This window comes from Bufo bufo, chromosome 3, assembly GCF_905171765.1.
Source record: "Bufo bufo chromosome 3, aBufBuf1.1, whole genome shotgun sequence".
NCBI classification, from domain to species: Eukaryota; Metazoa; Chordata; class Amphibia; order Anura; family Bufonidae; genus Bufo; species Bufo bufo.
The window spans coordinates 23873138-23945226 of NC_053391.1; the positions used below are offsets into that span (position 1 = coordinate 23873138).

General features: G+C 45.9%; 2 protein-coding genes across 2 annotated transcripts; both read left to right on the forward strand.

Moving 5' to 3' along the window:
• The first annotated feature begins 49303 nt into the window (after positions 1–49303).
• Positions 49304–50502, forward strand: LOC120994410 (gastrula zinc finger protein XlCGF71.1-like). Its single transcript, XM_040422944.1, has 2 exons — positions 49304–50032; positions 50410–50502. The coding sequence occupies exons 1-2, from the start codon at positions 49416–49418 to the stop codon at positions 50429–50431; spliced, it is 639 nt and encodes a 212-aa protein (XP_040278878.1). The 5' UTR covers positions 49304–49415; the 3' UTR covers positions 50432–50502.
• Positions 50454–52897, forward strand: LOC120994411 (gastrula zinc finger protein XlCGF17.1-like; the record flags this gene model as incomplete). The annotated part of the gene is made up of 2 exons (XM_040422945.1): positions 50454–51383; positions 52600–52897. Coding segments are annotated over 2 exons (990 nt in total), but the record flags the coding sequence as incomplete, so codon positions are not given.
• Between the last annotated feature and the right edge of the window lie 19192 nt (positions 52898–72089).

Genomic DNA, 72089 nt, shown 5'->3' on the forward strand with positions numbered 1-72089 from the left:
CTTACCCCGTCGTTGTGCGCCTGCGCGGCACGGCACACCTCCTTCCAAAGCTGGGAACGTCATGTCCGGTGCCCCCGCCCCCATAACAGTGACCTCTACAGACCCCCGCCCCCATAACAGTGACCTCTACAGACCCCCGCCCCCATAACAGTGACCTCTACAGACCCCCTCCCCCATAACAGTGACCTCTACAGATCCCGACCCCATAACAGTGACCTCTACAGACCCCGCCCCCATAACAGTGACCTCTACAGACCCCCGCCCCATAACAGTGACCTCTACAGACCCCGCCCCCATAACAGTGACCTCTACAGACCTCGCCCCCATAATAGTGCCCCTTTAATAATGGCGCCTGCCCCCTTAACAGTAACATCCACAGTGCCCGCCCCTTTAACCCCTTAAGGACCCGACCATATTTCACCTTCCTGCCCAGGTCATGTTTTGCAGATCTGCCCAGTGTCACTTTATGTGGTGATGACATTAAACGCTGTCACTTCTCCAGGCCGTTCTGAGACTGTTTTCTCGTCACATATTGTACTTCATGACACTGGTAAAATGGAGTCAAAAAATGACATTTTTATTTAATAAAAAATAAATAAAAAATTACCAAAAATTTATAAGAATTTGCAAGTTTCCAAGTTTCAGTTTCTCTACTTTTATAATAGATGGTGTTTTGGATCTGATCGATGGTCGGTGAAGTGGATGTGCCGGTCCGAATGATAGAAGTAGGTTTACAGGCCTGGAGAGGGATGACACCGACACACGCAGGTGGGAGTCCGCGCAGATCTCCGGTTTATGGCGGAACAGCAGACGGTCTATATGTAAACAGGAGATTGCGGGGGGGGGGGGGTCAGCGCGGCGTCTGTCTTTACTATGTGCTATAAGCTGTGTGTTTCCTGTCACATCTGTGTGCGAGAGGAGGTTCACCCCCCCCCCCCTTCCAGGTGGGTGAAGCTGTAACTTTGTTTCTTTGAAGCTGCTTGCTTGAGCTGAACGGAAACTGTCTCGAGGCACATAATGAAGCAGAATACAAGATTCTTTGTTATAGGTGTTGGCTGGGTACCTGGCCGCCATTGTAACTACAGTATAGTCTTCAACAAGCAAGTGTCCATTTTGTCTGAATATTCCATAACAATAGTAATAACTCCAAAAATAGTTATGACTTTACATTTCCTTTATGTTCTATGTTTCCTATTATTTTTTATTTACAATGTTCATCTGACCGGTTAGATCATGTGGTATTTTTTAAGGCTGCAGCTAACGATTATTTAAATAATCGATTAGTTGTCGATAATTCCATCGATTAATCGGGAATAAACAACAAAATGACAAAAAAAGGTGTTTATATGATTTTACTTGAAAAATTATGTTCAAAGTCCAAATTTTGGAGTTACATAATTTTAAAAATTTTGCATTATAATGTAAAAAAGACAAGTTATGGGGGATCTGTAGATGGCACTGTTATGGGGGATCTGTAGATGGCACTGTTATGGGGGATCTGTGAATGTCACACTGTTATGGGGGATATGTGGATGGCACTGTTATGGGGGATATGTGGATGGCACTGTTATGGGGGATCTGTGGATGACACACTGTTATGGGGGATATGTGGATGGCACACTGTTATGGGGGATATGTGGATGGCACTGTTATGGGGGATATGTGGATGGCACTGTTATGGGGGATCTGTGGATGGCACTGTTATAGGGAATCTGTGGGTGGCACTGTTATGGGGGATCTGTGGATGGCACTGTTATGGGGGATCTGTGGATGGCACTGTTATGGGAGGGAGATCTGTGGATGACACTGTTATGGGGAGGGGGATCGGTGGATGACACTGTTATGGGGAGGGGGATCTGTGGATGGCACTGTTATGGGAGGGGGATCTGTGCACTGCTATGGGGAGGGGGAATCTGTGAATGGCACTGTTATGGAGAGGATCTGTGGATGGTACTGTTAAGGGTAGGGGGATCTGTGGATGACACTATTTAGCATCGTATTCTATATGTGTCATCCACAGATCCCTCATAACATTGCCATCCACAGATCCCCCTCCCATAACAGTGCTATCCACAGATCCCCTCCATAACAGTGCCATCCACATATCCCCCATAACAGTGTGTCATCCACAGATCCCCCATAACAGTGCCATCCACATATCCCCCATAACAGTGCCATCCACAGATTCCCCCTCCCAATAGCAGTGCACAGATCCCCCTCCCCATAGCAGTGCACAGATCCCCCTCCCCATAACAGTGCCATCCACAGATGATGATCTTTATTACCTTACAAATACAATGAAGCTCCAGTAACAGGCAGAGCAGGCGGCGGCGTAACGTCATTCACTCACGTGATGCGCCTGCTCCGCCCACTTTATGAATGAAGCAGGCGGAGCAGGCGCGTCACGTGAGTAAGTGACGTAACGCCGCCGCCCGCTCTGCCTGTTACCGGAGATTCATTGTAAGTTGGTAAAGATGCGCTGATTTAAAGTTGAAGTAAAAGTTACTGCTGGTTAAGGACCCTGACCGCCCGCTCCCGCCCCGCATAGCAACGAATCGGCCGATTATTCAATAACGGGATTCATTGACAACTAATCCTGTTATTGAATATTATCGATAACTTCGATTAATCGTTGCAGCCCTAATATTTTTATAGAGCAGGTTGTTACGGATGCGACAATACCAAATATTCTTTGGTTGTTTGTTTCAGTTTTGCATAATAAAGCATTTTTGAAAAAAATGATTTTTATAGTGTCTCCACATTCTGAAAGCCATATTTTATTTTTATTTTTTTTGGCGACTGTCTTATGCAGGGGCTCATTTATTTATTTTTTTGTATGAGGTAACAGTTTGATTGGTACTATTTTAGGGTGCATATGACTTTTTGATCGCTTTTTATTACACTTTTTGTGATGTAGGGTGACAAAAAATTACTTTTTTTACACCGTTTTTTATTTTTTTCTACGGTTTTCACCTGAGGTGTTAGGTTATGGCAATACATAATATGCATGCTTTTTTTTTATTTATTTATGTTTTACACAATAATATAATTTTTGAAACAAAAAAAAACATGTTGTTTTAGTGTCTCCAATATTATTATTATTATTTTTTTGGGCGATTGTCTTAGGGGCTCATATTTTGTTGTATTAGGTGACGGATAGATTGGTACTATTTTGAGGGTCATAGGCCTTTTTGATCGCTTGGTGTTGCACTTTTAGTGATTGTAAGGTGACAAAAAAAAAGTTTTTTTTTAGCAGTTTTTATGTTATTTTCTTGACGGTGTTCACCTGAGGGGTTTGGTCATGTGATATTTTAATAGAGCCAGTCGATACGGACGCGGTGATGCCTAATATGTCTACTGCAAATAAAAGTATAGACCGGCACTCAAATATAGTAAAAAGCAGGATTTATTAATACTAAAAATATTTGATAAAAAGACCTGGTGAGGGTCAGTCCAAAGTGTCCAATGAGAACTAAAAATCTCACCTGAATGATAGAGGTGAAGGGATAATAAAATAGAAGATAGAAAATGTATTATATAGTAATAAAAATGTATATAATAAAAAATAAAGATAAGAATAAAAATAATATTATATAAAAATAAGATGAGGGTAAGGTGACCCTATGTGGGTGTTCTTGGCTCTGTAGCACCCGTGAGGAGTGACTCAAAGAACTGATATACTGTAGATGACAGTTAATAATGTTCTTAAAGAGGACCTTTCACCATAATAAAACCTCTAAACTAACTATACAGACATGTAGAGCGGCGCCCAGGGATCCCCCTGCACTTACTGTTATACCTGGGCGCCACTCCGTTCTCCGGTTATAGCCTCCGGTATCTTCATAGTTAGGCTCCACCCAGGGGAACCTCCAGGCGTCTCTTTCTCCTATGCTGTAGCGCTGGCCAATCGCAGCGCTCAGCTCATAGCCTGAGAGAAAAAAAAAACTTTCAGGCTATGAGCTGGGCGCTGCTTCTACAGATGCAACCAATGTGGCAATTGTAAAATTACCACTTTCCAAAAGAAATCAGAAAATATCCTATCCACAACTAACGCATACCTACACAAAATCAAAGATTTCTTTACCTGCAACAGTACAGGCGTTATATATCTGATACAATGCCCATGTGGAAAACAATATATAGGAAGAACTAAAAGAACCCTAAATAAGAGAATATCAGAACACATCAACAAGATTATAACAGGCTACATGAATCGCTCACTCTCCAAACATTTCAAGATACACCACAACCAAGATCCCAAAGGTTTAATATTCATGGCAATAGAAAAAGTGACAGAACACTGGAGAGGGGGCGACTACAGTCGTGGCCAAAAGTTTTGAGAATTACATAAATATTGGAAATTGGAGAAGTTGCTGCTTAAGTTTTTATAGTAGCAATTTGCATATACTCCAGAATGTTATGAAGAGTGATCAGATGAATTGCATAGTCCTTCTTTGTCATGAAAATTAACTTAATCCCAAAAAAAACTTACCACTGCATTTCATTGCGGTCATTAAAGGACCTGCTGAGATCATTTCAGTAATCGTCTTGTTAACTCAGGTGAGAATGTTGACGAGCACAAGGCTGGAGATCATTATGTCAGGCTGATTGGGTTAAAATAGCAGACTTGACATGTTAAAAGGAGGGTGATGCTTGAAATCATTGTTCTTCCATTGTTAACCATGGTGACCTGCAAAGAAACGCGTGCAGCCATCATTGTGTTGCATAAAAATGGCTTCACAGGCAAGGATATTGTGGCTACTAAGATTGCACCTCAATCAACAATTTATTGGATCATCAAGAACTTCAAGGAAAGAGGTTCAAATCTTGTTAAGAAGGCTTCAGGGCGTCCAAGAAAGTCCAGCAAGCGCCAGGATCGTCTCCTAAAACTCAGCTCCTCAGCTGCGGGATCGGAGTGCCACCAGTGCAGAGCTTGCTCAGGAATGGCAGCAGGCAGGTGTGAGCGCATCTGCACGCACAGTGAGGCGAAGACTTTTGGAAGATGACCTGGTGTCAAGAAGGGCAGCAAAGAAGCCACTTCTCTCCAAAAAAAACATCAGGGACAGATTGATCTTCTGCAGAAAGTATGGTGAATGGACTGCTGAGGACTGGGGCAAAGTCATATTCTCCGATGAAGCCTCTTTCCGATTGTTTGGGGCATCTGGAAAAAGGCTTGTCCGGAGAAGAAAAGGTGAGCGCTACCATCAGTCCTGTGTCATGCCAACAGTAAAGCATCCTGAGACCATTCATGTGTGGGATTGCTTCTCATCCAAGGGAGTGGGCTCACTCACAATTTTGCCCAAAGACTCAGCCATGAATAAAGAATGGTACCAAAACACCCTCCAACAGCAACTTCTTCCAACAATCCAACAACAGTTTGGTGAAGAACAATGCATTTTCCAGCACGATGGAGCACCGTGCCATAAGGCAAAAGTGATAACTAAGTGGCTCGGGGACCAAAACGTTGACATTTTGGGTCCATGGCCTGGAAACTCCCCAGATCTTAATCCCATTGAGAACTTGTGGTCAATCCTCAAGAGGCGGGTGGACAAACAAAAACCCACTAATTCTGACAAACTCCAAGAAGTGATTATGAAAGAATGGGTTGCTATCAGTCAGGAATTGGCCCAGAAGTTGATTGAGAGCATGCCCAGTCGGATTGCAGAGGTCCTGAAAAAGAAGGGCCAACACTGCAAATACTGACTCTTTGCATAAATGTCATGTAATTGTCGATAAAAGCCTTTGAAACGTATGAAGTGCGTGTAATTATATTTCACTACATCACAGAAACAACTGAAACAAAGATCTAAAAGCAGTTTAGCAGCAAACTTTGTGAAAACTAATATTTGTGTCATTCTCAAAACTTTTGGCCACGACTGTACATTAAACAAATGTCTCGCTCTGAGTCTAAATACATCTTTGAATTTATCACACTCCTACCAGGAGGCCTCAACTCAGAATATGAACTCTACGGCTTCCTTTAGACCCCCTGGGATGGGTGCCCTTGGTTGATGGTGGATAGAGGTCCGGCTGTTCTAACAGCACCTCTTTCCCCCCTCGATCTTGGGCCCCCACCCACATGCAAGCATGACCGCCCATCCTCCCACTTCTTCTTCCTAATGTACGACCGCTAGCTACGTATAATTCTTTCCAACACAACTTTAAAAAATGTTTTTATATATTTTCTCAATACAATTTTTCATAATAAATTTGTTATCAATTAATAAACAGTTGACACCTCCCAACCACTATCTTTTAACACAAACCCCACCCCTACACCGTTATAGCTCAAATTCTACACTGATCTACTACCCCACCATCATACACATATATATGCTAACCCTTAGAAGCTCATTATCATGTCCCACAACTTTGGACCGGTAATGCCCTGGCTAGACACACCCGGCATAATCACCAACATTCACGGGAACCTCCTATGTAAAACAAACAAAGAACCAAGAAATAAAAAAAACAAAAAACATGAACCCCAAAATACAGTTTTTAATAAAAATATGCCACACTAACACACTGAGAGCACTAACATAGTCATAAAACGGGGTAATCAACTTATTTCCCCACCGCTTACAACACGCATGTCCACTAGTAATACATCTACACACTACCTGAAATACCCGCACAATGCTTCTCATTAAGCAAAACACTCCGTACCTCTATTTTTATTTATATTTTTATTTAATTTTATTACTTTTTTCAACAATTTGAATCCACACAAAATTCCCAATATGACACAAATAACACTGTCTGGACAGAACTTTGTATATACAATACCGACCCCCCCAAAAAAACGCACCCAGAAAAACGCAACTAAGATAATACAACACCAAAGCTCTCTGAATTAAAGTGATACCATAAGTGAGGGGTTAAATAAAGCAAGCCATATGCTATGTAGTGAGGAGTTTTATAAAGAAATGCTATTTGATCTGTACCAAGGACATCAGTCAAGTATATTTGCTATAGCCTATATAGGGAATTGTTTGTACTCAGCAACCTTGTATATGTAAACCACACCTGTTAATGATTGTTAGAATGAATGTATAGAAGACTGAGAGAACACAGATAAAGTCAGAGTTATTTGTAGTGACACTAGAAGCGTGTATCTGTGTCTCTTTGAAATATACTCTCCGGACGTCCGAAGGGAAAGCAGGGTGCAGAAGAAAGACCCTTTCAATAAGCTCATCTTGACACCCACACCATACCTTATAACTCATCCCAACATTCTCCAGAAACAACCTTTACAAAAAACAAAAAGAAAAAAAGACGCACTTTGAACAAAATCCACCCCGGATCTTGGAAACTGTCGGGTGCCACTATAAAACATCCTGGGAGTCCTGGACAGATTACCACTGATGAAGAAGTCAGCTCTAGACTTCGAAATGTGTTTGGGAAATCTGCATACAGACAATTAATCAACATTGCCTTGGAAGTGCTTCCAACCAAGAAGGATCTGCAGCGTACTCAAGTTGTGTGCAATAGGTGTTTCTGGGTGATGTAGTGCAATAGACACTAACCTGGTACAGCTGACTCTCTGCAAGGGCAGGTATAGGTAGAAATAGTTCGTGACGCCAGTGCCAAGTAAACGGTGGCACGCCGTTTGCGGATGCAGGAATAAATTGAGGAAACGTAGTATTAAAACAGAACTCCAACTTTAGTAGTTTGCATGCAGAGACAATATTGGAAATGCAGTTCCTAAGCATACAGTCGATTTTGCAATTCGGTCGATGCAGGCAATTCAGTTATAGCAGGGTAATCACAGAGTGTTGAACACAGGACTTGCAGCACAGGAGCTTGCACTCTAATTCTGTCTGATCCTGGAATACAGCAATTCTTCACCAAGGCCCATTAACCTAATTCTGGCTTTATATCCTTGGCTATGGCTTCTATAAGTACCTCCTCTGTCTTTCTGAGTACCTCTGGCTTTCCTGATCTTTGCCTCTGTCTCTCTCAGCTGCTGGAAACTTCCTCAGGCTCTTGATCTAACATATTCCTGTTTCTGCATATGGGAATTCAGGAGGGAATCTTCTCCTGGACAGCAGGCTTCAGGCCTGGACTTGTCTCAGACATTGTCTAATCTCCAACTGTAGATTACAGACACTAGACTCCGTCTGCCTTGCACTTCCCTGACTGGGCCTTATATAAACTAGGGCTCTCTAGCTCCCTCTAGCGACTAGAAGCTGGAATGACACCCCTGTAGGCCTGTACATGCAAGTTTCACAGTAACAGGGAAACACATAACATTACATTACATGACACTCTATAAAACTGACATATACCAACTTCCCCATAATTAAGGAGGGACGACAGCACACCAAGTGACACTTTGGTAGTGACGGGTATTACAATTCCCGTACACTACATACCCCACTGCTTTAAGCTGAGTACGACCTCGTACTCCATCATGGGTCGCCCAACTGGAATCTCTACCTGAAATAGAAAATAGAGACATGCAGGCATACATACATGTAATTCATCTGCATTTACATTTACATCAGGTCCACTTGGCAAAAGTGAAGGGTAGTGACAAGGGGCGTCGTTCTCTTCTCTCAGGATAATGAATGGAACGGGGGCGCTGACCTGGCACAGCGTAACATTATAACCAGGATAGTCCATGACAATGAATAAGTCCATAATAGAACAGCAAAATGGATAAAACAGTATAAAAGTTCTTGGAGGCTCAAAGAACAAACATGAGTCCGTACCCAGGTTATTTCTTATTAATCACAGAGGCTCTCATGCGGTGGAGTCCATCTCTGGGCACATTACTTTTAAAAGAATAAGAATCTCAGAGGCTCAGGTACTTTTGAGTCTGTCTCCGGGCACGGTTCCTTAGTATGAAGTTGCACAATAAAAGGACAGCAAAGACAAGTGCTGTAATACCCCTGATCAACCTGAAAAGGGGGTGAAGGGTAAAAGGTGCAACTAAAGGAACAGGCACAACTTGGCGTGGGGTAAGAAAAGCAGGCAGGAGGTCCTGGAAACAAACTTGGCCTTGCTGACTTTGTGATTTCAGTGGTCAACACCTACCACTGAGCCGTGGACAAACTGGCAGCCGCAACAAAGGACCAGAAACGTAGGACTCCTGTCCTGGAAGGGTTAATACCCTCATTCATTGAGGAAATAAATCAAAGGCCTAGCAGGCTGATTACAGTGGCTTATCATAACCACTTGGCTCCGCTGGCAGGTATCGTCTGTAGTATTCTTCTACAGGAGGGTGTGCCCACATAACTGTGTCAGGGGGCAGCTGTAGGGTAAAGGGGCCCCTAATAGGTATTGGCCCATTAGGCCTAGGGGTGAACCCTCTGGTGGACCGTGCCGGTCCTTGCATGATCACTGCAGGGTGTAATGCGCTTGGCACCGCCGCAGCAAGCGGTCCGGTGCTCTGGGTGCAGCAGTTTACGGCAATCGCGGGTCCGGTCTGGGGCACTGACGGAGCGGTGGCAACAGAAGGCGGTCTACGGGTGGTGACAGGCACCCTTACCTCATCCTTCCTCGGCGGTGTCTGGATCCTGGCGGTGTACCTCTTGCGCAACTCCCGCAACTTCTCCTCCAGCCGGACGATCTGCTCACCGATGCTCTCTGTGTCGGAGTCGCTGTCATCTGCTGGCGCCGCCGGCGCAGGTACAGTCACCGATGGTGCGGACTCGGCCTCTGCAGGTTCTGGCGATGCGTCTGGTCTCCGACCCCTCCGGATGTTGTCAAAGGTAGCACTAAGTCCTTTTAACTGTTCCAGCTCTGATATGGTCTTCTCCCGACGAGGCAGCTCGGGGGAAGGATAGGGGCTCACCCATTTCTCCAACACGGTTGGCTGCCAGAAGACATTAGGCCCAATGAAGGAGCTCCGCTCCTGAAAGGCGTGATGGGCCGGCTCTGGAGAGCGTTCCGGTTCCCGCTCGCAGCCAGAGTAGTCTTCTCCTTCTTCTGCCTCCCAGTCCTCAGATGCTCGCTTGGGACGGGTCACGGCAGTGGCATAAGGGCCTCGCAGGCTCTCGGCAGGGGTGTACTCCACTTCCTCTCCCTCGCGGAGGCTGTGCTGGTACGAAGGGAGGTAGTCTCTTTTGACAGACCTTCGATTCACATAGAGGTCTCTGCCAGTTAGATAGTCCTGGATAAACCCGTAGCCACGGGATTTGTCAAATGACAGCACCACTCCCTTTCTCCTTTCCAGGCGGGGTTGGGTGTGCGTATGCTTCTCATGTATGGTCTTGGTTAGTTCCTCATAGATGATTTTGGTCTTTGTATTCCGCTTGATAGCGGCCTCTCGGATCTCCGCCATCAGGGAGGACCATTTGAAAGATGGTTGGAAAAAGTCCCTCCACGAGCCATTGTAGGGCTCGGGTTCCTTCTCCCTTGGGCGGCAGGCGGGTTGCTCCGGTCCCGGAGAGTAGGCCGGTGGAGCCTCTTCTGGCTCTACACCGATGTCAGTCATCTTTGCAATTTCAGGTGCGGACGCTGCAGTAACACTCTGCTCACTATCCAACATGCTCGATCCTTCTGAGGAGAGCGACAGGGTTGCGTCAATTAGAGTAGCCAGCTCCTCCCACTGCACGGGGAGGCCGCCCCCCAGGTATTCCAGTATATGGAAGGCGGTGTCCATGCTGGCAGACATGCAAATATCCAGATAAGCCGTGGCGCCTGACCTTGACCTTCTTCCCGCTTTTTCCTCAGAAAGGCGCCAATTTTTCCCGCCTTTTCGGGATGAAGGTGACGCAGCAGTAAATTCAGCAAGCCCAGCAGCCATCTTTGGGTATAAACGCTGTCTATTCACTGACAGCAAGCAGGATTGTAAAAAGTCCACAAAACCACACTCCAATGTGGCGATTTTCTTCCTCTGTGTAGCGCAACACTGCACAGCGCTTTTTAGAGGTTTTTGGTACACTTTGGGTATGATTTTCAGTCCACAAAGTCCACTTTCAATAAACAGGCAATTTGTCACTTTGGTCACAGGGCAACTGTATAAGGCACAAAGTTCACGCTTCTTGCACTGGAAAGCGTGCGTATCCTGTTCGTGACGCCAAAAGAGAGGTGCAGCGTACTCAAGTTGTGTGCAATAGGTGTTTCTGGGTGATGTAGTGCAATATACACTAACCTGGTACAGCTGACTCTCTGCAAGGGCAGGTATAGGTAGAAATAGTTCGTGACGCCAGTGCCAAGTAAACGGTGGCACGCCGTTTGCGGATGCAGGAATAAATTGAGGAAACGTAGTATTAAAACAGAACTCCAACTTTAGTAGTTTTGCAAGCAGAGACAATATTGGAAATGCAGTTCCTAAGCATACAGTCGATTTTGCAATTCGGTCGATGCAGGCAATTCAGTTATAGCAGGGTAATTACAGAGTGTTGAACACAGGACTTGCAGCACAGGAGCTTGCACTCTAATTCTGTCTGATCCTGGAATACAGCAATTCTTCACCAAGGCCCATTAACCTAATTCTGGCTTTATATCCTTGGCTATGGCTTCTATAAGTACCTCCTATGTCTTTCTGAGTACCTCTGGCTTTCCTGATCTTTGCCTCTGTCTCTCTCAGCTGCTGGAAACTTCCTCAGGTTCTTGATCTAACATATTCCTGTTTCTGCATATGGGAATTCAGGAGGGAATCTTCTCCTGGACAGCAGGCTTCAGGCCTGGACTTGTCTCAGACATTGTCTAATCTCCAACTGTAGATTACAGACACTAGACTCCGTCTGCCTTGCACTTCCCTGACTGGGCCTTATATAAACTAGGGCTCTCTAGCTCCCTCTAGCGACTAGAAGCTGGAATGACACCCCTGTAGGCCTGTACATGCAAGTTTCACAGTAACAGGGAAATACATAACATTACATTACATGACATTTTATAAAACTGACATATACCAACTTCTCCATAATTAAGGAGGGACGACAGCACACCAAGTGACACTTTGGTAGTGACGGGAATTACAGTTCCCGTACACTACAGATCTCCCAGGAGCACCCACTCGACCGCGAACGTCAGAAGCCCGCGCAATACCGGCGCACATCCAGCGCCATACACGTGGGACGCAGTCCAGAGAAAGGCCCGCTCGACTCAGGAGAACACACGGGTATATCCACTCCAGCATCAGCGACAGTCTCTTCAAAGAGAAAGGAGACCGGTGAGAAACCAGACACAGAGCAGACATCGAGAAAGGTAACACAGGCCAGTACATCGAATTCGGGTGGGACGCCGCCCGATCCTGGCCTGTCATCTATTCCCCAATTTTTTGTACAACACCACCTGCTCTAGACCGCAGCACCATTCACCTCACTGTGTAGCTGTCTGTGTAACGATCCCACCGGGAGGAGACTCTGGCTAATAACAGTGACTGCAACAAAGTAGCCAGGAAAGCACTACACACTAAGGCCCCTTTCACACGGGCGAGTATTCCACGCGGATGCGATGCGTGAGTTGAACGCATTGCACCCGCACGGAATCCCGACCCATTCATTTCTATGGGGCTGTTCACATGAGCGGTGATTTTTCACGCATCACTTGTGCGTTGCGTGAAAATTGCAGCATGCTCTATATTCTGCGTTTTTCACGCAACGCAGGCCCCATAGAAGTGAATGGGGTTGCGTGAAAATCGCAAGCATCCGTAAGCAAGTGCGGATGAGGTGCGATTTCCACGCACAGTTGCTAGGAGACGATCGGGATGGAGACCCTATCATTATTATTTTTTCCTTATAACATGGTTATAAGGGAAAATAATAGCATTCTGAATACAGAATGCATAGTAAAATAGCGCTGGAGGGGTTAAAAAAAATATATAATTTAACTCACCATAGTCCACTTGATCGCGCTGCCGGCTTCTCGTCTGTCTCCTTCTTTGCTGAACAGGACCTGTGGTGACGTCACTCCGGTCATCACATGATCCATCAGCATGGTAAAAGATCAGGTGATGACAGGAGTGACGTCACCACAGGTCCTGTTCCTGCAATGAATGCTCACCACAGGTCCTGTTCAGCAAAGAAGGAGACAGACGAGAAGCCGGCAGCGCGATCAAGTGGACTAAGGTGAGTTAAATTATTATTATTTTTTTTAACCCCTCCAGCACTATTTTACTATGCGTTCTGTGAAGAAGTTCGGGTTTGGGTACCAAACATGAGCGATTTTTCTCACGCGAGTGCAAAACGCATTGCAATGTTTTCACTCGCACATTTTCCCGCAACGCCCGTCTGAAAGAGCTTTATCCTGTGATCTTTAAGAACATTATTAACTGTCATCTACAGTATATCAGTTCTTTGAGTCACTCCTCACGGGTGCTACAGAGCCAAGAACACCCACATAGGGTCACCTTACCCTCATCTTATTTTTATATAATATTATCATTATTCTTATCTTTATTTTTTATTATATACATTTTTATTACTATATAATACATTTTCTATCTTCTATTTTATTATCCCTTCACCTCTATCATTCAGGTGAGATTTTTAGTTCTCATTGGACACTTTGGACTGACCCTCACCAGGTCTTTTTATCAAATATTTTTAGTATTAATAAATCCTGCTTTTTCCTATATTTGAGTGACGGTCTATACTTTTATTTGCATTATACTCCTTCTGACTGGGTGAGTCAGACCAAGATCCAGAGCACCTCTCATATTGCAACACTAGGTGAGCCACCCCTTCCACACAGTCCTAATATGTCTACTGTTCTTTTTTTGCCTATTTTTTTATTTATTATTATTTACTTTATTTTGGGAAAAAGACATGTTGTTGTTTTTTTTTTGCTTGAAACTTTTAATTTTTTTGGTAAAGCTTTATTTTTCTAACAGTTTTTTTTTTTCACTTTATTTTTGTTTCACTCTGGGACTTCAACTTTTGGGGGTCTGATCCCCTTTACAATGCATTACAATACTTCTGTATTGTAATGCATTGGCTGTAAGTGTATTACTCACAGGGAACTCACAGGCTCTCCCAGAAGACATCGGGCTGCCTCCCCTGCCATCGAATCCCCATCACAGCAGCGCGGGGACCCAATTTCTGTTTCCTCCCTGCACGGACATAGCACGTACCGCGGTCAGCGCTGACCACTGCACATCAAGGGTTAATGCGCCGGCAGCGGTGATTTCACTGATGCTGGCACATGCAGCAAGGATCTGGCTATCAGTGACTGCCGGACCCCTGCCGTGGATCAGACGGACGCATCTCCTGCACCCGCTCGATCACCGCGCCCTACATGTACGCCGCGGGTCCTTAAGGGGTTACCAGTGACCTCCACAGCGCCCTGCCCCTTTAATGCTAGGGCTACACGATGACATGTGTCGTGCAACATTTTGTTTCAACAATTTTTATAATGATAGGCTATGGGGTTGCACATGGATTTTTCTACGACTGTCGTGTCTCCTCGCAGCATGTCGCAGTGCAACACCATAGACTATCATTATAAAAATTGGCACGCGGCATTGGTGCGACACGTGTAGTTGTGCCCTATGTTTCATTTAATGTTAACAGTGAACTCTACAGCCCCTCACCCCTTAACACTGACCCCCCCACAGTGCCCTACCTCCTTAAAATGGGACCTCCATGGCAGCCTATCCCTTTATCTTTGACCTTCACAGCAGCCCGCCCCTTTAACAGGGAGTTTCACAGCACCCCGCCCCTTAACACTAACCTCCACAGGGGCCCGCCCCTTAACACTGACCTCCATATGTCCTCCACTGTTCCCTGCCGCCTTAACAGAGACCTCAACAGTACCCTGCTGCCCCTTTAATAGTGGACCCTGCCCCTTAACAGTGACCTCCACAGTGCCCGCCTCCTTAACAGTGACCTCCACAACGGCCTGCCCCCTTAACAGTGACCTACACAGCAGCCTGCCCACTTAACAGTGACCTCCATAGTGCCCGCCCCTTTAACCCCTTAGGGACCGGGCTCATTTTCACCTTAAGGACCAGGCCATTTTTTGCCAATCTGACCAGTGTCACTTGTAAAATGAAGTTAAAAAAAATCATTTTTATTAATAAAATAAATACCAAATTTACCAAAATTTGGGAAAAATTGCAAATTTCCAAGTTTCAATTTCTCTACTTCTATAATACATAGTAATACCTCCAAAAATAGTTATTATTTTACATTCCCCATATGTCTACTTCATGTTTGGAATATTTTGGGAATGACATTTTAGTTTTTCAGGATGTTACAAGGCTTAGAAGTTTAGAAGCAAATCTTGAAATTTTTTGGAAATTTTTAGGTACCAGTTCAGGTCTGAAGTCACTTTGTGAGGCTTACATAATAGAAGCTGTAAGGAATATTCTTTTCTTTCCCTCTTATTTGTACCCCTGGTACAAGACTTCAGTATTCAGCTTGATTTGATTCTTATTTGGCGCAACGTTGACACAAGACACACTGCTAGTGTTGTTCAAAGTCACTCTGAGTTTTTATTGATCTCGTGAGACATATATAGTCCTAATCTAATGACATGATGTTTAAGTTAACCAGTAACACACGTTTTTAGCCAGCTACACATTTCAGTTATCTTATCTTTTATTAGAGTCCAAGGCTATATGTGAGCAAAACCACTTAGTTCTTAAGTAATAGTTTTTCAAGAACTCTTTACCCCCTATGTGTTACGTGATGATGTATTAATGTATAGATAGTGATGAAATATAAGCTTATATAAGATATAGACTTTGGACTAGAACCCTTCTGAAACTACACCCCTCAAGGTATTCAAAACTGCTATTACAAATGTTGTTAACCCTTTAGGTGTTCTACAAGAGTTAATGGCAAATGGAGATAAAGTTTCAGAATTTCGATTTTTTGGAAAGTTTTCCATTTTTTCCAGTTACAATGCAAGGGTTAACAGCCAAACAAAACGCTATATTTATTGCCCTGATTCTGTAGTTTGCAGAAACACCCCATAGGTGGCAAAAACTACTGTACGGGCACACGGTAGGGTGTAGAGGGAAAGGTGCACCGTGTGGTTTTTGGAAGGCAGATTTTGCTGGACTGGTTTATTTACATCATATCCCATTTGAAGCCCCCCTGATGCACCCCTAGAGTAGAAACTCCTTAAAAGTGACCCCATCTAAGAAACTACACCCCTCAATGTATTCAAAACTGATTTTACAATCTTCGTTAACCCTTTAGGTGTTGCACAAGAGTTATTGGCAAATGAAGATGAAATTTTAGAATTTCAATTTTTTGGAAAATTTTTCATTTTAAGCAATTTTTTCCAGTTACAAAGCAAGGGATAACAGCCAAACAAAATTCTATATTTATTCCCCCGATTCTGTAGTTTGCAGAAACACCACATATGTGGCCGTAAACTACTGTACGGGCACACAGTAGGGCTTAGAGGGAAATGTGCGCCGTGTGGTTTTTGGTAGGCGGATTTTTCTGGACTGGTTTATTTACACCATGTCCCATTTGAAACTCCCCTGATGCAGCCCTAGAGTAACATAGTACATAAGGCCGAAATAAGACATTTGTCCATTCAGTTCGGCCTGTTATCCTGCAAGTTGATCCAGAGGAAAGTGACCCCATAAAAGTGACCCCATCTTGGAAACTACGACATAAGGTGGCAGTTTTGTTGGGACTATTTTTAGGGTACATATGATTTTTGGTTTATCTATATTACATTTTTGTGAGACAAGGTTACCAAAAATAGAAATTCTGAAATTTCATCTCCATTTGCCATAAACTGTTGAGGAACAACTAAAGGGTAAATAAAGTTTGTAAAATCAGTTTTGAATACCTTGAGGGGTGTAGTTTCTTAGATCGGGTCGCTTTTATGGAGTTTTTACTCTAGGGGTGCATCAGGGGGGCTTCAAATGGGACATGGTGCCCAAAAAAAAGGCAATCAAAATCTGCCTTGCAGAAACCATACGGCGTTCCTTTCCTTCTGCGCCCTGCCGTTTGGTCATACAACAGTTTACGACCACATATGGGGTGTTTCTGTAAACTGCAGAATCAGGGTAATAAATATTAAGTTTTGTTTGGCTGTTGGCTCGTTTTAGTGTCTCAAGTCTGAGAACCATAGTTTTTTATCCGATTGTCAGTGGCTAAATTGGGGAAGGGGAATAAAAAATGTAGTACTCCATGGAAGTGTGGTACTCCCTGAAGCAACCAATAATGCAGAGGCCCGGATGATCGGGGCACGTGTCACACAGAGTCAGGGGCGGACTGAGAACCCTCAGGGCCCCTGGGAAAAATAAATCAAGGGCCCCCTTACAGGCCCCACCCATGTTCTGCTGCAAGCCCCACCCTTGTCCCGCCTCCATGCCCCACCTCCAGCCACACCCTACACAATCTTTAATAAGATTTCAAAGTTAAAGTGACACAAAAGGCACCCAGACCACTTCAGCTCATTGAAGTGGTCTGGGTACAGTGTCCCTTTTGCAAATCGAGCTGCAATGTTCTAGAGAAACTGGATTGTTTACGTTCCAGCAATAAGTCAACCTCTAGTGGCTGGCAGCCACCTGAGGGCTTCCTGGATTAAAACAGACCTTTGGTCTGGTATCTGACGCTGGACGTCCTCACACTCTGCATGATGACCTCCAGGGTCAAATTTTTCCCCATAGGAAAGCATTGATTCAATGCTTTCGTATGGGGAGATCTAATCTCAGCGTCCATTAGTGAGCATCTGTTAGAAGCAGTGTGGGCATAACTAATGTGAAGGGGGCACATATCTGGGCATAACAACTGTGAAAGGGGGGAAGGCCCTTCACAGTAGTTATTAATCCCTTTCAGCAGTCCCCCCTTCAGTGAATGGGGGACTGCTGAAAGGGGTTAATAACTACTGTGAAGGGCCTAGCCGTCTGGGCAACCCCACAGATCATCCCCCCACCCACCTTGTACTTGTTCCACTGATCCGCTACTTGCGGGCTACATGGCCATGAGTTCAGTCACTTCAGTGCGAAATCCCATCCTACGGCGCGTGATCCCGCGAGACCCGTGACCTACAGCGGCAGGTCTTGCGGGATCACGCGCTGCAGGACGGGATTGCCCACCGAAATGACTGAACTTATTCCTGCGCAGCCCACAAGTAGCGGAACAATTACAAGAGGGGTGGGGAATAGCCAAATTAAAAAATATTTTGAACCACTGTTATGGGGGCTCTGTGGATGGCACTGTTATGGGGGCTCTGTGGATGGCACTGTTATGGGAGCTCTGTGGATGGCACTGTTATGGGGGCTCTGTGGATGGCACTGTTATGGGGGGTCTGTGGATGGCACTGTTATGGGGGCTCTGTGGATGGCACTGTTGTGGGGGCTCTGTGGATGGCACTGTTGTGGGGGCTCTGTGGATGGCACTGTTGTGGGGGCTCTGTGGATGGCACTGTTATGGGGGCTCTGTGTATGGCACTGTTGTGGGGGCTCTGTGGATGGCACTGTTGTGGGGGCTCTGTGGATGGCACTGTTGTGGGGGCTCTGTGGATGGCACTGTTGTGGGGGCTCTGTGGATGGCACTGTTGTGGGGGCTCTGTGGATGGCACTGTTGAGGGGGCTCTGTGGATGGCAATGTTATTTTAGGCTCTGTGGATGGCACTGTTATGGGGGCTCTGTGGATGGCACTGTTATGGGGGCTCAGTGGATAGCACTGTTGTGGGGGCTCTGTGGATGGCACTGTTGTGGGGGCTCTGTGGATGGCACTGTTTGGGGGGCTCTGTGGATGGCACTGTTGTGGGGGCTCTGTGGATGGCACTGTTGTGGGGGCTCTGTGGATGGCACTGTTGTGGGGGCTCTGTGGATGGCACTGTGGGTGACACATATATAACACCTTATGCTATATATGTGTCATCCACAGAACCCCCCATAACAGTGTCCCTGTGAGTGAATGATCCCCAATACAGGGTTTGGGGGCCGGCATCTGGTGTTTTAATGGCAGCGGGGCCCGTAGCAGGCCGGGCGGCAGCGCAACTCACTGACGTCATGCGCCTGCTCCTCCTACTTCATTCATAAAGTGGGAGGAGCAGGGGCGTGACGTCAGTGAGTTGCGCTGCCGCCCGGCCTGCTACTGAGTTTGTGAGTACAGAGAGCTCAGAGGGAGAGGATCGCAGAGGATTTCAAGTTGTTCACATATGAATATTAGTATTACAGTGAGCGGGGCTCGGTGTAATAGAATACAGTGACTGCACCGGGCCCCGCTGCCATTACCAGGCCAGGATAACATTCGGAATCGGGGTGCTGGGCATAACATTAACACATAATGTTATTCTGCGGCGGGCCCCCATCCCGGCCGGTCCCTCGGACCATGTCCGAAGTGCCCGACCGGTCAGTCCGCCTCTGCACTGAGTGGTGTGTCCTTCCGTATCCCCCTTCTGTGACACACTCTGCATCTTTTTGGGGTCCGTCCCTTCTTTCCAGTATGGGGGACCACACCTGGAAAGTGTTGGCCAGGGACGATACGGGCGCCTCCAGTTCCCGAGGTACTCCGGCCTGCTCTTTCCCGGTCCGAAAAGATCAGGGCCTTGAGGACTGCCTCATAGAACTGAAGGAATGTCCCTGTATTGCCAGCGCTCCGGGACAGCACAAAAGAGTTGTACAGGGGAACCTGCACCAAGTAGACCGCAACTTTTTTGTGCCATGCCCGGGTTTTGCGCATGGCATTATATGGCTTGAGGACTTGATCAGAGAGATCAACTCCTCCCATATACCGATTGTTGTCGACGATACAGTCGGGCTTGAGGACCGTTGCCGCGGTACCTCGCATAGGGACAGGGGTGATGCCGTTACCGTGAACTGTGGACAGTACAAGGATATCCCTCTTGTCCTTATATCTGACCAGCAACAGGTTTCCACTGGTAAGGACACAGGTCTCACCCCTGGGGATAGGTACCTGGAGGGGGTGGGTAGGGAAGCCGCGTTGATTTTTCCGCACGGTCCCACAAGCGGACGTGGATCTGGCGGCGAGGGACTGGAACAAGGGGATACTAGTATAAAAGTTATCCACGTACAGGTCGTAACCCTTATCTAGCAGTGGGTGCATAAGGTCCCACACAAGTTTCCTGCTAACACCCAGAGTGGGGGGACATTCTGGGGGTTAAATACTGGAATCTCGCCCCTTGTACACACGAAACTTGTAAGTGTACCCTTAGGTACTCTCACAAAGTTTGTACAGCTTCACGCCATACCTCGCCCGCTTAGAGGGAACATACTGGCGGAAAAGGAGTCTCCCCTTGAAAGCAATGAGAGACTCATCAACCGCGACCTCCCTTACAGGTACATAGGCCTACACAAATTTGGCCCCAAAGTGATCGATGACCGGCCTGATTTTGTACAGGCGGTCATAGGCAGGATCACCTTGGGGGGGACATGCTTCATTATCTGCATAATGCAGGCATTTCCGGGTGGCCTCAAACCTGGAGCGTGTCATGGCCGTACTGTAAAGTGGGGTCTGGTAGAGGACGTCCCCACTCCAGTAATGCCTGACACTAGGTTTCTTGAGTAGGCCCATGTGCAGCAGGAGGCCCCAAAACGTCCTCATCTCAGCTGCACTGACCGGAGTCCAGCCACCGGCCCTAGCCAAAAAGGAGCCCGGGTGTTGAGCAACGAACTGTTGGGCGTACAGGTTCGTTGCTCCACCATTAGATTCACAAAGTGATCACTGAAAAAAAAGACGAAAGTAGTCGTATTCAGTGAAGCCCACTGTGGAAATCTGGATTCCTGGTTGGCCTACAAAATCAGGAATCGCGGGCTCAAAATGCTCTGGGGTATACCAGACAAGTTCACCGGTAGGGTGCTCCAGTGGACTTAACTGGTGGGCCGGAAAACTAGTACGAGCCCCAGAGCTGCTCATACTAGTGTGGGCCACAGGGTCCCTAGCATGGCGGTCCCCTTGCTCCGCCTGGCGGCGTCTCCGCCACCTTGGGGGCTCATCATCGCTAGATGATGATGAGGACGCGGATGACAAAAGGAAAGTGGTGTCATCCTCGTCCTCACAGGGGGTCTCGGACTCGGAGGCAAGCAGGGCATATGCCTCCTCGGCCGAGAACATCTAGCGGGCCATACGGGAGTGTGTGTGTGTGCATGCGTGTTAAACTTTATTTGGTATGCGTGTGTGTGGGGGCACGGGTGTTCGCGGACTTACCCTAAACCTAACAGATAAAAAACTAAATTAAAAAAAGGCCAAAAAATGTGTTTGTTTTTTTAAATTCAAACTCGCTGAATCAACCGTCCAAAGTTGATCAGCAGTGAGGTGTGCGATGCGCTAACAGTGGCCGGAGCTAAGTAGTGTGCAGACCACAGTCAGCATACGCAGAAAAAAAAAACTGCTTGCGCCCCAAAAAAAGTTGTGGGGGGGCAGGGGGAGTAAGCTGCAGCACCCCTGGGGGGGGGGGGGGTCTAGAGTCACACAGATGTGCTGTGGACCCCAGACACCTGATTTAGGGTGATGCAATAAACTGTGTTTTGTTTTTTTTCCCACTTACTTTCCCTGAATATTCCTGCCTAACCTAACCTTTCCCTAAATACCTTTTGGTGAAGGGGGTGCTGGCTGGGCACAGATGGGGGTGCTGGCTCTGAGATCCAGTGCAGCGCTCCTCCCTCCTCAGCTTCCGGACACAAAAGGAGGAGGAGAGGAGCGCTGCAGTAATTTGAATGGCCCGCCCACCCCAGCCGACCAATCAGAGCCGATCCTGAGAGGTGATGTCACCAGGATGGTGATTGGTGGTGTATTATCACACCACCGATCACCATCCTGGTCCCCATATGACCCGAATAACCCGTAAACGCAGCAAGCCACAGGTCTGAATTGACCTGCGGTTTGCTGCGATTGCCGACCCGGGGGTGTGGGCTTGTCACAGGACCCCCGTCGCATTGTCCCATGGTGCCTGCTGATTGATTTCAACAGGCACTGGGTTCCGATCACCGCCGTACCTGGACATCATGCCGTACCGGTACGTCATGTGTCCGGAACATCGCAGCATGTTCTATATTCTGCGTTTTTCACGCAACGCAGGCCCCATAGAAGTGAATGGGGCTGCGTGAAAATCGCTAGCATCCGCAAGCAATTGTGGATGCGATGCAATTTTCACGGATGGTTGCTAAGGAGACGAGTGATGAGCGACCCGGGACCCCATTTACTTTATTATTTTCTATTATAACATGGTTATAATGGAAAATAATAGCATTCTTTAATACAGAATGCAAAGTCAAATGCCAATTGAGGGGTAGTGAGTGCGATGACATCAGTGAAGGTCCTTTTGCAGGTCCTTCAAGAAGAACTAAGAAGAGGATCCAGGCTGCGCAATCAAGTGGATGGGGTGAGTAATGTTTTTTATTATTTTTTAACCTTCAATTGACATTTGACTTTGCATTCTGTATTAACCCCTTAACAACCCAGGACGAGAATGCTCGTCCTCAATCCCCGGCACTTAGAGCTCGAGGACAAGCGTTCTCGTCCTGCAGTCGTTCCTCCCCCCGTGTGCGGTCCCCCCGATCAGCAGCAGAGATCCAGCAGTTACTGACAGCCGGATCCCTGCTGCATCCACCATCATCGGCGATAACGCCGATGCCGGTGGATTAACCCCTCATATGCCACGGTAAGCGCTGACCGCGGCATATGGGAGGTTTGCGCTCCCTCACCTCATACATCGGGTCCCCGCGCGGGGACTCGATGGTTGCCATGGCAGCCCCAAGCCATTCCAAGGCTTGGGGCCTGTCATGTACGGAAGCCTAAGAGGCCCAGCCCCCAGGCTCAGACCCTGTCCCATAGTGGGACAAAAAATAAAGTGGGGAAAAAAAAAGTTTATAAAATTAAAGTTTTACAAAAAAAATTAAAAGTTTCAAGTAATAAAATAAGCGTCCTTTTCCAAAAATTAAGTAAAAAAAATAGGGAAAAGATATATAGACATATTAGGTATTGTCGCGTCCGTATCGACCGGCTCTATAAACATATCACTTGACCTAACCCCTCAGATGAAAACTGTGTTAAATAAACAATTTTTTTGTCACCTTACATCACAAAAAGTACAACAGCAAGCGATCAAAAAGGCGTATGCCCACTAAAATAGTACCAATCTAACCATCACCTCATCCCGCAAAAAATGAGCCCCTTCCTGAGACAATCGCCCAAAAAAATAAAAAAACTATGGCTCAGAATATGGAGACACTAAAACATAATTTTTTTTGTTTTAAAAAAGCTGTTATTGTGTAAAACTTACATAAATAAAAAAAAGTACACATATTTGGTATCGCCGCATTCGTATCGCCCGGCTCTATAAAAATATCACATGACCTAACCCCTCAGATGAACACCGTAAAAACATAAAAATAAATACTGTGCTAAATAAACAATTTTTTGTCACCTTACATCACAAAAAGTGTAATAGCAAGCGATCAAAAAGTCACACGCACCCCAAAATAGTGCCAATAAAACAGTCATCTCATCACGCAAAAATCATACCCTACCTAAGGTAATCGCCCAAAAACTGAAAAAATTATGGCTCTCAGACTATGGAAACACTAAAACATGATTTTTTTTGTTTAAAAAAAGAAATCATTGTGTAAAACTTACATAAATAAATAAAAAGTATACATATTAGGTATCGCCGCATCCGTGACAACCTGGTCTATAAAAATATCACATGATCTAACCTGTCAGATGAATGTTGTAAATAACAAAAAATAAAAACGGTGCCAATACAGCTATTTCTTGTTACCTTGCCTCACAAAAAGTGTAATATAGAGCAACCAAAAATTATATGTACCCTAAACTAGTACCATCAATACTGCCACCCTATCTCGTAGTTTCTAAAATGGGGTCACTTTTTTGGAGTTTATACTCTATAGGTGCATCAGGGGGGCTTCAAATGGAACATGGTGTCAAAAAAAACAGTCAAAATTTCTGATAAATTTCAAGATTTGCTTCTAAACTTCTAAGCTAAAAAATAAAATATCATTCCCAAAATGATCCAAACATGAAGTAGTAATGGGTAATGTAAAGTAATAACTATTTATTTGGAGGTATTACTATGTATTCTAGAAGTAGAGAAATTGAAACTTGGAAATTTGTAATTTTTTTTAAAAAATTGGTAAATTTGGTATTTTTTATAAATAAAAATATTTTTTTTTACTTCATTTTACCAGTGTCATGAAGTACAGTATGTGACGAAAAAACAATTTCAGAATGGCCTGGATAAGTTAAAGCGTTTTAAAGTTATCACCACATAAAGTGACACTGGTCAGATTTGCAAAAAATGGCCTGGTCCTTAAGGTGAAATAAGGCTGTGTCCCAAAGGGGTTAAAGGGGCTGTCACTGTGAAAGTCACTGTTAAAGGGGCGGTCACTATGAAAGTCACTGTTAAAGGGGCGGTCACTGTGAAAGACACTGTTAAAGGGGCGGTCACTGTGAAAGACACTGTTAAAGGGGCGGTCACTGTGAAAGACACTGTTAAAAGGCGGCCACTGATAAAGGGCCACTTATAAAGGGCCACTGAATAGAGCGCCTTGATTAGGTGGTACATATACAGTACAGACCAAAAGTTTGGACACACCTTCTCATTCAAAGAGTTTTCTTTATTTTCATGACTATGAAAATTGTAGATTCACACTGAAGGCATCAAAACTATGAATTAACACATGTGGAATTATATACATAACAAACAAGTGTGAAACAACTGAAAATATGTCATATTCTAGGTTCTTCAAAGTAGCCACCTTTTGCTTTGATTACTGCTTTGCACACTCTTGGCATTCTCTTGATGAGCTTCAAGAGGTAGTCCCCTGAAATGGTTTTCACTTCACAGGTTTGCCCTGTCAGGTTTAATAAGTGGGATTTCTTGACTTATAAATGGGGTTGGGACCATCAGTTGCGTTGAAAAAGAAGTCAGATGGATACACAGCTGATAGTCCTACTGAATAGACTGTTAGAATTTGTATTATGGCAAGAAAAAAGCAGCTAAGTAAAGAAAAATGAGTGGCCATCATTACTTTAAGAAATGAAGGTCAGTTAGTCAGCCGAAAAATTGGGAAAACTTTGAAAGTAAGGGCTATTTGACCATGAAGGAGAGTGATGGGGTGCTGCGCCAGATGACCTGGCCTCCACAGTCACCGGACCTGAAACCAATCGAGATAGTTTGGGGTGAGCTGGACCGCAGAGTGAAGGCAAAAGGGCCAACAAGTGCTAAGCATCTCTGGGAACTCCTTCAAGACTGTTGGGAGACCATTTCAGGGGACTACCTCTTGAAGCTCATCAAGAGAATGCCAAGATTATCCAAAGCAGTAATCAAAGCAAAAGGTGGCTACTTTGAAGAACCAAGAATATGACATATTTTCAGTTGTTTCACACTTGTTTGTTATGTATATAATTCCACATGTGTTAATTCATAGTTTTGATGCCTTCATAGTCATGAAAATAAAGAAAACTCTTTGAATGAGGTGTGTCCAAACTTTTGGTCTGTACTGTAGGTGTGCTTGCCCCTCCTCCCATTGGTTGCTTGATGCACATGGAGGTGACTAGGAGCAGCACACCATATGTGCGGCGTCTGCGCTCCTGAACATAGAAGCCCAATGGCTTAGGTAGGTTTAGAGTAGGACCCGCCTGACCTGAGACCACCTTGGCGCTTGGTAGGCGGGCTCAGATGTGTTTTGATCAAAATATATTGGCTAAGTGTCTCAGATTTTATCATATCAGAGTGAGGACTTTGTCCATATATAATGCTTGCATCTACTTTACTAAGTGCATTATTATCTTATTTCTGTGATTTTCTTTAAAGGGGCAGTTACTGTGAAAGTCACTGTTAAAGGGACGGTCACTGTGAAAGTCAGTGTTAAAGGGGCGGTCACTGTAAAAGTCACTGTTAAAGGGGCGGTCACTGTGAAACTCACTGTTAAAGGGGCGGTCACTGTGAAAGTCACTGTTAAAGGGGCGGTCACTGTGAAAGTCACTGTTAAAGGTGCGGTCACTGTGAAGGTCATTGTTAAAGGGGCGGTCACTGTGAAAGTCACTGTTAACCCCTTAAGGACTCAGCCCTATTTCACCTTAAGGACTTGGCCATTTTTTGCAAATCTGACCAGTGTCACTTTAAGTGCTGATAACTTTAAAACGCTTTTACTTACCCAGGCCGTTCTGAGTTTGTTTTTTCGTCACATATTGTACTTCATGACACTGCTAAAATTGGGTCAAAAAAGTTAATTTTTTTCATAAAAAATCATGTTTGGATCATTTTGGGAATTATATTTTTTTTGGGGATGTTACAAGGCTTAAAAGTTTAGAAGCAAATCTTGAAATCTTTCTGAAATTTTCAAAAACCCAATTTTTAGGGACCAGTTCATGTCTGAAGTCACTACACCCCTCAAGGTATTCAAAACTGATTTTACAAACGTCGTTAACCCTTTAGGTGTTCCACAAGAATTAATGGAAAATCGAGATAAAATTTCAAAATTTCACTTTTTTGGCAGATTTTCTATTTTAATAATTTTTTTTCAGTTACAAAGCAAGGGTTAACAGCCAAACCAAACTCAATATTTATGGCCTTGATTCTGTCGTTTACAGAACCGCCCCATATGTGGTCGTAAACCGCTGTATGGGCACACGGCAGGGTGCAGAAGGAAAGGAATGCCATACAATTTTTGGAAGGCAGGTTTTGCTGGACTGTTTTTTTTGACACCATGTCCCATTTGAAGCCCCTTGATGCACCCCTAGAGTAGAAACTCCATAAAAGTGACCCCATCTAAGAAACTACACCCCTCAAGGTATTCAAAACAGATTGTACAAACGTCGTTAACCCTTTAGTTGTTCCACAAGAGTTATTGGCAAATGGAGATGAAATTTCAGAATTTGTATTTTTTGGCAAATTTTCCTTTTTAATCCATTTTTCCCAGTAATAAAGCAAGGGTTAACTAAAAACCACACACAGACAATATCCTATCAAAAAGAAAACCGCCAGTGAACGTAACGTGAAAATATAATATGGGTAAAAATAAAGGATTAAAAATGAGGGCATGATCATAGGTATAGCTATCTATAGCATAACTCCATGACCTGCCTGCACACCCTGTGTGGATGCAGCGGGTGTGCGTCTGTGGCATTGTCATAGTAACTGTGCGACTATGTCTATCCCCAGGTTCTCTTTTAGAGCCGCGGATTGCGGTTCACCTGCGTTCCACGAGGGTCGCGGGGTGCGCATGCGCTGGGCGACGCCATCTCGACGCGCTTCGTGACGTCTGTAAGCGCCGCGCATGCGCGGTGCGCAGATGTGGACGCGCTGAGAGATGGCGCCGCATATCATGGGGCTTCCCGCGCCCGATCGTGTGGTCCGCAGATGTGCCGCATCCAGGTAATTCTCTTCCATCGTCCCACCCCCACTATACTCCATATATACCCTGCCCATGTATCACATAGTACCTCCTGACGAAGCCGCTGAGGTGAAACGCGCGTCGAGGTCTCGCGCTCAGGGCCTGTCATCCTTTCCACCACCATGTCTTCAGGTACGTCCCGTCATTAGCACGGTTCCACACTATGTACAGGGCACCCTCGCATGTATCCACATTGGGTCCTCTGTACTTAGGCGTATGTTAGCAATTTTGATTTCAGCCAGCGATTCATATTTATTGTGTTATTTTCATTGGCCGGTTGTGGTGCCTATACATTTCCGTGTATGTTAGCTACGGCTTTGGGTCTACCATATCTGGTCTGTGGTACCTTGTGTACTATACCCTAATTGGGGAGACCATTATATGCTATACCTATTTGGTTATCCCAGAGCCTCAGCTTTACCTTTTGGTCGTACCTATCTGTGCCTTACATTGCGCAGTTTCATTGGTGGTGTTTTTGTGCTTCTCCGTGTACTGTATACCATCCTGTTGTTCTCCATATCTTTTATATTTTATAATAAATGACATTTTTTGATACACTATTCCACTTGTTTGGTTTTTAGTTTACTCTGGATGTGGTACAAGTGGTAATTATAGCTGTCTAAGTTGACAGAGCTGCCTTTTTGTAGGTTAATAATAAAGCAAGGGTTAACAGCCAAACCAAACTCAATATTTATGGCCCTGATTCTGTAGTTTACAGACACACCCCATATGTGGTCGTAAACAGCTGTACGGGCACACGGCAGGGCGCAGAAGGAAAGGAATGCCATGCGGTTTTTGGAAGGCAGATTTTGCTGGACTGTTTTTTTTGACACCATGTCCCATTTGAAGCCCCCCTGATGCACCCCTAGAGTAGAAACTACCTAATATGTATACTTTTTTTTTTATTTATGTACAAACCGGATTGCAAAAAAGTTGGGACACTATACAAATCGTGAATAAAAACTGAATGCAATGATATGGAGATGCCAACTTCGAATATTTTATTCAGAATAGAACATAAATCACGGAACAAAAGTTTAAACTGAGAAAATGTACCATTTTAAGGGAAAAATATGTTGAATCAGAATTTCATGGTGTCAACAAATCCCCAAAAAGTTGGGACAAGGCCATTTTCACCACTGTGTGGCATCTCCCCTTCTTCTTACAACACTCAACAGACGTCTGGGGACCGAGGAGACCAGTTTCTCAAGTTTAGAAATAGAAATGCTCTCCCATTCTTGTCTAATACAGGCCTCTAACTGTTCAATCGTCTTGGGTCTTCTTTGTTGCACCTTCCTCTTTATGATGCGCCAAATGTTCTCTATAGGTGAAAGATCTGGACTGCAGACTGGCCATTTCAGTACCCGGATCCTTCTCCTACGCAGCCATGATGTTGTGATTGATGCAGAATGTGGTCTGGCATTATCTTGTTGAAAAATGCAGGGTCTTCCCTGAAAAAGATGACGTCTGGATGGGAGCATATGTTGTTCTAGAACCTGAATATATTTTTCTGCATTGATGGTGCCTTTCCAGACATGCAAGCTGCCCATGTCACACGCACTCATGCAACCCCATACCATCATAGATGCAGGCTTCTGAACTGAGCGTTGATAACAACTTGGGTTGTCCTTGTCCTCTTTGGTCCGGATGACATGGCATCCCAGATTTCCAAAAAGAACTTCGAATCGTGACTCGTCTGACCACAGAACAGTCTTCCATTTTGCCACACTCCATTTTAAATGATCCCTGGCCCAGTGAAAACGCCTGAGCTTGTGGATCTTGCTTAGAAATGGCTTCTTCTTTGCACTGTAGAGTTTCAGCTGGCAACGGCGGATGGCACGGTGGATTGTGTTCACTGACAATGGTTTCTGGAAGTATTCCTGAGCCCATTCTGTGATTTCCTTTACAGTAGCATTCCTGTTTGTGGTGCAGTGTCGTTTAAGGGCCCGGAGATCACGGGCATCCAGTATGGTTTTACGGCCTTGACCCTTACGCACAGAGATTGTTCCAGATTCTCTGAATCTTCGGATGATGTTATGCACAGTTGATGATGATAGATGCAAAGTCTTTGCAATTTTTCGCTGGGTAACACCTTTCTGATATTGCTCCACTATCTTTCTGCGCAACATTGTGGGAATTGGTGATCCTCTACCCAATCTTGGCTTCTGAGAGACACTGCCACTCTGAGAAGCTCTTTTTATACCCAATCATGTTGCCAATTGACCTAATTAGTGTTAATTGGTCTTCCAGCTCTTCGTTATGCTCAAATTTACTTTTTCCAGCCTCTTAATGCTACTTGTCCCAACTTTTTTGGGATTTGTTGACACCGTGAAATTTTGAATCAACGTATTTTTCCTTTAAAATTATACATTTACTCGGATTAAACGTTTGATCTGTCATCTACGTTCTATTACAAATAAAATATTGACATTTGCCATCTCCACATCATTGCATTCAGTTTTTAGTCACAATTTGTTTAGTGTCCCAACTTTTTTGGAATCCGGTTTGTAAGTTTTACACAATGATTTCTTTTTTGAAACACAAAAAATCATGTTTTAGTGTTTCCATAGTCTGAGAGCCATAATTTTTTCAGTTTTTGGGCGATTACCTTAGTAGGGTATGATTTTTGCGGGATGAGATGATGGTTTTATTGGCACTATTTTGGGGTGCGTGTGACTTTTTGATCGCTTGCTATTACTCTTTTTGTGATGTAAGGTGACAAAAAATTGTTTATTTAGCACAGTATTTATTTTTAATTTTTTACGGTGTTCATCTGAGGGGTTAGGTCATTTGATATTTTTATAGAGCCGGGCGATATGGAAGCGGTGATACCTAATATGTATACTTTTTTATTTTCCCCTATTTTTAACCTATTTATTTTTTTTACTTTATTTGGGAAAATTACGTTTTTGTTTATTTTTACTTGAAACTTTTAATTTTTTGGGGGGGAAACTTTATTTTTTGTCCCACTTTGGGACTTGACAATTCACTGATTGAGATATGATTGGATTACGTTCACCTCTAAACACTAATCACTGAACAACTGAACATTTGTATAGTTGTATACTTAAAATATTAAACTTTATTAGTATACCTTAAAATATATAGAACGAGAGTGATATCCTAAAGGAACTAATATTCACAATAGGGGTCATCCCTTGTATAGCAAATAATGCCAGGATAAGCACTAGCTCCGGCCAGTAATAGATCCCACCCCTTGCACTTGTATGGGGTACATGGGATGAATATACGTCTGCCGGACAAGAGCTTACAAGGTAGATAGACCCCTATCAATTGTGGAGCATCCACCAGGGTTCTGATGTGATGCTGCCACAAATGAATCAACAGAAACCGAGCACTAAGAGAGGCGGGGGAGGTAGATAGTTAATTATTACCAGGAGAGACATGGGCCAAGGTGCTGTCTGCAGTGTGATTCAGAGCCTTATTGTATGCTCATCCTGCACAGCTTCTCCAACTGCCCCAAATAATGTCACCCTCTCACAAATAATTCAGTGCCCGGGACGGCTCATCGCCTTGTACCTAGCAGCTAAAGTTTGTCTCTGTCTATATTTTGCCCATTATCTGCTCGACGCGTTTCTTATAACGTATATCATCAGGAGCTGGGGCTTAGACACACAACTCTTAGCAGACAAACACACAGAGCTGCCCCTCAGAGTTGTGGAGGCGGCAGCGTCGGCGCTAGGATGGCCGTGACGCGGCCGCCGGGAACAGCTTTTTAATTCACCTAGGCCACTCCCATCAAGGGCGGAGCTCATCCCTGAGGCGGCCAATCAAGGGGCTAGACGTGCGGTTGCATAGCAAACCACCGCCCCTATGCTGACCGCCCCACTTCAGGGATGAATCATCCTAAGTGTCAAAACACCAAAAATAATAAGAGGAATTCATCAGCGATTCTTTAAAAGGGCAGGACGGCGTCAGACTGCAGCACAATATGCTGGACGCGGAGTTACATGGAGCAAGTAATGTTATTCTCTTTGCATTTAATCACGTTACATAGCACTGAGTCCTCTGCACCCACAACCAAGATGGGGAGGGCTGTCAGAGGCTATATGGCTGAATGAATGAAAAGTGGGAGGGATAGGTATGGATACAGAAGTAAATAAGCCCTCCACATATTGCTGTTAGTGGCTTAAAGGGACCTCATGGTGGGACACTCATCAGACAATCGATTATAGAAGGTACTGTTAGGACCATATCAGATGAAGCAGGCAAAAGAAATAAATTCATTGAGCCCCTTCGGACGCACTGTCTGTAATCGGAAGGTCCATTGTGGCTCCTTCTGTAATACTCTTTTGTCATGATCACCACCTCTCACAGATCTCCTTACTATTTCAATTCCCTGGAAATGAATAGAATCCAGGTCATTATCATGAGTTGAGGCAACGTGACGTGCAATGGGAGTATCTGCACCCTTTCGAATGTCATTTAGATGCTTCCCGATTCGTCTCCGAAATCCTCGGATCGTTTTTCCAACATACTGCATCCCGCATTTACAGGTTGCAGATAAACGATGCCTCGGGTCTTACAATTGATAAATGACCTGATTGCGTATTGTTTTTGCGTGACAGTACTGGTAAAGCTGTTCCCAGTCTGAATGGCGTCACACGCCACGCAACCGCTGCAGCGAAAGGTGCCCATTGGTCTAGTCCCTAGCCAAGTAGATTGGTATAAGCCGTGCACCAACCTGTCGCGCAGGTTTCTTCCCCTGCGATATGTGATGCTCGGCTCATCACCCAACAAATGACCCACATCTGGGTCTGATTGTAAAATTCCCCAGAATTGGGCAAGAGTAGCTCGAACTGATTCATGGGCATTATCAAGGGTTGCGATGATACAAATTTTCTCATCCTCCATTGTTTTCACCCGTGGAACCAGTAAGGTGTCAGCCGCCAGTGAGTGCTGATGTGCCTTAGCAAGCACATGTTGTGGGTACCCTCTCCTACGGAATCTCTGTTGTAGATCTTTAGCTGCCACCATATAGTCCGCCACCCTGGAACAGTTTTGCCGCAGATATTGTCCCTCAGGGATGCCCTTTTTGGCAACTGTCCCATTGGAGCAAACTGTTTGTGGCAGTCTTCTTCCGGAAGAGACGGGTCCCCAAACAGCCCTCCTGGTCCTTGAACACTGTCAGATCCAGGAAATCGATCTTATCCTCATGGATCTCGGAGGTGAAAAAAAGTCCCATTTCATTAATTGTTTAGTACCCGTACAAAGTCACCAAACTCTGACTTGGTCCCTGCCCACAAGATGAACACGTCATCAATAAAGCGAAGCCATAAATTGACGTGTCGTGTCCAACTGCCATTATCATCCGTGAAAACAACCTCCCTCTCCCACCAGCCCAGGTAAAGGTTGGCGAAGGTGGGGGCACAAGGGCTCCCCATCGCCACCCCCCTGAGCTGGTGGTAGATCCGACGGTCAAAGAGAAAAACGTTGTTTTCAAGGATGAACTGGAGTTGCTGTAGAATGAACTCATTGTGTGGCCACAGATGTGTTCCTCGCTGTTTGAGGAAATCACCCACAGCCCTATACCCATTGTAATGGGGTATAGAGCTGTAGAGTGCCTCCACATCCAAGCTGGCCAACAGAATATGCCCATCAGTTTGAATACCCTCCAGTTTATGGATCACCTCCATTGAGTCACGTATGTAAGATGGAAGAGAGAGTACAAACGGACGCAAGATCATATGCAAGATCATATCCACATAAGTGCTGATACCATGTGTCAGACTATCAATACCAGACACTATGGGTCTTCCTTTGAGGGGGGAACACCCTTTGTGGACTTTAGGGAGGCTATAGAAACAGGGCATCTGCGGATGTTTAGGGAGTAGATACGTATATTCATCTTTACTGATTAATCTCTTTTCATATGCTTTCAGCAAAATGTGTTTCAGCTTAATATGTAGACCCTCCATGGGATTCTCTTCCAATACACGATAGCAGTGCTTGTCCTTCAGGATCTTTAAACACATCTCGCTGTATTGCTCTGCCCCCATCACCACCACATTTCCCCCTTTATCCGAGGGTTTAATCACTATAGAGGGATCCCCTTCTAAGGATAGTAATGCCTCAGTCTCTGCCTTAGATAGATTAGGGTACATTTTTCTCCCTCCCTCAATTGATCTAAGTTGGTCCGTCACTATCTGTCGGGATTCGAACCCATGACCAGCCACATCCCAGGCAGTAGCCCTGCTTACTAGGCTACCGTCCTCTCTGCACATTCCTCCCTGAAGCCTATTAGTTAACCTCAGTCTTGCCAAGCCTTGCTCATCACCCTTGATTCCCCACACCTGGTACTTCCCTATATAAGTCCAGCCCCTTGTACTCCAGTTTGCTGATTATTGAGCTCCTGAGTCTTGATCAAGCTTCTCCTCATCTGCTGCTCTTGCTACTACTGGAAGTCCACTGCTGACCAGGAATTGCCTACCGACTACTCTTCTGCTTTGTCCCTACCTACTGAACTGCTACCACCGTTGCCATCCTGATTGTCTGACCACGCTTACTGCCGCCTGCCCTGACCCACCGCCTGCCTACCGACTACACCTCTGCCAGACTTCCTGCACCTACTACCTGCCTGCGGTCCTTGCCCCTGGGCTCCACTCCTACCTCCAGCCAGCGGTCCTCTGACTCAGGTGAGCCTGTAGGACTGTTACAGAATAATCAGCCGCACTATGGAGTCCGCGATGGTCACTCTGCGTAAGCAGGTCTCCGAACTTCAAGAATTTGGTACTACATATCAGGAGAAATTTGCCCAGCTCCAAGGTGTAGTCCAAAGCCAGCAAAGGGAGATTATTGAACTACAGAAGCAACTCCTGGACGTCCGCGGGGAGGCCCGCAGACACCCGCATGCCACTCCTATCAAGATTCGGCGGCGACAGACGCCAGTATCGGGGGTTTCTAAACCAATACCGCATCTATTTTCAGATGTACCCGGCCCCCTTTACCACCGAGAAAAAGAAGGTGCTATGCATGGTCAATCTCCTGACGGATGAAGCATTAGCATGGGCATCACCTTACGTGGAGACTAACAGTCAGCTCCTGGACAACCTAAACAACATAACCGTAAAAAACCGGTACCCGCTCCCACTGATTTCAGAACTCCTCGAGAGACTCCGGGCAGCAAAGATCTTCACTAAACTCGACCTTCGAGGGGCCTACAACCTCGTCCGAATCCGCCCTGGGGACGAATGGAAGACCGCCTTCCGGACACGTTATGGTCATTTCGAGTACCTGGTCATGCCTTTTGGACTCTGCAATGCTCCCGCCACCTTCCAGCACTTCATTAACGACGTCCTCAGGGACATGCTGGATCTGTTTGTAGTCGTTTACCTGGACGACATCTTGATCTTCTCTGAAGACCTCGAGCAGCACCGCGAACACGTCCGCAGGGTACTGCAGAGACTCCAACAGAACTCTCTCTATATCAAGCTAGAGAAATGCGAGTTTGAGCGAACCACCACTCAGTTCCTCGGATACATCATCTCCCCTGAGGGCCTAAGTATGGACCCGGGGAAGGTCCAAGCTGTGATGAACTGGCCCGTTCCGAGAAACGAGAAGGAGATACAAAGATTCATTGGCTTCGCCAACTTCTATCGGAAGTTTATCCGGAACTTCTCCAAGGTCATAGCACCAATCACCCAACTCACCAAGAAGGCAGTCCCCTTCTCCTGGACACCCGAGGCCCAGGAGGCCTTCACTAAGTTGAAACTCCTCTTCACTTCTGCTCCAATCCTAATCCACCCGAACCCCGAGCTGCCATTTACAGTCGAAGTGGATGCATCAGACTCCGCTGTGGGGGCAGTTTTGTCACAATGGACAGGGGAGAGGATGCTATTACACCCGTGCGCATATTTCTCCTGCCAGATGTCCCCCCTCCGAGAAGAATTATGACATCGGGAACAAAGAACTACTGGCGATCAAGGATGCCTTCTCCGAGTGGAGACACCTGCTGGAGGGAGCCACCAACCCCATAATCGTACTAACTGACCACAAGAACCTCGAGTTCATCCGCAGCGCTAAGAGACTCTCAGCCAGACAGGCCAGATGGAGCCTATTATTTTCCCGCTTCAACTTTCTCATCACCTATCGCCCCGGATCAAAAAACGGCAAGGCTGACGCCCTCTCCAGAATGTTTTCCGAGCCCTCACAGAGTAACAAGGGCCAAAATAACATCCTACCCGAGAGAAGGGTCGTAGGGGCCACCTACTCTAAAGAACTCCTGGGCACAATCAAAGAAGGATATGAAAATGACCCTTTCCTCGCCCACCCCACAGGGAATGTCAGCCTTACGTTTAAGAACGGTCATTGGTTTCATCAGGACCTACAACTATATGTACCAGAAATCGCACGGCTCGAAGTGCTCAAACTCAATCATGACTCCAAGGTGGCCGGCCATTTTGGCACAAGAAAGACCCAGGAGCTTCTCTCCCGCTCCTTCTGGTGGCCAACATACAAGGAGGACATCAAGAAGTACATCTCCTCGTGCACGGTCTGTGCCCGCAATAAGACTCCTCGTTCCTCTCCCGTGGGTCTGTTACAACCCCTCCCGATTCCCTCCCGCCCCTGGGGCTCAATCTCCGTGGACTTTGTAGTAGACCTTCCTCCTTCAAAAGGGATGAACACCATCCTGGTCGTGGTCGACCGTCTCACCAAGATGGCCCATTTCATCCCCTACAAAGGCCTACCCACCGCCAAACAGACGGCCGATCTTATTCTCAGAGAGGTCTTCAGGCTGCATGGGATCCCAGACGACGTGGTCTCCGACCGAGGCGTACAATTTGCCTCAAAGTTCTGGAAGAACTTCTGCCTGGTGCTCGGGGTTAACGTGAACCTGTCCTCCGCTTTCCACCCTCAGTCAAACGGGCAGACGGAGAGAACTAATCAGACCCTAGAGCAGTACCTACGCTGTTTCAGCTCCCACCTGCAGGATGACTGGCTTGATCATCTCCCCACGGCCGAGTTCGCCTACAACAATGCTGAGCACAGCTCAACCAAGCACAGCCCCTTCTTTGCTAACACAGGCTTGCACCCGGTGTTCATTCCCTACCTACCCGTCGCCTCCACCCTCCCAGCAGTGGCCGAACGCCTAACAACCCTACAGGAGGCACAAAAGAACATTATAGACAACCTCCAGCTTGCCCAGAGGCGCTTTAAACAGGAAGCAGACAGACGTCGCAAACCCACCCTGGGCTTCCATGTGGGAGACAAGGTGTGGCTGTCCACCAGGAACCTCAGATTGAAGGTCCCCTCCAAAAAGTTGGCCCAAAGATACATGGGTCCGTTCCGGATCACCGCACAAATCAACGAGGTCACGTTCCGGCTCAACCTTCCGTACTCCATTAGGGTGCACCCGGTCTTCCATTGTTCACTCCTCAAGCCAAACGTGGTGAACACCTTCACAGGCCGCCACTCGCCCCCTCCACCACCCGTGAGGGTACAGGGTGAAGTAGAATACACTGTCGCAAAGATCCTCGACTCCAGGATCCACCGGGGAAGACTACAATACCTAATTGGGTGGGAGGGTTACCCTCCCGAGGATAACTCCTGGGAGCCAGAAGAAAATGTCCACGCCCCCAGACTGGTAAAAGAGTTCCACCAACGGCACCCCGGTAAGCCTGCCCCTGTGGTGCCCGGAGGTCACCTTGGAAGGGGGGGAGTACTGTCGGGATTCGAACCCATGACCAGCCACATCCCAGGCAGTATCCCTGCTTACTAGGCTACCGTCCTCTCTGGACATTCCAGCCCCTTGCACTCCAGTTTGCTGATTATTGAGCTCCTGAGCCTTGATCAAGCTTCTCCTCATCTGCTGCTCTTGCTACTACTGAAAGTCCACTGCTGACCAGGAATTGCCTACCGACTACTCTTCTGCTTTGTCCCTATCTACTGAACTGCTACCACCGTTGCCATCCGGATTGTCTGACCACGCTTACTGCCGCCTGCCCTGAGCCACCGCCTGCCTACCGACTACGCCTCTGCCAGACTTCCTGCACCTACTACCTGCCTGCGGTCCTTGCCACTGGGCTCCACTCCTACCTCCAGCCAGCGGTCCTCTGACTCAGGTGAGCCTGTAGGACTGTTACACTATCGTCAAAAATATATCAATCGCTGTATGATCTCCTAATGGAGGATTCTTTGTAGATGGAGATTTTAGTTCAGTAAAAGGGCCCTCCCCCATTTGTCTGTCGCCCTCCTCCAACATTGTCGCTAGCAGACGTACGTCGGGTAGTTCATCAATATCAATCCCTAACTCGACGCATTGTTGCCTATCATGGGTGGAGAAGAATTTTTTTCCACTTTAATTTCCTGACAAATAAGATCAGGTCCTTCACCCATCTAAATTCGTCAAAGGCTCACGTGGGGACAAATGAAAGGCCTCTTTTAAGCACCTGAATCTCAGATGCACTAAGGGGTCGCTGTGAAAGATTCATTATCTGTAAGTCATCTATCTGACTAACAGATTCTATCTTAGGAGAGTACCTAGTTTGTTGTCCCTTTATTGTTTTTTTCTGTTCCTTAGACCATAGGCTGGTGGTCCCTGAGGGGTCCCTAAAAAATTCCCTCGATTACGGGGTCTCCTGCTCCTACCACCTCTGCCCCTACTCCTTCCCCTACCTGATGAAAAAATGGGAAACTGTTGAGAGGGAAATGGGATACTTTCACCCTCTGTTTCACCCTCTGAGGAAGAGGGTTCAGTCTCTACTTCTAAGGTTTTAGTTGTCCTCGCCCCAAATTCCAGGATACGACCCTCTTTGAAGTCGGCAGTGTCTCTAAGGAACTGAGTATGTTTCCTCTCCTTCAACTGCGCCGTAAAGCGCTCAATGTTTTGTTGGAGGATCAGTTCCTTACGAGCAAAGTCCGTATTTCCTGAAAATTTATTGGTCGCCACTATCTGTTCCTGGAGAGCCTGTGTGTTTTTATTATATACTGTCTTTTCACCCTCCAGTAATAATGTCATCAGGCGTAGTGAGCTTTCGATGGATTCTATTTCCCACTTCTTATAAAATTCTGGGGATTTAATCCTGGCTGCTGGCAGGAAAGGGATCCTAAGTCCTCTAGGAACTATTTTGTTTCTGATATATGTCTCCAACGTCTAAATCTCCCACCACCCTCTAACATGGTCCTTATATATCCTTGTAAGCTGCTTGAATGATCCCACTTTGGGACTTGAACTTTTGGGGGTATATTCCTTTACAATGCATTCCAATACTTCTGTATTGGAATGCATTGGCTATATGAGTAATACTGTGTATTACTCATACAGCTTCCGGGGCCTGTGAGATCCAGGGGACTGGATCTCACAGGCTCTTCACCGGAAGGCAGCGCAGATGCCTCAGGAAGGCATCGCGCTGCCTTCCATGCCATCGGGTCCCCCCCACAGCCCCATGGGGACCCGATGGCACCGCCGGCGCACAATAAAAAGCCGCAAACCGCAGGTCTGAATTGACCTGCGGTTTGCGGCGATCGCCGACACGGGGGGTCACGGGACCCCCCCGGGCATTTAGCCGAGGTGCCTGCTCAATGATTTGAGCAGGCACCTCGTTCCGATCACTGCCCGCCGGGCAGCGGTGATCAGAACAACCCATGACGTACCGGTACGTCATGGGTCGTTAACCACTTAAGGACCACAGGTTTATACCCCCCTAGTGACCAGGCCCTTTTTTACAAATCGGCATTTCACAACTTTAACGGTTTATTGCTCGGTCATGCAACTTGGCACCCAAATTAATTTTACCTCCTTTTCTTCTCACAAATACAGCTTTCTTTTGGTGGTATTTGATTGCTGCTGACATTTTTCGTTTTTCCGATATTAATCAAAATAGGCCGCAATTTTCTCAAAGTGTATTTTTAACTTTTTCTGGTTAAATTGTTCAAATATAATTACATTTCTATACAAGTTTGTGTCAGAATTTATTGCGCTACATGTCTTTGATAAAAAAAAATCCAATAAGTGTATATTTATTGGTTTGCGCAAAAGTTATAACATTTACAAACTATGGTACAAAAATGTGAATTTCCGCATTTTGAAGCAGCTTTCTGAGCACCTGTCATGTTTCTTGAGGTTCTACAATGCCCAGACAGTACAAACACCCCACAAATGACCCCATTTTAGAAATAAGACACCCCAAAGTATTTGCAGAGGGGCATGGTGAGTTCATGTATTATTTAATTTTTTTTCACAAGTTAGCGGAAAATGAACCTTTCTGAGAAAAAATATATATATAAAGTTTCCATTTCTGCTAACTTCTGGCAAAAAAATAAAAAATCTCCCACGGACTCACTATGCCGCTCAGTGAATAGCTTGGGGTGTCTACTTTCCGAAATGGGGTCATATGTGGGGTGTGTTTACTGTTCTGGCATTTTGGGCGGGGCTAAATTGTGAGCAACCCTGTAAAGCCTAAAGATACTCGTTGGACTTTCGGCCCCTTTACGCACCTAGGCTGCAAAAAAGTATCACACATGTGGAATCGCCGTACTCAGGAGAAGTAGGGCAATGTGTTTTGGGGTGTATTTTTACATATACCCATACTGTGTGTGAGAAATATCTCTGTAAATGACAACTTTTTCCATTTTTTTATACAAAGTTGTCAATTTACAGAGATATTTCTCTCACCCAGCATGGGTATATGTAAAAATACACCCCAAAACACATTGCCCTACTTCTTCTGAGTACGGCGATACCACATGTGTGACACTTTTTTGCAGCCAAGATGCACAAAGGGGCCCAAATTCCAACGAGTACCTTTTAGGAGGGCATTTTTAGGCATTTGGATTCCAGACTTCTTCTCACGCTTTAGGGCCCCTAAAATGCCAGGGCAGTATAAATACCCCACAAGTGACCCCATTTTGGAAAGAAGACACCCCAAGGTATTCTGTGAGGGGCATGGCGAGTTCATAGAAGATTTTTTTTTTTGGCACAAGTTAGCGGAAATTGATTTTTTTTTAGTTTTTTCTCACAAAGTCTCCCTTTCCGCTAACTTGTGACAAAAAGTTCAATCTTTCATGGATTCAATATGCCCCTCAGCGAATACCTTGGGGTGTCTTCTTTCCAAAATGGGGTCATTTGTGGGGTGTTTGTACTGCCCTGGCATTTGAGGGTCTCCGCAATCATTACATGTATGGCCAGCATTAGGAGTTTCTGCTATTCTCCTTAGGCCTCATGCACACAACCGTTGTTTGGGTCCGCATCCGAGCCGCTGTTTTGGCGGCTCGGTTGCGGACCCATTCATTTCAATGGGGCCGCAAAAGATGCGGACAGCACTCCGTGTGCTGTCCGCATCCGTGGCTCCGTTCCGCGGCCCTGCTAAAAAAATATAATATGTCCTATTCTTGTCTGCGCTTTGCGGACAAGAATAGGCATTTATATTGCTGGCGCCCGTTCCGCAAATTGCGGAAATCAACACGGGTGCCTTCCGTTTTTTGCGCATCCGCGGTTTTCGGACCGCAAATAACGGCACGGTCGTGTGCATGAGGCCTTATTTTGAGCATACGGGTAATGAGATTTATTTTTTCCGTTCAGCCTCTGGGCTGAAAGAAAAAATGAACGGCACAGATTTCTTCATTCGCATCGATCAATGTGGATGAAAAAATCTCTGCCCAAAAATGTGCAAAAAAAAAAAAAAAGCTGTGATCGCTAATAAAGATCCAAAAAGCTCAAAAGTGATATTTATAGCGCCGCAGCGATTTTACTGTGTTTTTGCAGTGATCAGAAAAAAAACCATTTCTGTCACTGCGGTGGGGCGGACTGAAGGCAAGTGTGCGCACAAGATCAGGCCTGATCGGGCGAACACTGCGTTTTTTGTAGAGCCTAAGGTGACCCTAATGTACTGCTATAGATCTGATTGCGATCAGTCTTGATCACTTACAGATACTATATAGTACTAGTGCTGATTAGCGACAGCGATGACGCTAATCAGCGACTAATCAGTGACTGCGGTGCGGTGGGCTGGGCGCTAACTACCTAACAAGTAGCTAACTAACTGGCGGTGATAAGGGAACCTTAGGCCCCATTCACACGTCCGCAATTCTGTTCTGCATTTTGCGGAATGGAATTGCGGACCCATTCATTTCTATGGGGACAGACTTTGTCCCGCTCGGATCCGGAATTACGGATCTGCAATTCCGGGTCCGCACTTCCGTTCCGCAAAAATATAGAACATGTCCAATTTTTGTCCGCAATTGCTGACAAGAAAAAGGCATTTTCTATATAGTTCTGGCAATGTGCGGATCCGCAAAATGCGGAAAGCACATTGCCGGTGTCCGTGTTTTGCGGATCCGTGGATCCGCAAAACACATACGGAAGTCTGAATGGAGCCTTACAGGGGGGTGATTATGGAGTCTATATGGGGTGATCAGGGGTTTATAAGGGGTTAATAAGTGACCGGGGGTGTAGTGTAATGTGGTGCTTGGTGCTACTTACAGAGCTGCCTGTGTCCTCTGGTGGTCGATCCAAGCAAAAGGGACCACCAGAGGACCAGGTAGCAGGTATATCAGACGCTATTAACAAAACAGGGTCTAATATCCTTTTTTAGGGTTAAAAAATCGCATCTACAGCCTGCCAGAGAATGATCGCTGCTGGCAGGCTGTAGATCAACTTGTTTACTTCGCGATCCTGTGAACGCGCGTTCACAGGAAATCTCGGGTCTCTCGAGATGATGCCTATTGGCGTCATCGAGACCTGGGAGAGCCGCCGCACTCACGCCTTTTGGCGTTAGTGTGACGGCAAGCGGTTAAGGACTCGGGATCCATGCCGTACCGGTACGTCATGGGTCACTAAGGGGTTAAAGGGGCTGTCACTGTGAAAGTCACTGTTAAAGGGGCGATCACTGTGAAAGTCACTGTTAAAGGGGCGATCACAGTGAAAGTCAGTGTTAAAGGGGCAGACATTGTGAAGGTTACTGTTAAAGGGGCGGCCACTGTGAAGGTCACTGTTAAAGGGGTGGTCAATGCTAAAGGGGCAAACACTGTTAAAGGGGTGGGCACTGTGGAGGCCACTGTTAAAGGGGTAGGCACTGTTAAACGAGTAGGTACTGTGAAGGTCATTGTTAAAGGGGCAGGCACTGTGGAGGTCAATGTTAAAGGGGCAGGCACTGTGGAGGTCATTGTTAAAGGGGCGGGTTCTGTAGAGGTCACTGTTATGGGGGAAACTTTCTATCTTTTCACGCCACATGGAAATATAAGATGAAATAGATTAAATATACCCGTGCGAAGCCGGGTCCTTCTGCTAGTGTAATAATAAACCGCGCAAACTTTCACTACTCTTTGGCTATTGGTTCTTGGGCAATTCCATAGGTTGAATTCCTGTCCTATACACATACTAATTATCCTATATATATATATAATGTTACTTTATTCATTTTGTCCCCCCTTCCCGCAGCTCCTGATGTGCCCCATTCCCATTTCAGGCCGAGCAAGCGCGCGATCCTGGTTAGCAGAGTGTCAGTACACCGATGTCAGCCGTTTAACCCATTCCATTCCTCCCTCTCCCATTGGGCCGCTGCTGTGCCGTTGCAGCGACCCGATGCTTGTTGGGTTCACAGAGGGAGAGAGCTCCCTTCCACATCTGGCCGCTGCGCTGCTGTGGCTGCGTCCAGATGTTTACCACTCTAGCGTTAAAGTTTTCCGGCATTGAGATACGTCTTAGGGGTTCAATACCGGGAAAAAAAACACGCTACAGTTTTGTCCCCATTCATTGTCAATGGGGACAAAACTGAACAGAACAGAATGCTCCAAAATGCATTCCGTTATGTTTAGTTGCGTTCCCAGACCGGAGAGCAAACCACAACATGTTGTATTTTGCTTTCCGTCCTGGGAAATACGGATTCATCATGACCCTTAATGCAAGTCAATGGGGACGGATCCGTTTACTCTGGCGCAATCTGCCACAATAAAAAACGGATCCGTCCTCCATTGACATTCAATGGAGTTCATGACAGATCCATTTTGGCAATGTAAAAAAAAAAGTTAAAGATAATACGGATGGTTGAATTATCAGTAATGGAAGCGTTTTTGCTGGACCCTGCCGGATCCAGCAAAAACGCTAGTGTGACAGTACCCTAAGCCTGATCAGGCTCCTGCTAAAAGCAGAGCCTGATCAGGTTAGGTGTAGTTACTATACACTGCAGTACACTATATAGTGTACTGCAGTGTATTATAGAGGCATCAGACCACCCGGATCTTCAAGAATCAAGTGGGTCTGGGTCACAAAAAAGTAAAAAAAAAAAAAAAATCTAATTTCTTATAGCATTACATTTATAATTGATTAAAAAATAAAAAAAATAAAAAATACACTACACATGTTTGATATCACCGCGTCCGTAATGACCTGATCTATGAAAGGGTCTTATTACTTTCCCTGCATGGTGAACACCATAAAAAAGAAAAACTATGATGAAATAGAAATTTTGCTCTCCTCACTTCCCAAAAAAAGGTATTAAAAGTGATGCAAAAAGTCGTATGTACCCCAAAATGGTACCAATCAAACCGTCACCTCATCCTACAAAAAATGAGCCCCTACATGAAACAATTGCCCAAAAAATGAAAATTATGGGTTTCAGAAAATGGAGACACAAAAACATGTTTTTCTTTTCTAAAATACTTTTATTGTGTTAAAGTGAAACAAATTTAAAATAAAGTATACATATTAGGTATTGCCGCGTCCGTAACAACCAGCTCTATAAAAAAAATCACATGACCTAACCGGTCAAATGAACATTGTAAAAACGATGCCAAAACAGCTATTTTTTGTTACCTTGCCTAACAAAAAGTGTAATATAAAGCAACCAAAAATCATATGTACCCTAAAATAGTTCCAACAAAACTGCTACCTAATCCCGTAGTTTCCAAAATGGGGTCTTTTTTTGTGGTTTCTACTCTAGGGGTGCATCAGGGGGTCTTCAAATGTGACATGGCAACTTAAAATTATCCCAGTGAAATCTGCCCTCTAAAAACCATATGGCGTTCTAAACTTCTAAATATTGAGTTTTGTTTGGCTGTTTAAGGATTTCTGTCATGGGAAAAATCGTTATGTGCTAATGTTAGGGATGTCCCGATACCATTTCTTTAAGACTGAGTACGAGTACCGATACTTTTATTTAAGTATTCACCGATACCAATTACCGATACCAATTTTAACAATAAAATACACACACGTGTATTTTGTGACCACTGAACAACCAAAAGGCCCAAAAACAGAACTATAACATTGTTTAAGTACAAGAGGCAGTGTATCAACTATTTATGTAATATAAGTGGAAGTTTTTTTTTAAGGAACAGAAGCATTTCTGCATGGTCAGCTAGAAGTCTGTTTCTGCCTTCGGTCAGAACGTATAAAAATATATACATGAAACACATCATTCCCTCCCAACATTTATGAGCAAATTAAAGCTTTATTTAAAAGTTACTGCATTACCTTGGATCAATTATTGTTGAAATGTAGTATAGTGGATTGCGCTCTGTATCAGAAAAGCGTTTCTGCAAAGCAGCAAGCAAAGTGCTCTTCATTGTTTTAATACCATGGTCGTCATTCTCTTTTGATAGCAGTCTCTGCAGCACAGTCACAGCAGGAATTACATCAGACGCAAAAGCATCCGCAGAACTCACTTGACGTGTCAGCTCTTCAAAGGGAGCCAAGACGTGTAACACTTTCTCCATTAGATTCCAGTGGTTTGCAGTGAAAGTCGCCGGAAGCTCATGCTCAGACATATATACTCCTAGTGCCCGTTTCTGCTCATTCAATGACTGCAGCATGTAAAACGTGCTGTTCCAACGAGTCTGCACGTCTTGTGGAAGCCTTTTAATTGGTTGACCAAGCTGCTTTTGAATATCTTGTAAGCGAGAGTATGCCACGTTTGAATGTTTGAAGTGGCCGACTATTTTGCGCCCAATTCCCAGAGCATCAGCAACGCTGCGCTGTGCTAACAGGCCCTCTGAGACAGCCAGCTGCCGTGTATGTGCCACACAGGAAATACTGCAAAGTCCAGCTTCATCCATGCCTTTTATCATATTTTTGACATGTAGAAAAAAGAGCATCCCTCGGCGCAAGGAACCAACCAGAGGCGGATGATGAATCTTCAAGAATGTTTATTGCAGTCACACGACGCGTTTCGGAGAAAGGGTCCCCTTCATCAGGTGAAGAACGATGCAATATTCTTCACCTGATGAAGGGGACCCTTTCCCCGAAACGCGTTGTGTGACTGCAATAAACATTCTTGAAGATTCATCATCCGCCTCTGGTTGGTTCCTTGCGATGAGGGATGCTCTTTTTTCTACATGTCATTTCAATCCTCTGTGTGGGCCTAGGCACGCTTATCCGAGGACATCTACATCCGTGGCTGCATACCAACTTTCATATTGGGGATTAAAATTATCTCCTACATGTCTACAATAGCGTCATGCCTATAATTGCGCAACCCTGCAAGGTGAGCCTTTCCAAAAATTGGAATTTAATCCGAATTTTCAAACGTTTTTACCCTATGGTGCGCCCTCTTTTCTGTTTATACAGTAAACAACTTGCCTCTATACGTATCTTATCATATTTTTGGCACTGTCACGGACCATAACATGAACAGAACTTTTAGGAATTGCCCAAGTCTCAAGCATTTCCTGAAGGATGTTTGCTATTGCTTGACCAGTGTGAGAGCCTTGAAATGCCTTTGCATGGAGCATAACTTGTTTTAGAGAAAAATCCTCATCTATCCACTGCGCTCTTAAGCTAATTAAGGACACTGGACTCACACTGCAGCTCCATATGTCAGTAGTGAAGCTGATGGCATTCTTCTTCACCTGCAACACGCTGGTGACATGCTTTTTAACGGTGTCATGTATTTGTGGTAAGATTACATCAGTGACATAGTGGCGACTGGGAATCTCGCACTTTGGCTCTAAAACATTAACAAATCTTCGAAAACCCATGTTATCCACTATTGACAGTGGTTGATCATGAAGAATAATAAACTGAGTAAGCGCCTCTGTTATTTGTATAGCTCTTGGGTTATCTCTTGAAAAAAAATTCTCGCCTTGCTAGGGTTTCCTCCAGTGTTGGCTGCCGAGCACTGCTGGTAGAAACAGCAGCAAATTCTCCATGCTCATTTTTATGTTTTATTTTTAGGTGTTTTATAAGATTGCTAGTATTATATGAGCTAACTTTTGCACCTCCTCTCGATATCTTTGTAGAACAAAGATTGCATTCTGCCATGCGTGGGTTGTCTTCACAGATTTTGAAATGCTTCCACACGGCTGACATTTTGCTGGCGGCTCTGTGCACTGAAAGGATGCAATAAATACGTTTCTTCACCTTTTTGGTAGTAGTAATGTTACAGCAAATTTCAATTTAATTTAGTCATAGGGGAGATTTATCAAACCTTGTACAAAGAAACAGCGGCGCAGTTGCTGATAGCAATGTTAACTTTTCCTTTGTACAAGGGTTAATAAATTAATAAATGGGCATATAACCATGTTTCACAACCAATGTGCCTCCAGCAGTTGCAAAACTACATCTCCCAGAATGCCTGGACAGCCTTTGCATGCTGGGAGGTGTAGTTTTGCAACTGCTGGAGGCACACTGGTTGGGAAACATGGTTATATGCCCATTTCCTCCCCCCTCCACCTTATTTTATATTCTCTTTTTACTGAATTTCTCCTAAGCTTTATTACTATTTACTAGGGTCGGTTCCTCTACCTTTGGAAACTCCTGGCAGGCAAACTCTGTGTGAGGAGGGTGTCTGGACTCTGGAGAGGCTTTTCCCGTGGCTGGCTTGCTCCTGTGCTCCTATTCGGAGATCAGATGTCTGTGGGGGGCGGAGCCGGGGACGGTGGCGGCTGCTGCGGAAAGTGTTATTCAGAGCAGCCGCGGGAAAAGTCTCTTTCCAGACAACCTCACATGCAGAACTGGTCACATCGGATGGCTGTGGGCGGAGTCTTAAACATGCAAGGAGCCGGGGACAGCGGAGGCAGCTGGTAATCAGGGCGAGGGGCGGAGACTGGAAGCAAGAAGAAGCTGTTTTTGCTGTGCGAGATGCAGGGGCAGGCCGCGGACGGACACAGACACATTTGGAAGTGGCGCACAGGTATCGGCAGTGGTATCGGGGACATTTGCACGAGTACAAGTACTCGTGCAAATGTCCTGTATCGGTATCGGGACATCCCTAGCTAATGTCAGCAGTACATAACAGTATGTTTAAGTCCCTGCCTGCCGCTGTTCTCTCTAGGTGCTATGAGGGCAGTGCTGCAGCACCTACAGGCTCGCTCTACTCGCCTTTTGCACGCCCACGTCCACTTGATTGACATCCTTCTTCTCCGCATCGTCCTCATAATCCCGCGCCTGCACCGTTCTGTTTAGTATTCGGCGCAGGCGCAGTGAGTGAAGGACGCTCTGCTGCTGCCAGGCAGGCCTGCCGGGGAGGCCTGTCACGTAATCGGCGAAGGCACAGTGAGGAATCTGGCAGCAGCCGAGCGTCCTTCACTAACTGCGCCTGCGCCGAATACTAAACGGAACGGCGCAGGATTATGAGGACGATGCGGAGAAGAAGGACGTCAATCAAGTGGGCGTGCAAAATGAGAGTAGACCGAGCCTCTAGGCAGGGCTCCAGACTAAAAAAAAATATCAAGGAGCCAAATTTAGGAAAAATTTAGGAGCCAAATTTAAATTTTTAGTTGCCAAATTTAAAATACATATAATTACGGTATAATAAAAAAAAAAAAACGTCTTACCTAGGGATGTCACGATACCAAAATTTTGACTCTATTTCAATACCATAAAAAGTATTGCGATACCACATGGAAAAAATAAAACTCCAAAAAAGCCGTGTGCATTCCACATTTTATGGAACGTCTGGACCATAATAGAACAGTCCAATCCTAATTTTTGGCAGGACAAGGTGATTAAAAAATGGCAAATTGCAAGTTTTTTTTTTTCTGTTACCGCACGTGCCATGTCAGTTTAACTCGTGTGTGAAAGCGGCAGAGCAGCAGAGGGTCTAGGCGCAAATGGCGACAAGACTACAAAGTCTTGTAGCCATTTTACAATTCTAAGTAAGTCGCCATCTGGAGCCCTGCTAGGTGCTGCAGCAACGCCCTCATAGCACCTAGAGACTTCATTAGCATATTATAAAAGTCTGTTTTTTAAGAGAATGGCGGCAGGCAGGGACTTAACAAACATACTGTTATGTACTGCTGACATTAGCACATCGCTAATGTCAGTCAGCTACATAACGATTTTTCCCATGACAGAAACTCTTTAACCTTTGCTTTGTTATTGGAAATTTTTTTATTAAAATGGAAAATATGACAAAAAATTTAATTTCATCTCCATTTTCCTTTCATTCTTGTGGAACATCTAAAGAGTTAACAAAGTTTGTAAAATCAGTTTTGAATACCTTGAGAGCTGTAGTTTCTAAAATGGGGCCATTTATGGGTGGTTTCTATAATGTAAGCCCCATAAAGTGACTTCAGACCTGAACTGGTCCTTAAAAATTGGGTTTTGGAAATTTTCTTAAAACTTTTGAGATTTGCTTCTAAACTTCTAAGCCTTCTAACATCCAAAAAAAAAGAAAATGTAATTTACAAAATGACCCAAACATGAAGTAGACGTTTGGGAAATGTAAAGTAATAACTATTTTAGGAGATATCACTATCTGTTTTAAAAGCAGAGAAATTGAAATTTTGAAAATTGAGAATTTTTCTACATTTTTGGTAAATTTGGTATTTTTTTTATAAATATAAATGAAATATTTTGACTCAAATTTACCACTATCATGAAGTACAATATGTGACGAGAAAACAGAATGGCTTGGATAAGTAAAAGCGTTTTAAGTTCTCACCACATAAAGTGACACAGGTCAGATTTGCAAAACAAATGGCATGGTCAGTAAGGTGAAAAATGGCAGGGTCCTGAAGGGGTTAAGTATGCAGTTAGTATAACGTTGGTAAATTTTTTATCTGCATGTTAATTACATTTTATATTTTAACTGTTTGTGTGTAATTAGGAAAAAAAAAGAGCCTTTTATCTTATAAAATTTTTCTTTCTTCAGGTAAAGACTGGAAAAAAGTCTCCCAAGGTCATCTAATTCCATCTCCTTCTTATGAAATAGAAAGTAATCAGTCCCAACTTAGCAATAATAGAACCGGGCATATTCTGGGTGAGATGTCTGCAAATTCTGAATATGGGAATGATTTTGAAAATAATGCTAATCTTTCTGTGCACAATGAAATTCAGAAAGATGAACGGTCATGTTCTGAAAGAGAGAAAACTTTTAATGTGCTATCAAGTGTTGCTGAAAATCAGACAAATGACACGGGAGAGAAGCCATATTCATGTTCAGAATGTGGAAAATGTTATAGTCATAAATCAAGTCTTCTGAAACATCAGAGAATTCACACAGGAGAGAAGCCATATTCATGTTCAGAATGTGGGAAGTGTTTTCATCTGAAAGCACATCTTGTGAGACATCAGAGAATTCACACAGGGGAGAAGCTATTTTTATGTTTAGAATGTGGAAAGTGTTTTTGTCAGAAATCACATTTTGTTGAACATCAGAAAACTCACATAGGAGAGAAGCCATTTTCATGTTCAGAATGTGGGAAATGTTATAGTCATAAATCAAGTCTTCGGAAACATCAGAGAATTCACACAGGAGAGAAGCCATATTCATGTTCAGAATGTGGGAAGTGTTTTCATCGGAAAGCACATCTTGTGAGACATCAGAGAATTCACACAGGGGAGAAGCTATTTTTATGTTTAGAATGTGCAAAATGTTTTAGGTGGAAATCACATCTTGTTGAACATCAAAAAACTCACACAGGAGAGAAGCCATATTCATGTTCAGAATGTGGAAAGTGTTTTTGTCAGAAATCACATCTTGTTGAACATCAGAAAACTCACATAGGAGAGAAGCCATTTTCATGTTCAGAATGTGGGAAATGTTATAGTGATAAATCAAGTCTTCTGAAACATCAGAGAATTCACACAGGAGAGAAGCCATATTCATGTTCAGAATGTGGGAAGTGTTTTCGTCTGAAAGCATATCTTGTGAGACATCAGGGAATTCACACAGAGGAGAAGCTATTTTCATGTTTAGAATGTGCGAAATGTTTTAGTTGGAAATCACATCTTGTTAAACATCAAAAAACTCACACAGGAAAGAAGCCACATCTTGTTAAACATCAAAAAACTCACACAGGAGAGAAGCCATTTTCATGTTCGGAATGTGGGAAATGTTTTAGTAACAAATCAATTCTTGAGGTACATCAGAAAATTCACACAGGAGAGAAGCCATATTCATGTTCAGAATGTGGGAAGTGTTTTCGTCTGAAAGCACATCTTGTGAGACATCAGAGAATTCACACAGGGGAGAAGCCATTTTCATGTTTAGAATGTGGGAAATGTTTTAGTCGGAAATCAGATCTTGTTGAACATCAAAAAACTCACACGGGAGAGAAGCCATTTTCATGTTCGGAATGTGGGAAATGTTTTAGAAACAAAACAATTCTTGAGAGACATCAGAGAATTCACACCGGGGTTAAGCCATTTTCATGCCCTGAATGTGGGAAATATTTTAATGATAAATCAAATCTTAATTCACATCTGAGAAATCACACAGTAGAGAAGCCATTTTCATGTTCAGAATGTGAAAAGTGTTTTAATTTGAAAGCACAGCTTGATAAACATCTGAAAACTCACACAGGAGAGAAGCCATATTCGTGTCCTGAATGTGAGAAATGTTTTAGTTATAAATCAAATTTTGTGGAACATCAAAGAATTCACACAGGAGAGAAGCCATTTTCTTGTCCCGAATGTGAGAAGTGTTTTAATAATAAATCAAGGCTTGTGCAACATCAGAGAATTCACACCGGAGAGAAGCCATTTTCTTGTCCCGAATGTGAGAAGTGTTTTAATAATAAATCAAGTCTTGTGCAACATCAGAGAAATCACACTGGAGAGAAGCCATTTTCTTGTCCCGAATGTGAGAAGTGTTTTAATTACAAATCAAGTCTTGTGCAACATCAGAGAATTCACACCGGAGAGAAGCCATTTTCTTGTCCCGAATGTGAGAAGTGTTTTAATTACAAATCAAGTCTTGTGCAACATCAGAGAATTCACACCGGAGAGAAGCCATTTTCATGTCATGAATGTGGGAAATATTTTAATGAAAAATCAAATCTTATTTCACATCTGAGAAATCACACAGGAGAAGAGCCATTTTCATGCACTGAATGTGGAAAGTGTTTTAGTGAGAAATCAAGTTTCGTGAGACACCTGAGAATTCACACAGAAGAGAAGCCTTTTTAATATACAGAATGTGGGAAATACTTTGGCTGTAAATTAAAGGGGTTGTCCGGGCTTTTAACCCCTTCATGTATTATGATGTTACTGTACAGGTGAAACTCAAAATATTAGAATATTGTGCAATAGTCCATTCATTTCAGTAATGCAAATTTAAAGGAATTGCATTAATGCAGCTTAAAAAATTGAAACTTTAGGGTTTCATAAGCTGTAAGCCATAATCATCCAAATTATACCAAATAAAGGCTTGAAATATCTCGCTTTGCATGTAATGAGTCTATCTCATATGTTAGTTTCATCCTTTTAAGTTGCATTACTGAAATAAATGAACTTTGCACGATATTCTAATTTTTCAAGTTTCACCTGTACGTCATAATGCCTGAGGGGATGTATCTGACCTGACAGGGAGCAGAGATTGCGTTGCGCCCGTCATTTAACCCCTCAGGTGCTGCGTTCAACGCACCTGTGAATGAAGGCAGAGGGATGCTGCTCCCTCTGGGTGCTGGCACACAGCGCAGTTCTGACATGCATTCAGAATGCCGTTTTTTATTGTAGCTAGCTGAAATTACTTAAATCATTCCCACTATGGAGAACATCAGGGGTTAACGAGGCTGCCAAACTGGCTAAATTGAAAACTGCATGTCAGAACTGCACTGTGTGCCAGTACCCTCTGCCTTCCGATCGGTTGCCATGGCGTTCTCCATACTGAGCTATGTACGAGGCACAGCATAGAATGGAGAGAGTAAAAATCCTATTCGCCCTAAGGGCTCATGCACACAAATGTATTTTCTTTCCGTGTCTTTTCCGTTTTTTTTTGCGGACTGTATGCAGAACCATTCAGTTCAATGGGTCCGTAAAAATTAAATGGAAGTTACTCTGTGTGTATTCCGTTTCTGTATGTCCGTTCCGCAAAAGAATAGAACATGTCCTAATATTGTCCGCATTACCAACAAGGATAGGACTATTTTAGTAGGGGTCAGACGGTCCGTTCCACAAAATATGTAATGCACACGGACGTCATCCGTGATTTTTGTGCACAATTTTTTCGCACCTAAAAATACATATGGTCGTGTGCATGAGCCCTAATAGAGATCTATTAGGGTGAATAGGAGACGGGATCAAGAGATCACATGTACTATGCCCCTGAGGGCCATATTTTAATAAAAATAAAAAAAGTGAAATAAAAAGAAATAATAATTAAAAAAATCAATATAAGTTTAAATTACCACTTTTTCCCAATTTTATATATAAAAATATATTAACAATAAAAAATTTACATATTTTATTATTGCTGTGTGTTAAAATGCTTGAACTTAAAAAATATATATATTGTACGATGAACGCAGTATATACCACAAACATGGTACCAATAAAAAATCTAGTTAGCTACACAAAAAACAAGCCCGCCTACTGCTTTGTAGACTGAAATATAAAAAGTTATATGGCAATGCAAGGAAAATTGAGTTTTATTTTCAAATGTTTTTATCTTTTTTAAAGTAGTAAAACAAATAAAACCTATACAATTTGGTATTGCCGCATTTGTATGGAGCCACAGAATAAGGATGTTAGGTCATTTTTAGAGCACAATGAACGATGTGATATCAAAACCCCAAACACCTTCACAGAATTCTTATTATTTATTTATTTTTTTCTATTTTTTCACACAAATAATGTTTCCTGGTTTCCAATACAAGGCATGGTAAATTAAATGATGACAGAAAAAAATGCACCATGTCCTTTAAACAATAAGCCCTCCTATAACTATGTGAATGGAAAAATACATTTTTTATGGTTATTGGAATGTGGGGAGAAAAATCCAAAATGCAAAAATTAAAAATAGGCCTCAACCTCAAAGGGTTAATATTGATGACCTATCCTCAGAATAGGTCATCAATATCAGCTCGGTGGGGGTCTGACACCCGGAACCCGCACTGATCATCTGCATGAGGAGACGGATCGCGCATTGCACACGTGCCTTCTCCCTTCTCTCTTCCTGCTCTCTGCTGTATGTCTATGGGACAGTAGCGGTGAACAGGAAGAAAGAAGGGAGACGGGACATGCACACTGCGCGAGCCGTCTCCTCAAACAGCTGATCAGCGAGGGTGCTGGGTGTCGGACCCCCGCCAATCTGATATTGATGACCTATCCTGAGGATAATGTATAAGTAATCCCAGCAGGCGTTTCTTGTTCAGCACGGTGTATTCTTTATTGCAGAATATAAATCAAAGTTTTTCAGGATGCGTTTCGACCCGTCCAGCCGTCCTCAGCTGATGGAACAGGAAGGCTGGACGGGCCGAAACTCATCCTGAAAAACTTTGATTGATATTCTGCAATAAAGAATACACCGTGCTGAACAGAGAAACTCCTGCTGGGATTACTTATACACTGTTCGTGGGGATTGCCACTTCCCGTGCAGCGCAGACCACGGATCGAGTGCTGTCGGATTTCCTATAAGACTATCCTGAGGATAGGTCATCAATATAGGAGATCCCGGACAACATCTTTAAGTCTAGTGAGACATCCGAATATCATATGAGGGAGAATCCATACGTGCTTAGAGTCTAGGAGGGATCCATTGTAATGTTCAGAGTGTAGAAAATGTGCAAGGTGTGGAGCTTAGTTTTAGGACCTGCTGCTTCACCATGATTTCTCATCTATAACATAAAGGTGTTTCCAGGATTAGAAGAAGAACTCCTTTACTCCAAAACATCTCCTCTCCTGTCCAAGGGTTGAGCGCAGCATTGTAATTCTGCCCCATTAACTTTAAAGGGGTTGGCCACCCTAAGTATCAAAAATCCAAAGTGCCCCAGACAATAGCCAAAACCATGAAGTATTAACCACCTCAGCTCCCCTAGCTTAAACCCCCTTAATGACCAGACCACTTTTTACAATTCTGCACTACACTACTTTCACGGTTTATTGCTCGGTCATACAACTTACCACCCAAATGAATTTTACCTCCTTTTCTTCTCACTAATAGAGCTTTCATTTGGTGGTATTTCATTGCTGATGACATTTTTACTTTTTTGATAATAAAAATTGACCGAAATTTTTCACTTTCTGTTGTAAAATTTTTCAAATAAAACTACATTTCTATATAAATTTTTCTCTAAATGTATTGTTCTACATGTCTTTGATAAAAAAAAATGCAATAAGTGTATATTTATTGGTTTGGGTAAAATTTATAGCGTTTACAAACTATGGTGCAAAAATGTGAATTTACGCACTTTGACTTTCTGAGCACCTGTCATGTCTCCTGAGGTTCTACAATGCCCAGACAGTAGAAACACCCAACAAATGACCCCATTTTGGAAAGTAGACACCCTAAGGTATTCGCTGATGGGCATAGTGAGTTCATGGAAGTTTTTTTATTTTTTCTCACAAGTGAGCGGGAAATGATTTTTTTTTTTCTTACAAAGTCTCATATTCCACTAACTTGTGACAAAAAATAAAATTTTACATGAACTCGCCATGCCCCTCACGGAATACCTTGGGGTGTCTTCTTTCTAAAATGGGGTCACTTGTGGGGTATTTATACTGCCCTTGCATTTTAGGGGCCCTAAAGTGTGAGAAGTAGTTTGGAATCCAAATGCGTAAAAAATGCCCTGTGAAATTCTAAAGATACTCATTGGAATTTGGGCCCCTTTGTGCACCTAGGCTGCAAAAAAGTGTCACACATGTGGTATGGCCGTACTCAGGAGAAGTAGGGCAATGTGTTTTGGGGTGTATTTTTACATATACCCATGATGTGTGAGATAAATATCTCTGTAAAAGACAACTTTTCCCTTTTTTTTATTTTATACAAAGTTGTCATTTTACAGAGATATTTCTCACACACAGTATGGGAATATGTAAAAATACACCCCAAAACACATTGCCCTACTTCTCCTGAGTACGGCCATACCACATGTGTGACACTTTTTTGCAGCCTAGGTGCACAAAGGGGCCCAAATTCCAATGAGTATCTTTAGAATTTCACAGGGCATTTTTTACGCATTTGGATTCCAAACTACTTCTCACGCTTTAGGGCCCCTAAAATACTAGAGCAGTATAAAAACCCCACAAGTGACCCCATTTTGGAAAGAAGACACCCAAAGGTATTCTGTGAGGGGCATGGCGAGTTCCTAGAATATTTTTTTTTTGGCACAAGTTAGTGGAAAATGTTTTTTTGTTTTTTTTTCTCTTACAAAGTCTCATATTCCACTAACTTGTGACAAAAAATAAAATATTACATGAACTCGCCATGCCCCTCACGAAATACCTTGGGGTGTCTTCTTTCAACAATGGGGTCACATGTGGGTTTTTTATACTGCCCTAGCATTTTAGGGGCCATAAAGCGTGAGAAGAAGTCTGGAATATAAATGTCTAAAAATTTTTACGCATTTGGATTCCATGAGGGGTATGGTGAGTTCATGTGAGATTTAATTTTTTGTCACAAGTTAGTGGAATATGAGACTTTGTAAGAAAAAACAAAACAACAAAAAAAAAACAATTTCCGCTAACTTGTGCCAAAAAAAATAAATCTTTAAAATCGCCATGCCCCTCAAAAGTGATCTTTTTATAGCGCCGCAGCAATTTTACGGTGTTTTTGCAGTGATCAGGAAAAAAAAATTCTGTCACTGCGGTGGGGCGGACTGAACGCAAGTGTGCGCACAAGATCGGGCCTGATCAGGCGAACACTGCGTTTTTTGTAGAGCCTATAGAACATGTCCTATTCTTGTTCGCAATTGCGGACAAGAAAAGGCATTTTCTATATAGTTCTGGCAATGTGCGGATCCGCAAAATGCGGAAAGCACATTGACGGTGTCCGTGTTTTGCGGATCCATAAAACACATACGGACGTCTGAATGGAGCCTTACAGGGGGGTGATCAATGACAGGGGGGTGATCAGGGAGTCTATATGGGGTGATCAGCCCATGGTTAATAAGTGACAGGGGGGTGTAGTGTAGTGTATTGTAGTGTAGTGTAGTGTGGTGCTTGGTGCTACTCACAGAGCTGCCTGTGTCCTCTTGTGTTCGGTCCAAGCAAAAGACCACCAGAGGACCAGGTAGCAGGTATATCAGACGCTGTTAACAAAACAGCGTCAGATATACCTTTCAGGGGTTAAAAAAATCGCATCTACAGCCTGCCAGCGAATGATCGCCGCTGGCAGGCTGTAGATGAACTCGTTTACCTTCCGATCCTGTGAACGCGCGCTCCTGTGTGCGCGCGCTCACAGGAAATTTCGCGTCTCACGAGATGACGCGTCGATGAGTCCAGGAGGAATAACCCGGCCGCCCGCAGGAGGCATCCCTGCGTTAGGCGGTCGGGAGGTGGTTAATATCTAAAGCTAAATGTACTGGCTATATATCATTTTTCTAACCTGTTCACCATGACGCACTTCCCTGGAGGAGCTCCTCAGACCGGCTGTGTGGGAGGAGCAGCTGCAACCTGAAAGTAAAAATCCCAGCATGCATTGCAGCAAGCATGTTCAGAGGAGCCGTCACATGACATCCCCGCCCACCTGTGTTTCCATAGAGACAAGAGCCCCTCAGATAATATCAATAACTCGGTCATCAGTGAATAACTGCTGTACAGACATAGCAATCCGCCCCGTCCCAGCAGCACACAGGAATATGATGCTAATGTATCACACATCTGTTACTGGGGGGAGGGAGGGGGCCCTGCTCATAAACTATGGACTGCCGGGGGAGGGGGCCCTGTTCATAAACTTGCTGTGGGGCTCAGTCATTTCTAGTTGCACCATTGGATTTAAGCCATGAATAGAGGGAGAGATTTATCATTTCCCTTGTTTCTGAGAAGTGGCGTTAAAAAGTTGCAAATTATGTGTTTGCGACTTTTTGAATGTGCCTTTAAAAAAAATTTTTTAAAAGGGCGTGACAGTGGCCGGGAGGGGGTATGACCAGTCGCCCCAACAAATTTAAGTTCATTTTCACCAGTTTTCTGACTCAAATGAAGCCAGAAATCTCCAGCAGCTCTGAGCCGTCATAGATTTCTGTTTCGGTGCACGGACTGCCGGGGGAGGGGGCTGTTGAGCGGGGGGACAGATCTTTGTTGCACAAGATCTCTGATGAATACATTTGTACAAATCGATCTGCTCACATAGAGAGGAGCCTCCTGTCTATTATCACACGACTAAGGCTACTTTCACACCAGCGTTAGCAGGGTCTGGCAGGCTGTTCCCCGGCCGGGTCCGTGTTAATGCTAGCCCACCAGTGCTGCCGGAGGTCCGCTCCGGCCACATTCACTGATGCCCAGCACGCTGCGTTTTTTGTCCGGCCGCCTCTCAGCCATGCTGCGGCCATATCTCCAACCTGACCCCATTAAAGTAATTGGGGCCGGAGCGGACTTCCGGCGGCACTGTTGGGCTACCGTTAGCACGGGTCACTGTATACAGTGTACAGGGGGTCACGGATCTCTATACGCAGTGGTGGGGGTCACATATCACCATATACAGAGTGCAGGAAGGAGAGGGCACACATTTTATAGATGGTGAGACCAGTGAGTGCTGCTGATATCACTGACCTCAGCCACACTGACAGCTCACAAGGGGTTAAAGCTCCTGAACTGTTTTGGTTCTCTTTCAAACTTTAAGATTAATCCCTCCAAGACCCAAGTGCTCCATATAGGACTTTCTCCTGCTAGTATTTTATCTCTTCAAACAAACTCCCCATTCGATTGGAGATCCCAACAGTTAACTTACTTAGGAGTTAAACTATCCCCCCATTTAACTGATTTATTCAGACTAAACTATAGCCCTCTTTTAACCTCTATACAAGCTCAGATAGACTCTCTGGATTCCAAATACCTCTCATGGTTTGGTAGGAAGAACATTCTTATGTCCCTAATAATGCCGAAACTCACCTACCTGATGCAAGTTCTGCCTATTGAAATACCCAAAACATATTTTGTCTCTCTAAATAAAACTATTCGCAGGTTTATTTGGCAGGGTAAAAGCCCCCGTATTTCCTTTGATACGCTAACCAAGCCTAGGGCTAAAGGTGGTATAGGTCTTCCTGACCCTGAAGCCTACATGAGGGCAATCCAATTATCCAGGGCCATAGACTTGGAAAGAGAACCTACTCACAAATTTTGGCCTAAATTAGAAAATGCTCTACTCCCATCCCCAATCCGAGCTCTTATGCTCGCAAATAAGCCACTCCCTCCACCTAACTTGATACCTAACCCCCTCACTCGCAACACTCTAAAGGTCTAGAAATGGTTTTCAGCAGGCCCGGATGGTCCAAAATTTCCTTCTCCCCTTTTGCTTTTAAAAGACATCATTAATTTGGCTCCTAAGGAACTAAGAGAGAGTTGCCCAGCAACCCTGAGACATTCTGAGATAGCCACCTCAAAGTTACTAGACAAAGAAGGCTGTATTCTTTCTGATACTGAAATATCTGCATTATTAGAGACACAGATACATAACCCTATTCTACAGCACTTCCTCAAGACTGAGGTTCTGTCGTGGGCAAAAAGTGTCTCCCAAACAAGGGAATCTAATTGGTTTGAAGCAATGTTGGGGTCCAAGATATATCTTTCCAAAACTATATCTAGAATATATAAAAACCTGAAACTTTCTTCCTCCCTTTCTAAACCTGCAATTGTTGGCCTATGGGAAAGAGACTTAGAACGTAGTCTGTCGCCCCAGGAGATCACCAAACTTTTAATCTCACCTCATAAACTATCCAGATGTATTCGCCTACAAGAAAATAGTTATAAAATTCTTATGCGCTGGTATAAGACCCCTGACAAGATATGTTTGTATAGCCCAACAGCATCTGATGTCTGCTGGAGATGTCATACATCAAAAGGCAGCTTCATGCACATTTGGTGGTCATGCGATCTAATCAAACCTTGGTGGCTCAAGATATTCAAACTATGTAACCAGATATGTCAGGTTTCTCTCCCATGTTCACCTGAAGTAGCCCTGATATCCCTGGGGATGAGCTCTTTGGGATCACACAAATCATCCCTTTTCTCACTTTTACTGGCAGCTGCTAGACTTCTCCTACCAACACACTGGCTGTCTACTGACACCCCAAGTATTGACCATTGGACTAACAAAGTAGATCAGATATATAGGCTAGAGGAAATCTCACATTGGGAGGCACACTCTAGATCAGGGGTACTCAACTGGCGGACCGCGGTCCAAATACGGACCGCGGCCGCCAGTTGTCCGGACCCCGGCCATCCTTCAGAGCGCTGCTCCTCTCCTGCACACTGTGCCGTGCAGGAGGAGGAGCTTTCCGGCGCACTTCCGCCTGTCCCACAGCGCAGTGAGACAGGGCTTCCTCCACATGTAGCGCTCCTCCTCCTGCTTACTCTGGCAGCTCTGCTCAATACAGCGGCGGGCCACAGGAGATGATCGTTCTCAGCAGCGCAGGAGGAGTCTCTCCCTCCCCCTGTGCTGCTGCTGTCCCCACCGCTGCCAATAAGAAGAGGCAGGAGGAGGAGGGGAGGGGCTGTGGCCACTGCGCCACCAATGAAGAAAATTGACCTGTATTACAAATACAGGAGGCGGGTGCTGGAATCAAATAGCCGGCACCCGACCTCTGTGACAGGGAGCTGCGATCAGCTGCAGTTGAGTTAACCCTTCAGGTGCGGTACCTGAGGGGTTAATTGTAGCTGATCGCAGCCCCCTGTCACAAAGGTCGGGTGCCGGCTATTTGATTCCGGCACCCGCCTCCTGTATTTGTATAAGAAATGTTGGTGGCACAGTGCGCCCCCCCCCCCCTAGTATAAGAAACATTGGTGGCGCAGTGCGCCCCCCCCCCTAGTATAAGAAACATTGGTGGCGCAGTGCCCCCCCCTTCCCCATTATAATAAACATTGGTGGCTCAGTGGGAAGTGCCAATGAGGGTTAAAAATAATAAAAGAAAATTAACTCACCTCCTCCAGTTGATCGCGTAACTGCCGGTCTCCAGTTCTTACTTCTTTCTTCAGGACCTGTGGTGACGTCACTGAGCTCATCACATGGCCCATTACCATGGTGATGGATCATGTGATGAGCTCAGTGATGTCACCACAGGTCCTGAAGAAAGAAGTAAGAACTGGAGACCGGCAGTTACGCGATCAACTGGAGGAGGTGAGTAAATTATTTTTTAACCCTCATTGGCACTGCCCACTGCGCAACCAATGTTTATTATATTGGGGGGGGGGCGCACTGCGCCACCAATGTTTATTATACTGGGGTGATGGGGGGGCGCACTGCGCCACCAGTGTTTATTATTTTGAGGGGGGGCGCACTGCGCCACCAATATTTATTATATTGGGGGGCACACTGCAATGTTTATTATATTGGGGGGCACACTGCGCCACCAATGTTTATTATATTGGGGGGCACACTGCGCCACCAATGTTTATTATATTGAGGGGGCCGCCAGACGAAAAAGTCGGACATGTAGTACTTTTAGTCTGGCGGCCTCTCACCGTGCTGCGCCGTAACTCTGCCCCCATCCCCATTATAGTCGATGGGCACAGAGCAGCGGCACAGCGAAGTAGTGGCAAGATGGATCTGACAGGGTGAGCAGCCTGTCGGATCCATCCTGCTGCAAGTGTGAAAGTACCCTTACTAATGAGCGCTTCCATCATGGAACGCCCATTAGTACAGCCTTTACCTCCACCGCTACTTGTGCTAGTAAAAAAAAATATATATTACGGTACCTCCACCTCCATTTGCTCACGCTGTGGAGAACACTCCCTGCTGACTAGAAGCTCAGGACAGGACCTACAAGACGCCATCACGTTGGAGCACCGGTCCTGAGCGTGCAGTCAGCAGCGAATGTTCACCGCAGCCAGGTGAATGCTAATTATTATTTTTTTTTTGCAAAAGCAGAGAAGGGGGGCACTAATGGGGGCAATACTCTTACTGGGGGCACTAATGGGGACATTATTCTTACTGGGGCACTAATGTGGCCATTACTAATTCTGGGACTTACCCGGGGCGCTCCACTATAACTTCAGAGCGCCCCACGCGCATGTATCACATGATCGCATGGCATCTTTATTGTTGGCGTTCAGCTCGGACCTTCACCTGACTGCAGACCCTGGTATGTGGACCTTTAATAAAACTAGTTGAGTACCCCTGCTCTAGATCTTCTTTTCTGAAGGTTTGGTCACCAAGGAAGAACTATAGAGGTTTTGCTTAAACACTCACATAGATACATACCTATTTGACGTTGATTTCTTGTCTTAGTTTTTTGATGACACTTGTGGGGTATCACACAGGATTCGCCCTTTATATTAAGCTATAAACTCTAACACTCCTAGCTTTTTGTCTGACCTGAATCTTACCTATGTTTAATAATAGCTAATACCTGTCAATGTTGGGCATATATGCCCGCCAGTTACTTGAATTAGTGACAATTTTTTAAATGTACTTGCCGCTTTCTTTTGTAATCACTTGCAATGTAATTACAATGTATATTCTTGCTTGTAACTTGCTATGATATCTATAAAACAATAAAAATTGTCAATTAAAAAAAAAAAAAAAAGCTCCTGAACTGTTGGTCTGGCTGTAATATCATGTCAGGGATAAGAACACAGAACAGAGGGACCATAAACAGGACAGACACTGGGACTGCTCACAGTTTGTGGTCCACAGCGCTTCCCTGGCTCTGCTACATCCTCACATGTTGGCAGGGTCCTCTCAGTACAGAGGGGGCAGAGCCTGCAGTCAGATCGGCCATCACAGCTTCTCCTCAGTCTTCCTTCTGCAAAAGTTTCTTTATTTTAGCAAGTGTCCCTGCTAAGCCCCTGCCAGCCCTGCACAGCCAGGAGTGCCAGGCACCTCTGATACAAGCAGGGTGCTTTAGGACCCAGACAGCAGCACTGGCTTTAGGCATTGACGAGGTTGCTCCTCCATTGCACGTGCAGGGATGGACGAGATAGGGGGCGTGGTGAGAACAGGACAGGAGCGGGCGTGGTGAGATCAGGACAGGAGGGGGCGTGGTGAGAGTAGGACAGGAGGGGGCGTGGTGAGAGCAGGATAGGAGGGGGCGTGGTGAGGGCAGGACAGGAGGGGGCGTGGTGAGAGCAGGACAGGAGGGGGGCGTGGTGAGAGCAGGATAGGAGGGGGCAAGGTGAGATTAGGACAGGAAGGGGGCGTGGTGAGAACAGGACAGGAGGGGGCGTGGTGAGAACAGGACAGGAGGGGGCGTGGTGAGATCAAGACAGGAGGGGGCGTGGTGAGATTAGGACAGGAAGGGGGCGTGTTGAGAGCAGGACAGGAGGGGGGAGTGGTGAGAGCAGGATAGGAGGGGGCGTGGTGAGAGCAGGACAGGAGGGGGCGTGGTGAGAGCAGGACAGGAGGGGGCATGGTGAGAGCAGGACAGGAGGGGGGCGTGGTGAGATCAGGACAGGAGGGGGCGTGGTGAGAGTAGGACAGGAGGGGGCGTGGTGAGAGCAGGATAGGAGGGGGCGTGGTGAGGGCAGGACAGGAGGGGGCGTGGTGAGAGCAGGACAGGAGGGGGGCGTGGTGAGAGCAGGATAGGAGGGGGCAAGGTGAGATTAGGACAGGAAGGGGGCGTGGTGAGAGCAGGACAGGAGGGGGAGTGGTGAGAGCAGGATAGGAGGGGGCGTGGTGAGAGCAGGACAGGAGGGGGCGTGGTGAGATTAGGACAGGAAGGGGGCGTGGTGAGAGCAGTACAGGAGGGGGGAGTGGTGAGAGCAGGATAGGAGGGGGCGTGGTGAGAGCAGGACAGGAGGGGGCGTGGTGAGAGCAGGACAGGAGGGGGCATGGTGAGAGCAGGACAGGAGGGGGGAGTGGTGAGAGCAGGACAGGAGGGGGAGTGGTGAGAGCAGGATAGGAGGGGGCCTGGTGAGATCAGGACAGGAAGGGGGCGTGGTGAGAGCAGTACAGGAAGGGGGCGTGGTGAGAGCAGGACAGGAGGGGGCATGGTGAGAGCAGGACAGGAGGGGGTATGGTGAGAGCAGGATAGGAGGGGGCGTGGTGAGATTAGGGCAGGAAGGGGGCATGGTGAGAGCAGGACAGGAGGGGGCGTGGTGAGAGCAGGACAGGAGAAGGCGTGGTAAGAGCAGGACAGGAGGGGGCATGGTGAGATCAGGACAGGAAGGGGGCATGGTGAGAGCAGGACAGGAGGGGGCGTGGTGAGATCAGGACAGGAAGGGGGCGTGGTGAGAGCAGGACAGGAAGGGGGCGTGGTGAGAGCAGGACAGGACGGGGCGTGGTGAGAGCAGGACAGGAGGGGGGCGTGGTGAGAGCATGACAGGAGGGGGGCGTGGCGAGAGCAGGACAGGAGGGGGGAGTGGTGAGAGAAGGACAGGAGGTGGCGTGGTGAGATCAGGACAGGAGGGGGTTGTGGCGAGAGCAGGACTGGAGGGGGCGTGGTGAGAGCAGGACAGGGCGTGGTGAGAGCAGGACAGGAGGGGGGCGTGGTGAGAGCAGGACAGGGCGTGGTGAGAGCAAGACAGGAGGGGGGCGTGGTGAGAGCAGGACAAGAGGGGGCGTGGTGAGAGCAGGATAGGAGGGGGCGTGGGGAGATTAGGGCAGGAAGGGGGCGTGGTGAGAGCAGGACAGGAGAAGGTGTGGTAAGAGCAGGACAGGAGGGGGCGTGGTGAGAGAAGGACAGGAGGGGGCGTGGTGAGAGCAGGACAGGAGGGGGGCGTGGTGAGAGCAGGACAGGAGGGGGGCATGGCGAGAGCAGGACAGGAGGGGGGAGTGGTGAGAGAAGGACAGGAGGGGGTGTGGTGAGATCAGGACAGGAGGGGGGTGTGGCGAGAGCAGGACAGGAGGGGGCGTGGTGAGATCAGGACGGGGCATGGTGAGAGCAGGACAGGAGGGGGGCGTGGTGAGAGCAGGAAAGGAGGGGGGCGTGGCGAGAGCAGGACAGGAAGGGGGAGTGGTGAGAGAAGGACAGGAGGGGGCGTGGTGAGAGCAGGACAGGAGGGGGGAGTGGTGAGAGCAGGATAGGAGGGGGCCTGGTGAGATCAGGACAGGAAGGGGGCGTGGTGAGAGCAGGACAGGAGGGTGCGTGGTGAGAGCAGGATAGGAGGGGGCGTGGTGAGATTAGGGCAGGAATGGGGCGTGGTGAGAGCAGGACAGGAGGGGGCGTGGTGAGAGCAGGACAGGAGAAGGCGTGGTAAGAGCAGGACAGGAGGGGGCGTGGTGAGATCAGGACAGGAAGGAAGCGTGGTGAGAGCAGGACAGGAGGTGGCGTGGTGAGATCAGGACAGGAGGGGGTTGTGGCAAGAGCAGGACTGGAGGGGGCGTGGTGAGAGCAGGACGGGGCGTGGTGAGAGCAGGACAAGAGGGGGCGTGGTGAGAGCAGGATAGGAGGGGGCGTGGGGAGATTAGGGCAGGAAGGGGGCGTGGTTAGAGCAGGACAGGAGAAGGCGTGGTGAGAGCAGGACAGGAGAGGGCGTGGTGAGATCAGGACAGCAAGGGGGCGTGGTGAGAGCAGGACAGGAAGGGGGTGTGGTGAGAGCAGAACAGGAAGGGGGCGTGGTGAGAGCAGGACAGGAGGGGGCGTGGTGAGAGCAGGACAGGAGGGGAGCGTGGCGAGAGCAGGACAGGAGGGGGGAGTGGTGAGAGAAGGACAGGAGGGGGTGTGGTGAGATCAGGACAGGAGGGGGCGTGGTGAGAGCAGGATAGGAGGGGGCGTGGTGAGATTAGGGCAGGAATGGGGCGTGGTGAGAGCAGGACAGGAGGGGGCGTGGTGAGAGCAGGACAGGAGAAGGCGTGGTAAGAGCAGGACAGGAGGGGGCGTGGTGAGATCAGGACAGGAAGGAAGCGTGGTGAGAGCAGGACAGGAGGTGGCGTGGTGAGATCAGGACAGGAGGGGGTTGTGGCGAGAGCAGGACTGGAGGGGGCGTGGTGAGAGCAGGACGGGGCGTGGTGAGAGCAGGACAGGAGGGGGGCGTGGTGAGAGCAGGACAAGAGGGGGCGTGGTGAGAGCAGGATAGGAGGGGGCGTGGGGAGATTAGGGCAGGAAGGGGGCGTGGTTAGAGCAGGACAGGAGAAGGCGTGGTGAGAGCAGGACAGGAGGGGGCGTGGTGAGATCAGGACAGGAAGGGGGCGTGGTGAGAGCAGGACAGGAAGGGGGCGTGGTGAGAGCAGAACAGGAAAGGGGCGTGGTGAGAGCAGGACAGGAGGGGGTGTGGTGAGAGCAGGACAGGAGGGGAGCGTGGCGAGAGCAGGACAGGAGGGGGGAGTGGTGAGAGCAGGACAGTAGGGGGCGTGGTGAGATCAGGACGGGGCGTGGTGAGAGCAGGACCGGAGGGGGCGTGGTGAGAGCAGGACAGGAGGGGGGCGTGGTAAGAGCAGGACAGGAGGGGGCGTGGTGAGAGCAGGACAGGAGGGGGCGTGGTGAGAGCAGGACAGGAGGGGGGAGTGGTGAGAGCAGGAAAGGAGGGGGGAGTGGTGAGAGCAGGACAGGAGGGGCGTGGTGAGAGCAGGACAGGAGGGGCATGGCTGCCAATAGCAGGAAAACCAGGCAGATCTGCTGAAGAAGATATATTAGTAAGTGTAATATCTGCCCACTCTTTATAGTTTTAATAAGGGCTAACAGAGTGGCCAACCCCATTTAATAGAGCCATACTGCAATACCAGACATAACCTATGGACAGATGTGGGGCTGTTTCTCTAAGAAAGCAGCCACAAGTTCTAATCCTGTACAACCTCTACAAACATCTGGATATAATACAGAAAACTATTATTACTACAACTATAGATCAGCAAATCTCTTAAAATTTGTTGGAGTCCTATTTGTCCAAAGTGACCTTGTGATTCAATTAGGGTGGAATCAACTTTGCATGTAATTATAATGTAATATAGCCGCTGAGTTATTTAATAAAATGCATCTGTATAGCGCCACCTGCTGTTTGTTGTTTTCCTTATTTCTCTATCCACCTAAGTAACATTACTGAGGAGGACGCACATGCTCACTTATATCCTTCATCGGTCACCAGCCCTTTCCATGGTTAGAAGCCATCACAGGTACAGGCAGGAATAACATGGACAGGACGAGATCTGCAGCAGAAAGGACACGCTCTGTGAGAAAGGACATGCACCTGAACTGCCAGCTTGAAATGAATCTAGAAGAGCAGTTGAAGAAATGATTGGGAACATCATTGGATCCACATGATCTACAGGCTGGTTTTATCCTTGTTAGAAAGAGACTATCGTGTATTGTATGAAGTCCAAATTTCATTTTTTTTATAATTATTAGATAATTAATTTAATTGTAGAGTAAGTATAGGTAAATGTGAGTTGATGTGAGCAGTGTCAGAAGCGGAGCAAAAGTATATTAAGAACCTTCAGAAAGGAAAATATTGCAGAATAAATGAGGTTACTCCGGAAAACTTCTGGCTGAGTTAGTTTGTATAAGTACCGTATTTTTCGCCCTATAAGACGCACTTAGGAGGAAAATAAGAAGAAAAAAATTTGAACCAGAAGGTGTGCTTTTGGTGGGTTTTGAACTAGTGGCGGTCTGTGGATGGCACTGTTATGGGGATCTGTGGAGGACACACTGTTATGGAGGGGATCTCTGGATGGCACTGTTATAGGGGATCTTTGGATGGCACTCTTATGGGGACATCTGTGGATGACACTGCTATGGGGTGGATTTGTGGATGACACATATATAGCATATTAATCAGACCTCAGCTCACAGCCCCAATCAGATCCCCAATGTTAATAAGACCTCAGGTAAGACCCCAATGTGAATGACCCCCAATCAGACCTCAGATCAGAGCCCAATATAAAGAAGACCCCCAATCATTCCTCAGATGAGAACTTCCTGCTCTCAGCCCCCAGCCATATGTGATCAGCCCACAGCCATATGTAATCAGCCCACAGCCATATGTGATCAGCCCACAGCCATAATTCAGCAGCCCTCAGCCATATGTGATCAGCCCACAGCCATATGTGATCAGCCCACAGCCATATGTGATCAGCCCCCAGCCATAATTCAGCAGCCCCCAGCCATAATTCAGCAGCCCACAGCCTCAGATCAAAAAATAAAAAAAAACACTTACCTCTCCTGCTCCTGGACGCCGCCGCTCCTCACCGCCCCTGATCTTCTTCCTCCTGCTGTCGGCTGTGCTGTGAACTGGCGCGCACAGCGTGAGGTCACAGAGCGCCCAAACGCTGGGCGCAGCCACTGCACAGCCAACAGCCGAGGACCAGGAAGCGGTGAGTACAGAGCCTTCACTGCTTCCTGGTCCTCCGGTACTAATGAGCGCTTCCATAATGAAAGCGCTCATTAGTATTCACCCCATAAGATGCAGGGACATTTTCCCCCACTTATGGGGCGAATAATATGGTAAATTCATCCTTCGATGCCTTTTTGATTGAGGTTAGCCAGTTGCCTTTCAAATCAAGGCTCGGAAAACTTCAGGTGCTACTGAATTCACTTGAAGATGTGTATGGAGCATGTTGACGGATGCTGTTTTCCAGGAGTTTATTAATAGGAAACGTTCAGTTTGGAAAAATTCAGCATTGTCATAAGTATAGATGAGCGAATGAATGCTGACGAAGTGGAATTCGATCCGAATTAATCCGAATTTCCTCGCGATTCGTTGTAACTAGAGTTGAGCGGACACCTGGATGTTCGGGTTCGACCAGTTCGGACGAACTTCACAAAAAAGTTCGAGTTCGGGTCCTGAACTTGACCCCGAACCCCATTGAAGTCAATGGGGACTCGAAATTTTGAGCACTAAAATGTCTGTAAAAATGTCATGGAAAGGGCTAGAGGGCTGCAAATGGCATAAAAATGTGGTTAAGAACATGGCAAGTGCTCTGCAAACAAATGTGGATAGGGAAATGACTTTAAATAACATAAAATACGTAATACGTAAAAATAAATAATAATCTTGATCTAGGAGGACAAGGTCCATATGGAGTAGGAGGCTGAGGAGGCGGTGGTTGGTGGAAGCGGCGGTGGAGGAGGAGGAGGTAGCCTACAATGCTTTTTGGTTTAAATTTATTTATATATTTTTTAAATTAGGGTACACCCCAAAACATTGGGAAATATAACCTGTGATAACCCCCTCCAGTCGTGCTAAACACACATTCAGACAATACATTGGCTGCAGGGCAGGCCAGCACCAGGGGTAAAGGGCAATGTCAGGCCATGTGCCCAATTTGGAGACCCAGTGTAATGACCGACGTCACGCACAGGGAGGAAAACAGGGAAAGCCCTGCCCAAGGGAGAGGGAAAGGTGGTGACCCCTAACTCACCTTGCGGCTGGCACCTGACTGCCCTGACGTCCCTAGACGGGTTCCTCACCCGTGCGGCGATCACGTGCCTAAACCCTGGCTTTCCCTAATATGAGCCCTGGATAGTGAACAGGCCGGTGGGATCGCTAGTCCACACCACTATCACTAAGAGGGAAACACCAGGGAGAGGACAGACAAAACATACAAACACATACACCCAGGTGGGCGACCACAATAAACCAAAAAGGTCCAACAGGGATCTGGAGGGTAGCGTACTGGACCAACTACCAGCGAACGCAGCAACACAGCTCCAGAAGGTCAGAATAGATGTCCAGGCAGGAAGCTCTATCTCTGGCAACCAGAGAAGTGTGAGAGAGAAATATAAGGAGGTCTGGGAGTGCTGGACAAGGAACAGCTGAGGAGAAGGAGCTACGGATCCCTGAGTGAGCCAAAAGGGTTTGCTAAGCAAACCCAGAAAGCTACCATAAGGAAAACAGCCCTATCTTAAATAGAGCGTGCAGCCAACCGCTGTGACTTCCTGACCCCGGGTATAACGGAGTCAGGCGTGGTCCTCGACACCCTCGTGACAGTACCCCCCTCTCTACGAGGGGCCTCCGGACACTCAGGACCAGGTCTCTCAGGATGAGAGGGATGAAAAACCCGAACTAACCTGTCGGCGTTTACCTCAGACGCAGGAACCCACATTCTTTCCTCGGGACCGTAACCTCTCCAATGCACCAGATATTAAAGAGAGCGGCGGACCCGACGAGAATTAACAATTTTGGATATCTGAAATTCTAGGTTACCATCCACGACAACAGGAGGGGGTGGCAGCGGAGATGGTTCTAGAGGTGGAACATATTTTTTGAGTAACGACTTATGAAAAACATTATGAATTTTAAAAGTCTGAGGTAACTCCAGGCGAAAAGCCACGGGGTTGATGATGGCTACAATTTTGTAAGGGCCAATAAACCTAGGACCCAGTTTCCAAGAGGGAACCTTCAATTTAATATTCCTAGTAGACAACCACACATAGTCATTCACTCCTAGGTCCGGACCTGGCGACCGTCTCTTATCAGCCATGCATTTGTATTTACCTCCCATATTTTTCAAGTTAGCTTGCACCTTCTGCCATACCGATGAAAGAGATGACGAAAACCGTTCCTCTTCGGGAACCCCAGAAGACCCCCCCTCTTTGAAAGTACAGAATTGGGGATGAAAACCATATGCACCAAGAAATGGTGACTTGCCAGTGGATTCCTGACGACGATTATTTATGGCAAACTCAGCTAACGGTAAATATGATGACCACAACTCTTGGTTTTCAGACACAAAACATCTTAGATATGTCTCAAGGTTTTGGTTGGTACGCTCAGTCTGTCCATTCGACTGAGGATGGAAAGCAGAGGAAAAGGACAAGTGTACCCCCAAACGGGAACAAAAAGCTTTCCAAAATTTAGAAATAAACTGGGTACCCCGATCCGAAACAACATCGGAGGGGACCCCGTGAAGCTTCACGATTTCACTGACGAATACCTGAGCAAGAGTCTTAGCATTAGGTAGTGCGGGTAACGCAATGAAGTGTACCATTTTGCTAAACCTGTCCACTACTACCAAAATAACTGTTTTACCCGCAGACAAAGGTAAGTCAGTGATAAAATCCATTGACAGATGTGTCCACGGTCTATTGGGAATGACGAGTGGTAATAGAGACCCTGCAGGACGTGTATGTGAAACCTTTGCGCGCGCACAGGTAGAACAAGAAGACACAAAATCCAATACATCCTGACGCAACCTTGGCCACTAAAAACGACGAGACAATAGTTCCAGGGTTGCTTTACTACCCGGGTGCCCAGCAAGTGCCGAATTATGATGTTCCTTTAATAATTCGAAACGTAAGTTCAACGGTACAAACAATTTCTCTGAGGGGCAAGAGATCGGGGCGTCCCCCTGGGCCTCTAACACCTTCCCCTCCAAAACAGAGTGTACCGCAGAAACAACCACTCCTCTTTGAAGAATGGGCACCGGATCACTCACATTACCCTCTCCAGGGAAACAACGAGATAGTGCATCAGCCTTGGTGTTCTTTGCCCCAGGACGATAGGTAATCACAAAGTTAAACCTGGTAAAAAATAGCGACCACCTAGCCTGTCTAGGGGTGAGACGCTTAGCTGATTCGAGGTACAGAAGATTTTTGTGGTCCGTAATCACAGTGACGGGGTGGACTGCCCCCTCTAAGAAATGACGCCACTCCTCAAACGCAAGTTTAATAGCTAATAGTTCCCTATTGCCAATATCGTAGTTCTTTTCTGCTGCAGATAGTTTTTTAGAAAAGAAAGCACAAGGACGCCATTTGCCAGGAGACGGACCCTGAGACAGCACCGCCCCCACTCCCACCTCTGACGCATCGACTTCAACAATAAAAGGCTGAGAGACATCAGGTTGGACCAGTACAGGTGCTGAGGTAAACCTCTCTTTTAGAGAGGAAAAAGCAACTTTAGCGGCGTCAGACCATTTAGAAAAATCAGTCCCCTTCCTAGTCATGTCAGTAAGCGGTTTTACAATAAGTGAATAATTTTTAATGAATTTCCTATAGAAATTCGCGAAGCCCAAGAACCGTTGTAGTGCTTTGAGGTTCTCAGGAAGATCCCAATCTAAAATTGCCTGGACCTTCCTAGGATCCATACGGAAACCTGACGCAGATAAAAAATAACCCAGGAATTGTATCTCCTGAACGGCGAAGACACATTTTTCAATTTTAGCATATAATTCATTCGTCCGTAGGACCTGCAGTACTTGTCTGACATGCACCTCATGTGTTTTCAGATCAGACGAATAAATTAAAATATCATCTAGGTATATTACCACAAACCTGCCGATTAGATGACTAAAAATGTCATTAACGAAATGTTGAAAGACGGCAGGAGCATTGGTCAGACCGAAAGGCATAACTAGATTTTCATAATGCCCCTCAGGGGTGTTAAACGCTGTCTTGCACTCATCCCCCTCCTTAATACGAATCAGATTGTAGGCACCCCTAAGATCAAGTTTGGAGAACCACCTAGCACCCGCAATCTGATTAAACAGGTCAGGAATGAGAGGAAGAGGGTATGGGTCTCGGATGGTTATCTGATTTAATTCGCGAAAATCTAAGCAAGGACGCAGGCCCCCATCTTTCTTTTTAACGAAGAAAAACCCTGCAGCCACGGGTGAAGAAGAGGGTCTGATGTGTCCCTTAGCCAAGCTCTCAGAGATATAATCTTTCATGGCTTGTCTCTCTGGACCCGAAAGATTATATAACCTGGTCTTGGGTAATTTTGCGCCGGGAATAAGGTTAACCGGGCAATCATAAG

Coding starts and splice junctions, on each gene's coding strand:
- LOC120994410 (XM_040422944.1), top strand. CDS start 49,416: ATGTCTGCAAATTCTGAATATGGGAATGATTTTGAAAATAATGCTAAT. Junction 50,033..50,409: donor GAATGTGCAAAATGTTTTAG/GTGGAAATCACA, acceptor AAACTCACACAG/GAAAGAAGCCACATCTTGTT.